A 72,089-nucleotide genomic window follows, 5' to 3' on the forward strand; every position below is an offset into this window, starting at 1 on the left:
ACCATACACAAAACTCCTGAAGGGCCCTCCATTCCACCCTAAACCCAACACCCCCCATACACACTCTTGGTATGTTCACATGCACTAAAAACAAAAAATTGCATGAATTTTGTGGAAACCAGCTTTTTAAAACATATGTAAAAACCTTAACACATTTTTTTTGTTTTGAAAGTAAATGACAGTAGACAGAAGTACCTCAACTTACTGATACTTTATTTGTTACATGGGACAATGCACATTAATGAACAGATAAAATGTAAATGTGCCAGATTATAGCCAAAGGCTAGTTTCCATCTGTAGTCTCCGACAGGTTGATAGTATACAACAAGGTCCATTAAAAACTGAAAAGTAAGACTGGCACCAACGTCAGCCATAAAGAATACAAAAAAATACATAAACTCAGATGCAGAGCATATTGGTGCAATACAATGAGGTCCATAAAAAAATAGATTTTAACTAAAAAAAAATGGGATTAACATATCTAAAACATATCTAGACAAGCCCCCTAAAATAATTAGGTTGTGTTTTTAAATAAATAAAAAAGTTTTTGGTTTTGTTATTTTACAAAAAATAACAACAAATTCAATATAAAGTGGCCAGAATATTTTTTTTTTTTTAAACTACAAATATTGGGGTGACTTGTCCAGGGTGTACCCAGCCTTCCGCCCGAATGCAACTGGGATAGGCTCCAGCACCCCCTGCAACCCCGAGAGGAAATGGATGGATGTATGGAATAATAGGTGACAAAATAAATGGAAATCTCATGTAAAAAATAAACAACATAAGGTGGCAAGAAATACATCAATAATGAATAAAGACAAAAATAATCACGCCATTGTCTTTACTGCTTGCGATTGTTACCATATCTGAGTTATTGTGTAGAAATAAGGGGAAATTACTACAAAAGTACACTTTATTCACTAAACTGTGTTACAAAAGACGTCAGATAGAATAATACAGAATTTTGGAAATCGAGAACACTCAAATCCTTTATTTATTGAATCAGGAATATTGAAATTCAACAATTTAGTGAATTGGCAAACAGCTAAAATTATGCACAAAGCAAACTATAACCTGCTCCCAAAAATGTACAACAATTCTTCTCAATAAAAGAGGAGAAATTTAGCCTCAGAGAAAGATGTAATTTAAAACATCTAGATGCTCATACAGCACTTAAAACCTTTAACATATCATCCATCCATCCATCATTATTTTTCCGCTTATTCGAGGTCGGGCCACGGGGGCAACAGCCTAAGCAGGGGAGCCCAGACTTCCCTCTCCCCAGCCACTTTGTCTAGCTCCTCACGGGGGATCCCGAGGCGTTCCCAGGCCAGCAGGGTAACATAGTGTTCCCAAAGTGTTCTGGGTCTTCCCCGTGGCCTCCTACCGGGCGGACATGCCCTAAGCACCTGCCCAGGGGGAAGTTCGAGGGGCATCCTGACCAGATGTCCAAACCACCTCATCTGGCTCCTCTCAATGTGACTCTGAGCTCCTCCCGAATGACAGAGGTTTTAATACCCTATCTCTAAGGGAGAGCCCCGCCACCCGTCGGAGGAAACTCATTTCGGCCGCTTGTACTCGTGATCTTGTCCTTTCGGTCACAACCCAAAGCTCATGACCATAGGTGAGGATAGAAACGTTGATTGACCGGTAAATTGAGAGCTTTGTCTTCCGGCTCAGCTTCTTCTTCTCCACGACAGATCGATACAGGGGTGTCAATCTCTTTAGCATACCAGTTTGTGGAATTGAAATATGAAATGGATTAATCAAATAAATCAAAGTTCTATTTTGATCCAGTTGAAGAAACAGTTCAAACTCACGGTGTTTAACAAAGTACAAAGATTAATAACTTTGATAAACCTTTTGAACCCTATTGGAAATTAAATAATCTAATTTATAGTTATTTATTTATTTTAAGAACTGTATTACTTATGGAGTAAATTGTGTTACAAGATGAGAACAGGAAGTGAATCGAATGTGTTAGTTATTGCTATGAAATGGAAGAGGGGTAGAATTAGATAAAGTCTGCTTCTTCCTACTCCTTTTTGAACATGTTTAAAAGAGAAACTGAAAATGGTGATGTATCATGTTGTAGCTCTATGCATGATGTTCGGAATAAACCATTATTCACTTAAATATGATTATATATTTCTAAGGTGTCCCTTTACTGAGTGTAAAGTAAAGATTAGCTGATTTGTGTGTATCAACTTAATTATACAATATTATAATTTTGATAATATAGTTATGCATGCTTGGGGATTAAGCCTCCCTTTGTCTTTAAAAACTAGTGAAGCCTCTGTTTGTAACTTTAATCAGGGTTCCTTGAATGCAACACGGTTATAGGCAATGAAATGTAAAAGTGAAACTTTCATAACTTTCTGCTATGCTTTACAAATGTGACAAAAGCCCAAGGGCCCCCTGTGCTTGGAGCCCTGGTGCAAAATCTCCATTTTCCCCACCATTTTGACGCCCCTGGTCACAGGTGAGCTGAAGACAACCCCAGCTGACATTGGGCCAGCTGGACTGGCCATCAATCAATCACACATATCGACCATTCTCACTCACAGTTAGATTGTCCAATTAGCATGACATGCATGTTTTTGGGATGTGGATGGAAGCCACGAGTACTTGGAGAAAATCCAAATATAAATATTGCAAATGATGTGTAAGTTTTATTATGTACATGTAGGCTACATGAACAATGTGATTGTGACTGGGCTTCACATTTCACACAGGCTGTATGCCAGGGCAGCTGCCTTAACAGAGGATAACCAGATTATGTTGCTTGAACAAAGCAAAAGGTGAGCAACTTCCTGCAGTCAAATATGAATATCTTGAGATAGATGATTATAGGTCAGAATGTATGAATATTGAATGTGGAATTCCATAAGGTTCGATTTTAGGACCCAAACTTTTTATTTTATATATAAATGATATTTGTGAGGTTTCGAACATTTTACAGTACGTATTATTCGCAGATGATACAAATCCATACTGTTCAGATGAATTGAAAATCTTAGCTGATAATATTGAAGAGGAAATAGTTAAACTAAAATTGTGGTTTGATGTAAATAAATGATCTGTAAATTTGGAAAAGACTTAATGTATGATATTCAGTAATAAAAGGAAGGTAAAAGTTAGTTTATCCATAAATAATGTGAAAATTGAGAAGGTGTCTGAAATCAGATTTCTTGGGGTCATCCTAGATGAAAAGTTGACATGGAAAGCTCATATATTGCATGTGAAAAATAAGGTATCTAAAAGCTTATTTATTTTGATCAAGGTTAAATACAGTTTCCCGTATAATGCAATGAGAATGTGATATTGCCCAATAATTCTACTTTATTTCAACTATTGTGCAGAAATATGGGAAAATACATATCACAGCAACATAATGCCTTTATTTAGACTTAGACTTAGACAAACTTTAATGATCCACAAGGGAAATTGTTCAACACAGTAGCTCAGTTACAATGATGGAAAGTGTAAGGATGGAAAGGACAATGCAGGTATAAATAGACTAATATAGCGATAAAAAATCTAACATATATACGAATATATACATAATATGTGTACAGAATAATATATATACAGATATATTATATTATGTCCATAACATATACACAATATATACAATATACAATATATACAACACATGTACAATATTACAGTATATACAGTATATGTGACAGCAGCAGCATAAAATAGAGAGTAGATCCAGCAGGAAATAGAAAATAGACATTATAAACAAAGAGAAGTAGCTAACATGGCAGGTGTCAGGTAATAGGCAGATGTCATCTATTGCTGTATGGCGAGTGATTATACAGCTGGATGGAGTGTGGAATGAAGGAGTTCTTGAATCGCACAGTGCGGGAAGGAAGTTGAAGGAGCTTGTTGGAGTATGAACTCCACTGTCCCTTAATTGTCAGGTGGAGTGGGTGGACAGGATTGTCCATGATGGCCAGCAGTATTTCTTTTACAGAAAAGAGCAATTCATATTATTTTTAAAGTATGATATAGAGACCACACAAATCCACAAATAGGTCAGGATTATTAAAACTAAAAGACATTGTAGAATTGCATACTCTATTAGTGAGGTTCAAAGCTAGAAATAAAGTTATTCCGAATGACTTACAAAAGTTATTCGTGTTCACGTCTGATCAAACTGATTTTTGATTTTGATTGGAAGTGTCATTGTGAAAAGGCTTAAATGAAAATTAAAATGTATGTTGGAGTTCAGGTGTTGGTGGAGGGAACAGTGATTAAGTCATCTAAAATAATTTGTGTTAAAAAAAAAGGGGCAGATAAATACAAGAATATTATTCTTCCATCTGCTCCTTTCTGATCATGGAAATGTATAAGAAACAAAAATACTATGAAAGAGTGAACTGTACGTGGCTTGTATATATGCATTTTCATGAAAGGAATAAAAAGAAATGATGAGGATGATGAATGAATAAGGAATGAGGATGTGGATGTCAACAACATCGATACATTTCTGGCAGAAAAAACACTACACCTATTATATTTAGAAAGTGTACTAACAAAAACAAAACAAGCTGACATTGCTGAAACAATGACAAAAACATCTACATAACTGAACGTCTGACAAAATGCAACACTGACATTGACAAGAAAGCATGCAACGTAAGGAAGCAGGAAAGAATTCAAGGCATTTCAAGGAGTGCAAACTGTAAAATGTACATGGAATTAAATGTGGGATCAGAGGAAGCCAAAGTACAAAGTACCTTGCCCTATTGCAGAATTGTTGGTGTTTTTTTAAGCATATTCTACAACCTTTTGCCCTAAATCAAGAATTTTAACAAAATGGCTAAATGAACCAAAAATATCAATACCTATTGGCTAGATGAGACCAAACCAATCAGACTGCGCTAAAAAATAGTACCGTGGCCACTGATTGGCTCAGCCTCAGACAGCATTATTATTGGCTGCAAACTCCCATCCCTCCACGACCTGTTCTCCTCCAGGACCAGGAGGCGTGTGGGTCGGATCACAGCTGACTCGTCTCACCCTGGACACAAACCAGACCCACACCTCCCGCCACCTGAACAGTTTTTTCCCCTTGGCCATTAGGCACATGAACAATAACAAGATCCCATAGCTCAGTTACAGCTCATGTTATTCTATTCTGTGTTATATGTGTTTTATGTTGCACGATTGGACCAATCGGGTTTGTGAACCTGTTCTCAAACAATTGCAATAAAAACTATTCTGATTCTGATTCTATATTGGATTAAAAGAGTGTAAATGTGACTAAAGGGTGTTTTTTCATGTCTAGCTCTCAAAATGTTGAAAAACATATAGCAAACAGTTTTTTATGCTCTCGCTATGAAAATATTAGATTTATTTATAATGATTCCTACTTTGCAGCAATTAATTTATCGTGGCCATGTCTGGAACCAATTAATAGAGGTATACAAGGGATTATGTACTTATTGTCAAAGATATCAAGGAATTGGACAAATAGAAGACATCATCTCGGAAATATGAGGGATTATGTCTTGCAGCTGGCCTGGAAACGCCTCCGTGTTTCTCCCGTACAAGTGGAAGAGGTGGCTGGAGACTGGGATGTCTGGGCTTCCCTTCTGAGACTGCTCCACCCGTGATCCCGACCCACATAAGTGGAAGAAAATGGATGGATGGATAAAATCTTGCTGTTTTTAGGATTTTTTTAATGAAACTATTGTGCAATATTAATCAAATTAACCATGGTTCTCAAACTTTATTCACCAAGTATCACTTCAGAAAAAACGTGGCACCCCAAATACCACCATAGTGACCAACATTAAAATACAATAGTGTAGTAGGCCTAAGTATTATCAATCAACGTTTATTTATATAGCCCTTAATCACAAATGCCTCAAAGGACTTCACAAACCACAACGACATCCTCGGATCTGATCCCATATCTGGGCAATTTAGGGTGACCGGTGCAATGAATGCCGAGTGGGTACGGTTAATAATCTGAGAGTCCAGTCCACAGGGACGTCAGCATTAATTATATTAATTAAAATCAAGACAGAGGTTTTATTTAACGAGTATATTTAATATTTTTGGCTATTGTAACATTACACACAGTTTGAACAGTAACACTGTGGAAATTAAAACATTGTACTTTAATCAAGTGATTCTTTGGCATACCACTAGATGGAGTCCGCGTACCACTAGTGATACACGTGCCACAGTTTGATAATCACTGGCTAAGGCTTAGAACACGAGACACAAACTGAAGGCCCGGGGGCCGGATCTGGCCCGCCACATTATTTTATGTGGCCTGCGAAAGCCTTGAAATAATGTGCATCAAATAAAGCACTTAATCTTTCTTACAAAACATATTTCCATTGTTCTTTAAATTTTGACCGAAAGATTGCATGTACTTCATACAATTGCATGTCTTTTACACTTGAGAATTGTCTGACCAGGCAAAGAACATTGTGTTAACACAGGGGTGTCCAAAGTGCGGTCCACAGCTATAATTTTGGTATGAAAAACAACAGTAAGAATGTAAGAAAAAGAGCAAACTTTTGTGATGTAATGAGAAAAAAGTTGAGAAAACGAAACAAAAAAAACTTTCCCACCAAGGGTCCATCCATCCATCCATCCATTTTCTACCGCTTGTCCCTTTCGGGGTCACGGGGGGTGCTGGAGCCTATCCCAGCTGCAATCGTACAGAAGGCGGGGTACACCCTGGACAAGTCGCCATCTCATCGCAGGGAAAATAAAACCAGACATTTATATTTAAAGACAAACATTGGGGTCAGCTTGGTGTTATAAGTGACAAAGTATATTATTATTAGTTATTAGTATCAAAAGTTCAGCTTTTCATTTTTTTAAATGTATTTTTACTGTATTTTTTTACCCCTCTAATAATAACAGTGCACTTTCTCAACCATCACACAAAGCTGATACTAAATTGTCTTTAAATATATATATATATATATATATATATAGTACAGGCCGAAAGTTTGGACATACCTTCTCATTTCAATGCGTTTTCTTTATTTTCATGGCTATTTACATTGTAGATTGTCACTGAAGGCATCAAAACTATGACACCTGTGAAGTGAAAAACATTTCAGGTGACGACCTTTTGTAGCTCATCGAGAGAATGCCAAGGGTGTGCAAAGCAGTAGTCAGAGCAAAGGGTGGCTATTTTGAAGAAACTAGAATATAAAACATGTTTTCAGTATATTTCACCTGTTTTTGTTAAGTACATAACTCCACATGTGTTGATTCATATATATATATATATATATATATATATATATATATATATATATATATATATATATATATATATATATATATTTAAAGACACAACTTAGTATCAGCTTTGTGTTATAGTTGAGAGAGTGCACTATTATTATTAAAGGTGTAAAACCAACATATTATATATATATATATATATATATATATATATATATATATATATATATATATACACACACACACACACACACACATCTGTATATATATATAAATTTTATATATATATATATAAATATATACACACACACGCACACACACACACATACATATATATATATATATATATATATATATATATATATATATATATATATATACATATATATACATATACATATATATATATATACATATATATATACATATACATACATACATATATATATATATATATATATATATATATATATATATATATATATATATATATATATATATATATATATATATATACACTGCTTAAACCTTTTTTTTTTTTTACAAAATAAAAATGTACCAATTTGGCTTTTTACCATGCTGCCCTTGGTGAAAAAGTTTGTATGCACCCCTCCATCCATCCATCCATTTCCTACCGCTTGTCCGCCCAGTATTACCATAAATTCCAGCCCCTTTTTTGTTAGAATAAAATGCTTGTTCCTCTGACTTATGATTTCCAAAACCAAGTACGTTATCTACATAAAAACTAATAATCAAATGCATTGGGAATATTGTGTGATAATATCACGAAGAGATTACACGTCAATATTCATATTCACTGTACCAAATGGCCCTCGGAGAGCAGCCGTCCCACAATGAAAAACGAGTTTGGACACCCGTGCCTTCGAGCTTGAAAGAGTTGGAACATTGTAGCGTCTATTAAGCACCACGTCACTGAGACATGAAGACCATAGCCTTTTATTATGCTCAAGACCACTTGGTCCTTGCAAGTATGCCTCAGTGGCGTCCCCTGCCGACGTCCTAGCACCGCGAGTCACGTGACACCCACAGGGACCCGAGCTGAAGTTGTAGAAAAACTTTTGACAAGTTCGGAGACAATCGAAACCAAAGAGGACTCACAACTTTAGTTTTGTTTGCTTTGTTTCCCCCCTTGTGGTGAAACAATGGAGTCTATTGCCCAGGTAACAACAGCACATATCGATCGAGCACTTTTATGTAAACACGCCTGTAACCAATGTAGAAATGCTTCATTTTCTTCTTTACTTTGCCTCCTCTGTTTACCACAGAAAGTGCTCACTTCTGGATTTACTTTCGATTTGGGTCCCCTTAAAGAGCCGTTGGCATTTATTCGTTTGCTCGAATGGGTAAGTTTGAACTTTAAAAAAACGCTGTGTCCATATGGAAGCTTTGCGGGGGCTGCTGTGTCTCATGATTATTGCATCCTTGCGGTCGACGCTGACATACCTCTTAATTTGGTCCACGCTGCGTGTCTTGTGACCAACGAAAACTATTTGCGTTAAAAACACTTTTGTATAGAATTAAGTTGTGCTGGTTATATATTTCTCCTTCCACGGAATTTGCCTGTCAACTTCTAGCGCTATTAGCTAGCTAAAGCGATGTATAGCATGCTAAGGTGTTAGCATACTAAAATAGTTTAGATCAGGGGTCCCCAACCACCGGGCCGCGGCCCAGTACCGGTCCGTGGATCGACTGGTACCGGCCGCACAAGAAATTGATTTTTTAAATATATATATATATTTTTTTAAATTAAATCAACATAAAAATCACAAGATACTAGTGATGGGTCCGGCAACACCGATGCATCGGCGCATGCGTCAAGCTCATAGAGCAAAACCCTGTGTCGGTGCGCGTACCGCTTTTAGAAAGTCACGTGAGCGATCATGAGCTGTTTTGGTCACGTGACCGATACGCGAACTGTGTCACACTGACGCCTCCTCTGTGCCCTGTGAGCGGGTCTTTTCTACGGCCGGAGAAATAATAACTAAGAAGAGAAAGCGTCTAAAATTGAATACTTTGGAAAAACTGTTTTTTTTAAAAATAAAAATGTGTAAAAAAAAAAAAAAAAAAATTTCCACAAGCATCCTCATTCACAACACGTTTTCTTAGATTTCCATGTTCCACCCGGACCACAGTCTTGGGGGCGTGCCTTATAGGCACTGCGTTTATTGTCCTCCACGAGCTGTCGTCACATCTGCTTTTCCTCCATTCCAACATCGTGCCGGCCCGATCACAGAATATGTGCGACTTCAGCACGCACACACACGTAAATGCAACGCAAACTTGGCCAACAGCGATACAGATTACACTGACGGTGCCCGTATAAATAACTTTAACACTGTTAGAAATATGCGCCACACTGTGAATCCACACCAAAGAAGAATGAAACACATTTTGGGAGAACATCCGCACAGTAACACAACATAAACACAACAAAACAAATACCCAGAATCCCATGCAGCCCTAACTCTTCCGGGCTGCAATATACACCCCCGCTACCACCAAACCCCCCCCTCCGTGTGTCGGTTGAGGTGGACAGGGTTGGGGGGGTGGGGTTTGGTGGTAGCGGCCAAAAAATATTTGTTTCTTCGCTGTGTGTTACGTCTTCGACGCATGGTTGTGGTTGTCGTGTTCCTTCCAAGGCAGGAGACAAGAAGGAGCGGAGTGCAGGTAGGATTTTAAGTATATTTAATAAATAAAAGGCAGGACAAAAATACAAAAACAGAGGACGCTAGCAAGCGTGGAGCTAAACAAAAAAACCAAAATGTCACCAAGGGTGATAAACAAGGAATGCTAGCGTGCACAAACTTACTATGAGGAGAAAACCAGGGGAAACGTAAATGTTGCGTAGAGCAAACATTGACCCAGCACTTACTGCTGGGTGACAGGAAACTATAAAGGGGAGTGATTAGCCAAAACACCTGGTGGAAACACTAATTGCCAAAACTAAGACAGGTGAGGAGAATCAGTGCCCATGGAAACCAGCAGTAAACAGGGAAAGAGGGTGCACCCAGGAAACAGACTAAAACCATAAACATAATCAACATAATTCATGCCATGATCCGGGTAACGGATCATGACATAACCCCCCCCTTAAGGGACGGATCCCAGACGTCCCAAACTAGAAACCCCTCCCCAACAAAAAAAACCCAGAAAGTCAAAAGTCACGGGAGGGTGGAGGGAGGACTTGGTGGTGGGCCGCCAGGCCACGTGTCCCCGAAGCCACCGGGGACAAGTCAGGTGGCGGCGGCGGGTGGATTGTCGCCGCAATCGTCGAGGCGGGCGACCTCGGAACGGCCATGTCTGTGGCCGTTGAGGAGGCGGACGAGACTGGCGCCAGAACTTCAGCAGTCTTTGAGTCCTGTACCAAAGTCTGGGGCGTCGCTGCTGTTGGCGCCAAAAGCGTCCATGAAAAGTCCAGAAACGACAAGGTGGGCGGCGCCGTGGTGCGGCCCGCCGGACAAAAGGAGGTGGGCGGCGCCGAGGTGCGGCCCGCCGGACACGAGGAGGTGGGCGGCGCCGTGTTGCGGCCCGCCGGACACGAGGAGGTGGGCGGCGCCGTGCTGCGGCCCGCCGGACACGAGGTGGGTACGTCGTAGGCGAGGCAGGCGCGGGAGGCGTCGTCGCCGTGGTAACAGGAAGCGTCGTCGCCGTGGAAACAGGAAGCGCCGTCGCCGTGGAAACAGGAGGCGTCGTCGCCGTGGAAACAGGAAGCCTCGTCGCCGTGGAGGCGTAGTCTCTGTCGGCGTGGGCGGAGCCGTCGCCATGGAAGCAGGAGGCGTCGTCTCTGTCGGCGTGGGCGGAGCCGTCGCCATGGAAGCAGGAGGCGTCGTCTGTCAGCGTGGGCGGAGCCAGAGGCGGAGCAGGCGGCTCGTCTGTCGGCGTGGGCGGAGCCAGAGGCGGAGCAGGCGGCTCGTCTGTCGGCGTGGGCGGAGCCAGAGGCGGAGCAGGCGGCTCGTCTGTCGGCGTGGGCGGAGCAGCCGGCTCGTCTGTCGGCGTGGGCGGAGCCAGAGGCGGAGCAGGCGGCTCGTCTGTCGGCGTGGGCGGAGCCAGAGGCGGAGCAGGCGGCTCGTCTGTCAGCGTGGGCGGAGCCAGAGGCGGAGCAGGCGGCTCGTCTGTCGGCGTGGGCGGAGCCAGAGGCGGAGCAGGCGGCTCGTCTGTCGGCGTGGGCGGAGCCAGAGGCGGAGCAGGCGGCTCGTCTGTCGGCGTGGGCGGAGCCAGAGGCGGAGCAGGCAACGGAGTATCTGCGGGTGGTGGATGTCTGAGCTGGACTGCTGTGTTGGCCGTAGGGGGAATCATCACCTGCAGTGCGGAGAGTATACTTCCCATCTGTCTCTCCAAAGCACCAAGGCGGGCGTCTTGGTGTTCCGCCATGGCGTTGACGCAAGCCCCAAGAACGCCAAACTGTTCCTCTTGTTGTTCAAGTTGTTTGGCCTGTTGGTGCAATGCCCTTTTTACTGGGTTGGTCTCTGCGGGGTCTTGTGTGCTTTGCAGTGCTGGAGCAGGAGGTGGAGAGGATGACGTTTGCAGGACCACCAGGGTTGATGGTGGCGTCAGAGTGGCAGGCGTCCGGGCTGTCGGCGTGGGAGGAGCCAGAGGAGTGGGCGGAGTGTTCTCTGCTGATTGGGATTGTTCCTCCAGTTGCAGTTCAATAAGTACCTTGCGGTACCACTCATCCACCCAAGCCGGACTGTACTTCTCTGGCGGGTCCAACTTGCTTTGTGGCACTGGGGCAGGAAGTAGGACCGAAGCAGACAGCGCCCCCGCTGGAGGAGAGGCAGGCAGCATCCTCAGTGGAATGAGGTCTGCTTGTCCCGCTGACACGCTACCAGCACTGGCCCCCCCCTCAGGAAGCAGATTCCAGATGCTAGATGGAGCTGGTGGGGGGAGCGCTTGTGAGAGTTCGGCGGGAGCAGAGGGCACGGGCGGGTGGGCTCTAGGAAGCCTGGAAGCTGGCTTTGTGCGTGTGCGCCGCTGGCGCCTTTCTGGACAGTTGCCAGCAGGTGGTGTCTGAAGGGAGGAGAAGCCGCACGGGAAGAGCCTGGCAGACAATGTTGAGGGCAAAGTGTCCGTGTTGTACCCCTTCTGCGCCTGCTCTGAGCTGCCCCGCTGCCCGAGCCTTCGCGTACCGGGTGGGGTGGACGACGTCCGGGTGGCTTGAGAGTGGGGGAGGAAACGGGTCTCTGCTTCCGTGAACTTAGCCATTAGCTGCTCCCATGCTACCATGGCGTCGGCCGGAATATCTTCTTCGGACAGCTCGGCTTCGTCCTCGTGTTGCCACGGCTGGGTGTCCGCTTGGAGCTCCAGGAGGATCTCTTGTTTGTCCGTGTTGGACAGGAACACTTCGTCTGGCTGGGTCAATCTGTTACGTCTTCGACGCATGGTTGTGGTTGTCGTGTTCCTTCCAAGGCAGGAGACAAGTAGGAGCGGAGTGCAGGTAGGATTTTAAGTATATTTAATAAATAAAAGGCAGGACAAAAATACAAAAACAGAGGACGCTAGCAAGCGTGGAGCTAAACAAAAAAACCAAAATGTCACCAAGGGTGATAAACAAGGAATGCTAGCGTGCACAAACTTACTATGAGGAGAAAACCAGGGGAAACGTAAATGTTGCGTAGAGCAAACATTGACCCAGCACTTACTGCTGGGTGACAGGAAACTATAAAGGGGAGTGATTAGCCAAAACACCTGGTGGAAACACTAATTGCCAAAACTAAGACAGGTGAGGAGAATCAGTGCCCATGGAAACCAGCAGTAAACAGGGAAAGAGGGTGCACCCAGGAAACAGACTAAAACCATAAACATAATCAACATAATTCATGCCATGATCCGGGTAACGGATCATGACACTGTGGTCCGTATGGGTCGCAGCAGTACTCAGTTGTAATACACTTTTCCACCACTTGTGGCAGTAATGACAATATCAACTAAACAGAAGAAATAAAGAGGAACTGCACTTTTTGGGGAATTTTGCCTATTGTTTACAATCATTATTAATGACAAGATATAAAAGGTTTTTAACATATAACAATTGGCTTGATCTTGGTGGATCGCAATGCAGCTCATGGGAGCAATCAATTCTACCTCTAAATCACTTTAAAATGTATTCAGAAACCGTCTACAATACTTCATTTACGCTCCGTAACCTGTATAATAACCAAGTTGTAGTGACATTGTGTTTGTAAAAGCGAACACTGAGGAACTGTATTTCTAGCGTAACACATCGGCGTGCTTTGGTATTAGCTGTAAAAGCTAACTACGGCAAGAGATAAGCTAGCTTCTACAACAACACAAAATACATTTGAGTTTGTAGTGCACAACACTGCAATACAACATCAATTTTGTGACCAACAAATATGTGCTCCAATCACTCTATCACAAAAAATTAGAGTTGTAGAAATTATTGGAAGCTCAAGACAGCCATGACATTATGTCCTTTACAAGCAGCGCTCGAAATTTACCTCGGCAAAAGACGAGGGTGGTCTCGGCTTTTGCCGTAATGCCCAAAAAATGTACTAACATTTGCGGCAAGAACATGTCGTGAATGCCTTTGACTTTTTACTTGTTAATGGACGAGGGATGTAACAATAAACGGTATAATGATAATTTGCGATAATTCCAGACGGTTAGTAATACCGTTAAATTTTTTTAGTTACCGAAAAACCGTCATTTATTAATGCATTTTAGGCAACACAAAGTCAGGCGCATATGCACTAGCGGTGTTTGGCTTGATCATGGCGGACTAAGGACACACACTTTGCTGCAGAGATTTCCCCTCAGAGTAAACGGAGCCAAGCGCTTGTTTTAATGTCATTTACATGCTGCATGGTAACTCTCATTCCCAGCAGCTGACGGAAGGACGCTAGTTGCATGTTCAAAATGAAACTGCAACATCAAATATTGTTCTCCTCCAGCAGCATTGCGCTCTTAACCGCACACGAGACTCCACAGAAGTAGAAGCGATTGAAATGAAGTGAAACGAAGCGATCGGCTCCATTAGCTCGGAGGAAAATTTTTTTCAAAGCAAAGTCCATGAAGTCGCCGCCATGTTTCCCAAACCGAGCGACTCTAGTGAGCATGCGCAGATGCCATATTCAGGAAGTAAGCAGTTGACTAAAATGCATTAATAATTCAGTAATTAAAAATGTAAACAGTATTACTAATCGTGTGGAATTTATCGTTACATCCCTAGTCCATTAACAAGTAAAAAGTCAAGGGCGGTCGCGGCATGTTGTTGCCGTGGATGCTGGTTACATTTTTTAGGGCATTACGGCAAGAGACAAGGGCGGTCGCAGCAATTGCCGCGGTTAAATTTGAGTCCTGCGGTATTACTAACCGTCAAGAGTTTTATCGCAAATGATCATTATACCGTTTACCGTTACATCCCTCGTCCATTAACAAGTAAAAAGTCAAGGGCGGTCACGGCATGTTCTTGCCGTCGATGTTGGTACATTTTTTAGGACATTACGGCAAGTGACGAGGGCGGTCGTGGCTTATGCCGTAGTTGCCGTGTTTAAATTCGAGACCCGTATTATCTTATCCTGCAACAAGGAAAGCAAATTGTCCATCAATCTGTTAGTAAGAATATAGGTGTGGTGAAATGTGGTGAAATCGTCAGGACGATTGAGGGTACCCCCCCTCATGAAACAGGCCTGTAGAGATGAAATAGTCTTGTGATTTTTTTTCCCCACACATACATATATTGCGCTCTACTACGGTATCAAGCACTATTTTTTTGGATAACCTTATTAAGACATATATATATATATATATATATATATATATATATATATATATATAATATTCACTGTTACATGCGGCTCTCTGAGCGCAGCCATAATTGCGACATGGCCCTCACTAATAACGAGTTTGACACACCTGGTTTAGACCTAATTAGAACTATTTGGAAGCTGGAAATGTAAAATAAAAGTACTCAATGAAGAAAAAATTGCTGTCCAATTGTAAAGCGAACATTTCTAATCTGTGCGTTAGGTAATGGATTGATTGATTGATTGATTGAAACTTTTATTAGTAGATTGCACAGTGAAGTACTTATTCCGTACAATTGACCACTAAATGGTAACACCCGAATAAGTTTTTCAACTTGTTTAAGTCGGGGTCCACTTAAATTGATTCATGATACAGATATATACTATCAAATATATACTAACATCATAATACAGTCATCACACAAGATAATCATCAGAGTATATACATTGAATTATTTACATTATTTACATTATTTACAATCCGGGGTGTGGGATATGGAGGGGGGGGGGGGGGTAGGTTTGGTTGGTATCAACACTTCAGTCATCAACAATCAGCATCAACAAACAGATATAGAGCCATGTGAAAAAATCAGGAAACTGGCTGATGTAACTGTTCTACTCCTGTACTACCGCACACATATGCGATACCATCTCAGTGCCCCTGTGGTTAGAGTGTCCTGAGACTGGGAGGTCGTGAGTTCAAACCCCGGCCGAGTCATACCAAAGACTACAAAAAATTGGACCCATTGCCTCCCTGCTTGGCACTCAGCATCAAGGGTTGGAATTGGGGGTTAAATCACCAAATGATTCCTGAGCGCAGCGCACGCTGCTGCTCACTGCTCCCCTCACCTCCCAGGGAGTGAACATGGGGATTGGTCAAATGCAGAGGACACATTTCACCACACCTAGTGTGTGTGTGACAATCGTTGGGACTTTAACTTTATTTGTCAAAACATGCTCCCCTACTGTGTTGCCTGTGCCATTATTTTAATTGGACAAATACACCACATGACAGCGCTGTTATTTAACCCTAAAGTTATTGACTTGAAATTTCCTCCATGTGTTCTACAAAACACCCCTGTAACTTTAAGGCAGGGTTGTTCAACTAAGTTCTTCTAGGGGTTAGTGTCACTGCTATGCAAAAAACACAAATTTCCACTGCAGAGGAGGCTGACTCTCAGGTGTTAAAACGTATCGAAAAACCGTGATTTATAGCCGCACTTTGATAAATTCACGGACATACTCTTAAGTGCTAACATGAACACAAGAGTCATAAACGTCCTTCCACCTTAAGAAACAACCCATCCCAATCTAAAAGTATTTAAACACATTACTGTCTGAACAAATAAGATATTCAACTGTGCACATTGAACCTACAAGCCGTGTGCTCTCTTGGAAAAGAGTGATTGATGTATACTTAGAGGCATGGAAATGTTTTTTTTTTTTTTTACAAATTTATTAATAAAGCTGTCTAAAACAAAAAGTAAACTTGCGTGATGTCACATAAACTAGATGTAAACCAAAGTGAACACTCAATTTGCCTTTATCAATACAACTGGATGGACAAATGAAATTAGAAAAAGTAGACTCAAAAATATGGCTCTTAAAATGGTAAATGGCGAATGGGTTGTACTTGTATAGCGCTTTTCTACCTTTTTTTAAGGAACTCAAAGCGCTTTGACACTATTTCCACATTCACCCATTCACACACTGATGGCGGGAGCTGCCATGCAAGGCGCTAACCACGACCCGTCAGGAGCAAGGGTGAAGTGTCTTGCTCAAGGACACAACGGACATGACTAGGATGGTAGAAGGTGGGGATGGAACCAGGAACCCTCAGATTGCTGGCACAACCACTCTCCCAACTTCGCCCCGCCGTCCCTCATAAGAATCTAGAACAATATTTAATGTTTCTTTTGCCAAGAAAGTATATTGTATGTCACTTTATTATAGTTATTTGTGGTGAATACATTTTGAGCACAATAACTGCTATAAATGTTACAAAGTGGAACAGGAAGTGGAACAGGAAGATGCAAACGTTAGCAATACCAGCTACTTGAGAGACAGTGCTACCACTGGATACACATTTTAATATCAACATCATGCTAGGTTAGCCTATTTGCTGTAGAAAACCAAAATGATTAAACATACAACTCCCACGTCTGTGGCTGACTGACAAATAGATGGTAGAGCCTCAGGCTTTATTTTAAGATGTGTAGCAAAACCTACTTAAAAAATGTGGTGGGCATGTACACTGGGTGGTTTTATGTAGCTTGGGGCCAATCAGAGGTGGTGGTAAGTAACTGAGGAAGGAGTTTTTAAACACCATGAACACCCGGGACTTGAAAAGTAACTGTTTGAGCGCCTCTTCTTTTAAAGAGTGGCACAAACAAGTAAGGTAGATGATAGTTTTTTTGTCATGTTTGGTGGGTATAAACAATATGAGACACATATTGTTACTGTTATTATTGTTTAAGTCCACATTGTACAGTTGGAGACATTTTATTATGAGTTGGTCAACTAGTAAGTATGACAGTATGGCCAAACATTCCTTAAAGTGACTATGACAAGAATGTCCTGCCATGAGTATGTTGATTAAATAAAAAGAGAAGTGTGAGTGCAGCTCTCATCTGTGCGCATTGTTGCAGGTGTTCACAATATTTGCTTTTGCCACAACCGGAGGCTACAGCGGCACAACCAGTGTTAATGTCCAGTGTCCTGGGGGCCAGAATCAAGAAATAACAGCGGATTTCAACTATCCATTTAGGTGAGCACACCGTGCCACACCTTTTAACACCTACACGATCCTACAATAAAGTGTGTTGGCGTGCAATATGTTGGTTTGCACAGGTTGATGGCGCATCCGTATAATGTCTCGACATGTGTGGTCAATCAAACTACCACTACCGTTTACTACCTGACCGGAGACCACTCGTCATCTGCACAGTTTTACGTCTGCATCGGCGTGTTGGCGTTTCTCTACAGTACTGCCTGCCTGGTTATCTACTTGGGCTTCCAGCAGATGTACAGAGAGACCAGCCGTGGCCCAGTTGTGGTATGTTTTTCCTTTTCGGTGAAAAAAAGCATGAATGTATGGCACGTGTTTGGAGTGTAAAATGACTTCTTGTAACCGGCTAACGGCGGGTCACAGAGTGCATCTAACAGGCTGGTGTAAAAAACAAAAAAAAACATTGTGGCAGGTAGCAGCAGTATGCAGGATGCTGCTCTTAAACTCAATGGGGTTGTAATTCTGTCTGTAAGACCTGGTATGACTCATATAAAGGGTGCCCAAACGTTGTCCACTGAGGGCTGTAAAGAAAAATATAAAATATCCTGGTACCATGTAAATTCTTAAAACATGCTAACACCAATACAATATAGGCCACCTCACTCCTGCCCACTTCTCCAAAGAGGGCTGGCTCAGGGTGGAGGACAGAGTAAAACAACTTGCACTGAGCATAGTCTATAAAATCCGCTACACCTCCCTGATACCGAAGTACATGTCAAACTACTTCTTTAACGTAAATGACCACCATAACTACAACACCAGGGGGAGCTCCACTAACCACGTTAAACCCAGATTCCGAACTAACAAAGGTCTTAACTCATTGTCATTTTATGCCACATCAATGTGGAATGCGCTCCCAACAGGTATAAAAGAAAGTGCATCTCTATCCTCCTTCAAAACCGCAATAAAAGTTCACCTCCAGGCAGCTACAACCCTAAACTAACACCCTCCCCGGATTGTTAATAATCAAATGTAAACAATCAAATGCAGATACTTTTTCTTATGCCTTCTGATCTCTCTCTCTCTCTCTCTCTCTCTCTCTCTCTCTCTCTCTCTCTCTCTCTCTCTCTCTCTCTCTCTCTCTCTGCCTCTCTCTCTGCCTCTCTCTCTGCCCACTACTTGCTGTCCATATCCTACCAAGTCAGACCTACACTGTTCCAATATCCATTTCTCTGTTCTCAATTGTTGATGACTGATGATAACAACCAAACCCGCCCCCCTCCACACCCCGGATTGTAAATAATGTCAATAATTCAATGTGATGATCTTGTGTGATGACTGTATTATGATGATAGTATATATCTGATAGTATATATCTGTATCATGAACCAATGGATTTAAGTGGATCCCGACTTAAACAAGTTGAAAAACTTAATCGGGTGTTACCATTTAGTGGTCAATTGTACGGAATATGTACTTCACTGTGCAACCTACTAATAAAAGTCTCAATCAAAGTCAAGAACAGCTTTGTGTTAAAGGTGACAAGGAAAAAAACTACAATATTAGTAGGCCTGGGCCGGTCAATAAATCACTGTCTGTATGACCTGGTATGACTCATATAAAGGGTGCCCAAACGTTGTCCACTGAGGACTGTAAAGAAAAATATAAAATATCCTGGTACCATTTAAATTCTTAAAACATTCTAACACCAATACAATATAGGTCAAGAACAGCTTTGTGTTATAGGTGACAAGGAAAAAAACTACACTATTAGTAGGCCTGGGCCGATAGTCAATAAATCAACTAACCAAACAATAAATTGAAATTAACTCAATAATTTTACCGTCATCGATAAATTACCATGTCGGACATCGCTCTCAGCACCTGAGCGTGTTTATTCAATAATATAATTAAATGAATGGAGTGAATCTTCTTGTCAGTCATGCATAATTTTTGTCTCAGTTGGTCCAGGTGGGGAAGCTAGTTTACACCCACAGGATGCACAGACAGAGCCTTGCTAGTCACTACTCATTAGTAGGGAGCACAGCAAGGTAACAAAATTAAGAGAAAAAACGATGATTGCAAAGCCAAATGTCCGGTGTGGGAATATGCACAGCCCTTTGTTTTTCAACTGTGCTTGTTTTTAAAAGGCTTTATAAATAAAGTTGGTACGGTTGGTAATATTTCAGCTTCAAGCGAATGAGCAAGAGGAGTCCATTGACACATAGCCAGTAAGTAGGCCCAATTTGTTGGAAAGTGATGGCAACAAAAAACAAACACCCAACCCATCTGATTCTTATTGGGGAAAAAACACTAACTCTTAAGTGTGAGTTGGAAAATAATTTAATAATCGACGTGACCTTGGTATGTACGACGGTTGGCGAGACATGGGGATGGTTACACATTATGCATGTGCAGTGACAGTGTGAATTTAAAACAAGTTGTATTAAAAGAAACACAATTGATGTGAAACTAACACTAGTCGTCTTCTTGTTTTCAATCTTTTCAAACATCAAAGTGAACGTGGCTGATGATGACCGCATTTGATATGCTTTATAAAGCTAAATGACACAATTGTCGTCAGCCATGTTTTTTGTTTATTTTCAAACTAAAACGCTCTGATGTCAGACTTTGTATGTTCCTACTGGGACGATCCTTTTGCAAATACAAGGAAATTCTCTTCTTGCTTGTATCTGCTGTTCATGTGCAGCACTCTCACTCTAACATATATAGTGTGTGTTAGTGTGTGTGGCAACTGCAATACCAGAAAGATAAACTTAACTTCCTGTGTTAGTGTGTGTGTGGCAACTGCAATACCAGAAAGATAAACTTAACTTCCTGTTGGAATTTTTTTTTTTTTTTTTAATGTTCTTTCTCAGGACCTGCTGGTTACTGCAGCCTTTGCGTTCATGTGGCTGGCATCTGCCTGTGCCTGGGCCAAAGGTTTGTCCGACGTGAAGTGGGCAACCAGTCCTGCAACCATTTTGACTTTTCTCACTGTCTGCAAGAACACCACCATCAACATCAAGTGCGCCCCTGGTGCAATGCCTCACATGGGTCGACTAAACGCCTCTGTGGTAGGTTCTCTGCACGACATAACCCCAAGTGTACTTTGCACGACCATGACATTATTTTATTTATTCCGACAGATCTTTGGTTTTCTTAACTTCATCTTGTGGGGCGGTAACTGCTGGTTCATTTACAAGGAAACTCCCTTTCACAAATCACCCAACCAGCCTGCAGATGCAGAGGCTGGAGGCAGACCGTCGTAACTACCCAGCTTCCTCATGCTATAACAGTCTAACCAGTGTGGTTGTTGTTATGTAGATTGAGAAACTGCTGCAGATAACATGGTGTGTGGGTTTAAAACTGACTGTTACATGTGAGTCATTTGCATTGACTATAGATAGGTCTTACATTTACACCAAAACTAGAAATGATAGCAGTCAGATATTTACTCCTTTTCAATAAAAGGTTAGTTTGTGTCCTAAAAACTAATATTTAAACCCCAACAGCAATCTTAATTGTGGCCTTTATTCATATGGTTTTGTACCTGGACTGTTTAGTTTTGTCTGTGTAAAATACCAACCATACTGCACTTATAGCGCTACAAAACTAATTATTTATCTGTGTTACAAAAGTCAAGAAGCGTTTATAGGTTTTCTAAATACTTGTCTTGAATGTGATAAGAAGAAGAAGAAGAAGAAGTTGACATTTCAGTAACTAGAACAATTACTTAGAAGGAAAAACATTTGGAAAAAGTGGTTGCCAATGTAAGATTATTTATAAAGTGCAAATGCAATTTTATTTTCTACTGTTTTTCTTTTTCTTTACGTCACTTGACTAATCAAATAAGTGCTGTTTCTTTAATATCTAGCATTTTGACAAAAACAGCACATTTATATTTACAGAAGGTTATATGTTTTCCAAACTGCAAATTGAACTATTGCAGTTGTTTGACTCATCTTGCAGGTGTTTTTTCTATTTCCATATTAATATGAGTTATTTCATACAGGCCCAGCAAAGTCTCAGCTACAAAATATTTGTACATCATTTCTAGTCAATTGCTGTTTATTATTTTTGGACTAATGTGTTTTGTTACTAATTGACTGCATATTTTGACATCTTGCTTTGTACTGGCTTCTACCTATATTCTGTTACAAGACAATGCATGTTCATTGTAAACATTTCCTAAATTAACAAATAAAGCCTTGCTCATTTTACATTGAGCATCATCATGATCCACTGTTGTCATACTCAAGTACAGTACAATGTGCCTCTAACATCCTCCATTTATTTATTACTGTGGCTGGAAAAGTAATTTGTTGTTAAAAGAATAATTACATTGAGTTGTTTCATTGGTAGCGTGTATCAAAAATATATATTTTTGGTAAATATTGTACAGTGAATGGAGGCAGCCTGCCACAAGTTTATGGTAAATGAGAATATGTAATGCCACTAAAAACACACTAGGTGGCAGAGTTGTTGCAGTAGCGAGTGCTTCCTATATGAGAACTGAAGTTTTAAAACTTTTTAATTTTCCTTATTCATTTTTATTTAAATATTTCCGAAATTCTATATCCTGGGGTGCATAAGTACATCTCATTGTTTGGCATGTCACAATGAGCTTTTAAACAAATACTTCTTCAACATCATACTGAATTAAAACCACACATATTTGAATATCGTGTCCAACAACATTTAATAAACCTAGCAGTTTATCAGCAACAAACAATGCAATTTCTACTTCACCTGTCAATCATGTTGTGTGACGCCCATGATTGCGCCAGCACGCGCATAATGACGTAATTATGATGCGCGTGTCCCTTCGCGAACGCGCGACAACAGCAATGGCCGCCGTGGAAGGCCGAAATCCTAATCTCGACGATTTTGTCGGATTAAATTGGAGTTGTTGGGTAGATAGGGTGAATATATTCACATCTGACGGTGAGTCGCACATCCTATCCCAAACCCGACTGTCATTCGATCACAATGTCGACTTCCTGATTGTATTTGTGTGTTCTTTAAACACTAACGGGGGCATTTTGAAGCAACCCAAACAAAAGACCCGCTGGGTCCTAGTGCAGGAGCATAGTTTCAACTACAAAACTATCGCTTTAAATGTATTTTCGGTTGAGAACAAACATTCTAAAACGTAAGTATTTGCATGTATAAATAGATAAGAACTACTTAGCAGTGGACATAAATGTGTTTACATCGTGTGTAGTCTCTCTGCTGATGCCCACTACAAACTCGCCCACTGTGTTAACTAATGTGCCGTGGGAGATTATGTAGTTTCACCTATTTGGGTTCAAAATATATTTTGCAAACCAGTAATTACAATCCGCAAATAATGTGCCGTTGTTGAGTGTCGGTGCTGTCTAGAGTTTGACATAGTAACCGTGTTATACCATACCAAATCAGTAGGTGGCAGCCGGTAGCTATTTGCTTTGTAGATGTCGGAACAGGTCGTGTGAGACGACGATGATTTTTGTCGTGATCTCAATATGCAGGCGCGACAGCGGGGGGCAGTCTGAAGGTAAAAAGGTGTCTAATGCTTCAACCAAAAATAAACAAAAGGTGAGTGCCCCTAAGAAAAGGCATTGAAGCTTGAATTGATTAACGTGGACCCCGACTTAAAACAAGTTGAAAAATTTATTCGGGTGTTACCATTTAGTGGTCAATTGTACGGAATATGTACTGTACTGTGCAATCTACTAATAAAAGTTTCAATCAATCAAAAAAAGCTTAGGGATGGCTATGCAGAACAAAACTAAAACTGAACTGTCTACAAAGTAAACAACAACAGAATGCTGGACGACAGCAAAGACTTACTGCGTCCACAAAGTACATCCGTAGATGTCATGACAATCAACAATGTCCACACGAAAAAAAGATAGCAACAACATAAATATTCTTGATTGTCTAGAGCGCGGCAGAGTAATTGTGTAATACTCTTCCATATCAGTAGGTGGCAGCAGGTAATTGCTTTGTAGACGTCAGGAACATGGTTTGTCATGATCACAATATGAAGACGACAGCGGGAAGCAGTGTGCAGGTAAAAAGGTATCTAATGCTTAAACCAAAAATAAACAAAAGGTGAGTGCCCTTAAAAAAAAAGGCATTGAAGCTTAGGGATGGCTATGCAGAACAAAACTAAAACTGAACTGGCTACAAAGTAAACAAAAACAGAATGCTGGACGACAGCAAAGATTTACGGCGTGTGGAGCATAGACGGCATCCACAAAGTACATTTGTACATGACATGACAATGTCCACACGAAAAAGATGGCAACAACATAAATATTCTTGATTTCTAAAACAAAGCAGGTGCGGGGAATAGCGCTCAAAGGAAGACATGAAACTGCAACAGGAAAATACCAACAAAACAGGAAAAGCCACCAAAATAGGAGCGCAAGACAAGAAGTAAAACACTACGAGCGGGAACACAGCATAAAACTCCAAATAGGTCACGGCGTGATGTGACAGGTCGTGACAGTACACCTACTTTGAGACAAGAGCTATAGTGATGCATGGTTGGTTATAGTTTAAATTCATATCCAACAATTGCGACAAGGACTTTTTATTGTCTGCTGAGTTTCATTTTTTACTGATTTCTGCTGGTGGTGTGCCTCTGGATTTTTTCAATGAAAAAAAATGCGCCTTGGCTCAAAAAATTTTGAAAAACACTGCTGTAGATGTGTCCACTCTGCTAGCACAACAATACAGATCATGCTAACACATGAGATTTTAAGTATTTTCTAATTAATGACCATGTTTAACTAAATTAGATTGTAATCCTTCTGCTGAAATTTGCATGTATTTCCATAAGTATCGTAGTTGCCTGGATCAGGGCAGGTAAGCAGTTAAAAAGTGAAGCAAAAATAATAAAATACTGCACTAGAAACAGTTAGCAATTACAAATAGATGGAGTAGATATTGAAAGGGTAAACGAGAACACATTTTAGGGTGTGATAATATATGATAAAATGAACTGGAAATCTCATGTAAAAAATATACAACATAAAGTAGCAAGAAACACGTTAATGATTAAAGCAAAACATGTTCTAGACCAAAAATCACTTAATATTCTTTACTGCTCGCTAGTGTTACCATATCTGAGTTACTGTGTAGAAAATTGGGGAAACAACTACAAATGTGCGCTTCATTCACTACAAAAAAGATACATTAGAATAATACATAATGTTGGACATAGAGAACATACGTACAAATCCTTTATTTATTGAATCACAAATATTGCAATTCAATGATTTGGTGCATTTGCAAACAGCTAAAAATATTTATAAAGCAAACTATAACCTTGCTACCCAAGAATGTATAACAATTCTTCTCAACAAAAGAGGAGAAATATAACCTTAGAGGAAAATCTGATTTAAAACATTTGTATGCTCGTACAACACTTAAAACCTTTAGCATATCTGTATGTGGAATTACATTATGGAATGGATTAACCAAAGAAATCAAACAAAGCACCAATATGATTCAGTTTAAGAGACTGTTCAAACTACAAGTGTTCACTAAGTACACAGAACAAGAATTATGATGAACATCTTGAACCCTTTTTTTTTCTCCTTTTTTTTTTTTTATTGAGACAAAGATTATTTTTGTATTTAATATTAGTTTGCTTACTATGGTATATTATTTATTTAATATGTATTTGTTCACTGTTCTGTTACAGAGAACAAGGAAATGAGATAAAATTGCTATGGTATGAAAAGGGGTAGGATTAAAATAAGCTCTGCTTCTTCCTACTCCTTTTTGGACGTGGGGTAATGAAACAACTGGAAATGTGTGATGAATTACATTGTATTGTATGCATGTTCGAAATAAACTAAAACTGAACTGAACTGAACAGTTAGTCCTACAAGCACTCTAATAAACCTGTTTTTAAATTAATACGTCCTTGACAGTGTCAACCAACATGCTTCCAAAGATTTCATACTGCCTATTTTCACTTCCAAATGCAGCTGGCCTGTGTGCCGAATATGGGAGTGTCATCAGTGAGACCATGACCCTCAGCAAAGAAGGTAACTGGAAACCCAGCATTATCACATACAGCAGGGGTGTCCAAAGTGCGGCCTGGGGCGCATTTTAAAAATACTATTGAAAAAATTAAAAACATTAAAAAGTGGAATAAAAGACCAAATGGGTTAAATTTTACGAGACCAAGATGCAATGTTCACTTACATAACACAAATCTGCCATGCAAGCTGTTTTTTCTTTAAAGCCGTCATTCTCAAAAAGTATCCAAATCAATGTTGTTATGGATTACTTCACATTGAATTTTCCACTTTAGAATTATTTTTTTCCTTGAATAAAACAAATAAAGAAAAAAAAAAAGAATACATCTGAAGTTGATCTAGAGCAGGGGTTGCCAACCCGTCGATCGCGATCGACCAGTCGATCTTTGGGAACCTACTGGCCGAATATTAGAAACATTTTTTTTTAATTAATATGACGTCAGTGACACCCCCACCCGGAGAGTGAATAACAGACCCGCAAAACAGGCACGCATTTCAACCCCTGAACATGCCCGCACGCATCTCACGCCTCTCTCTCCAGCCTTAAATCCCCCTTTCTTCTGCCACACCTGCCGAGCATGGCGGCACACTTCACCCGCTCGTCTCTCAAACGCGCATTTTATGACGTGCTCATAAATCATCGTGCTGCAACAATGCATTAAGGCTGATTTTCTAGCATCTTCCTGCATGCGAAGACTTGCATTTTGGGGACGCATCATTAGAAAGGTGCCCACACTTTCTGGGCAGCAACCAACCAGCAATGCGGTGCTCTGCTGGAAGTTCCGCCACGTCTTCCACAAACTGTAAGGTTACATAAAGGCCAACGGCCTGTTGGGAGCCCACCGCTGTTGGGCCGAGACCCGTCCGTCTGTCACAGAGCCCACTGTCGTCATCATCATCGCTTGCCTGCAACAGGAAACTAACAAGCCAAACACTAGCGTCCGTGAATATTGCTCCAAAGTATGGATTTTGTGTTGATTTATATACAAAAGTAAACATTGACAAATGTCAATGTTTACTTTTCTATGTATGTATGAAAAAAGTGCGGCATCTAAAAGACTTCCCAGTTTATCCTCTCTTTATCACACAGGAAAAACACGCCAGATAAACAGCTGATTTTACTACTTTGGTGCTAACGTAACCCGACTCTCGTCCCATATGAGACCATAGGATGGACAAATGTAGTACAGCGCTAAGACTATAGTAGTCATAAACAGCATCTACAGCAGGTGTGCTTTGTCATTGGCCTTATAGGCACAAAAAAATAAACACCTGCAAAAATTGGGAAAACAGCAAGAAGCACAATGAGAAAAAACCTAAATGTTGACATCAGCCAATAATAAAACCACTAAGCTTAAAAAAAAACAAAGAATGTTTTATGTATTTAAATAAATTACATATATAAATAGGTGACACATTGGTAGATATTGCTTTGTGTTTTGGCTGAGACCAGGGATCTTGGGCTCGAAAAGGTTGGTAACCACTGATCTAGAGACTTAAAGGGGCTGTTCGCAACTTCCTCACAGTAACATTTTTCAAAGCAAAAGATATCACAGCAACACCACCTTATGTTATGTTACCATTAGTGATGCAACAGAACACATTTGTTTTGAGAATTGTCTGTATTTTTCACAACTGCAAACTTTATGTAATAAAAATGTTCACCGTCCGGAATAAAATGATTGGTGTTTACTGCTGTCATTCACCCTGTATCGTCAACACATACGCGAAGGGAGCACATGCAGACATACAAAATTAGTCCAAGACAAGCAATGAACAATTTGCAGTCATGTTGTTGTTCTGGTAGAATATACATTTAATGACAGCTAACGCTGTGAGCTATCGTTGTGTCCTTGGGCAAGACACTTCACCCCTTGCTCCTGATGGATGCTGGTTAGCGCCTTGCATGGCAGCTCCCGCCATCAGTGTGTGAATGTGTGTGTGAATGTGGAAATACTGTCAAAGCGCTTTGAGTACCTTGAAGGTAGAAAAGCGCTATACAAGTATAACCCATTTATCATTTATCATTTATCCAAATTGGTATTATTAGCTAACGTCACATAAAGCCAGCGGCGGGCCGTGCGTTTTCCACCTAGGCCTTCAGTGATGTCCGACTTCAATTATTACCTCTCAAAATAACATAATTGATGTCACCACATGAGCATTGCTGGAAAAATACTATACAGAAACACATTTACGCACTACTGGGCATTGTACAAAACGGGTTATTTAATGATCAATAAACCCGCATCAGCAATTAAAACATACCTTATGTGGTACTGTCAAAATTAAAATAGCAAAAAACATATTAAACGTGAAAAAAATAAAGAATGAAAATTTTTGAACTCGCATTTCATCGCTGAGACATCTGAGCTCGCTTCCGGGGTTGGCCGACATGGTCTCACAAGATGTAGTTTGTCTTTAAATATAATTCTTGAAAATGGCCTTGTAAATATATGTGTTGTCTTGTCTAATCATAAAAAATGTAGACGAGGCGTGTTGGTTGAGTTCTTAAAGTTTACTCCACAGCGTGCTCATCGATAACATCATGTCTACCTAAACGGGGCTATCAATCAATCAATGTTTACTTATATAGCCCTAAATCACCAGTGTCTCAAAGGGCTGCACAAGCCACAACTACATCCTCGGCTCAGATCCCACATCAGGGCAAGAAAACACTCAACCCAATGGGATAACAATGAGAATCCTTGGAGGGGACCGCAGATGTGGGGACTTTTATTTATTGTTGAACATTCTCCCCTACAGATAAGCACATGTTTGGTGAGTGTCCTTCCCACGATGACTTCTACCTGGTGGTGTGCAGCCACTGTGGCCTGGTGGTAAAGCCGCAAGCCTTTGAGAAACACTGCGAGAGGCGACACGATCTCGTTCTAAAGATGTGCGGACAGTCATCTACGTTAGCGCCGCAGCAAAGACCTCGCCCCGGCCCCCCTGTCAACCTTTCCCTCTCCAGAGAGAGGCAGAAAGACAGCAGATGTCTCGAAACGAGCATAACGACAGCAGAATCACCTGGCCACCATAACAGGCCCACGAAGGCTCGAAAGGAAGCTGTGAGGTAAAGTAAATGGTGCTATTTAAGAGATACCGACAAATGATTTTGCTTTAACTTACAATAAAATTGTATTGCATAAATCTCATAACTTGATTTTTAACTTGTTTACTCCATTTTTGCAGTTTATCTTCAGTGGAGAACCCTCATCTTCCTCACAATGCTGCTTCCACACGCAGAACTTATGTTTCTCAGTTTCAACCAAGTGTGCTGCCTTTGGGCCTCTGCTCTTCCTCATCGTCTACCTCTCCCGCAAAGAGACCCCCGATGACAACATCTAAACGTATCAGTGAGTCTCCCACTCATCTACGGGGAAAAGAAACTTCCAGGATTTGCACAAAAGCTCACAGTAAGTTTGTAGTTATCCTAGTCTTATTAAAACAAAATAAATTCTTGTGGGCTAAAATGTGAACATTTCTACTGACACAGATGACAGTGTATTACATAGCTGTTCTTTTCCTAATTTGTAAGGTAAACATTAAAGAGTTGTGCTGCTTTGTCTGGCATCATGTCATTGTGTAGTATGAGTTAAGTCATGTGACTGCCAGGCTCCATTTGATGAAATGGAGTCAAACGTTACTACAGGAGTGGTGAAACAGAGTCATGCGACAGTGCCCGCTGGAAGAAGTCTCTCTAACGGGCTTGCATGTCTTTGCAAAAAATAATCAACAGATTATAAATAAATATAGTGTTAATGTAAATAAATGTGGCGAACGGAATGAAACTCAATATAACAGAGTAAAAGTTGTGTTTCTTCTTCACGAAAATACTGAAGTAAAAGTAAAAAGAATATTGTATAAAAACTACTCTGTAGTGACATGGTGTAATACTGACTTTCCTACTTTATGTAGCCTATAAATAGACTAGAGTTTGTGTAATGTGTATGTGACAATATTGCAGGTAAATTGTGAGTTGCTTGTTAGCAGGTCTTGTTCAAAATGTCCAGGAACCAGTGGTAGTCCTTCTGTAATGCAAAGTGTTTTTCATAGAGCAAAAATGTGACCTGAAGAAACAAAGCAGTGAGATGGATCAAGCAAAACAGAAGCCACCTTGCAAGCTAATATGCGATGTGAGTACAAAATTATAGCCCTACACTTTCGTCATTGCAATTCTTTTTTATCATTGGTTGAAGTTTATTTCCAACATGTACACCATTTCAACATGATACATCACATATTTCACATATTTTTAATTTCTCTTAACAACATGTCTGTAAAGAAGTTGGAAGAAGCAAAGCTTATTTAATCCTAGCCCCTTTCCACTTCAGAGAAACTAACACATTAGTTCACTTCATGTTCTGAATTTGTAATACAATTTACATAAATGAATTCAAAATACAACAATCGTCTTATAGTAATAAATAGTTAGAATTTACATAATTACATGAATATCTTTTTTTTTTAATACGTTCAAGTGGGGAAACTGATGTGAAGATCTCTATTGTCGCACAGGCTGAAGGCATCCTCCAGCAGCAGAGGTCGCAGGTGTTGGCGAAGCAGAGCGAAGAATGTCGTAATATGGAGCCGCTTCCTGACAAATCTAAAGAGCAGCATTTAGAAGCTTTAAATAAGAAAATAACAAACCTGAAAAACAGCCTGAGCAGCAATTGTCACATTCTGAGGTATGAATTGTTTCACATTTTTGACTGCGATTTGTGAAGGCTAAGCAATAAAGCAGTCGTTCTTTGTAGTGCTGATAATTTGTCTCCTAAATGTGTTTCACACATTCCAGCAGCATTATAGTAACATATTATTTGTCATCAGAAACATACACTAAAGCTCACCCAAATGTACCGTATTTTTCGGACTACAAGTCGCAGTTTTATTCATAGTTTATTCATAGTTTATTCATAGTGCGACTTATACTCAGGAGCGACTTATGTGTGAAATTATTAACACATTACCGTAAAATATCAAATAATATTATTTAGCTCATTCACGTAAGAGACTAGACGTATAAGATTTCATGGGATTTAGCGATTAGGAGTGACAGATTGTTTGGTAAACGTATAGCATGTTCTATATGTTATAGTTATTTGAATGACTCTTACCATAATATGTTACGTTAACATACCAGGCACGTTCTCAGTTGGTTATTTATGCCTCATATAACGTACACTTATTCAGCCTGTTGTTCACTATTCTTTATTTATTTTAAATAGCCTTTCAAATGTATATTCTTGGTGTTGGCTTTTATCAAATACATTTCCCCAAAAAATGCGACTTATACGCCAGTGCAACTTATGTATGTTTTTTTCTTTCTTTATTATGCATTTTCGCCTGGTGCGACTTATACTCCGGAGCGACTTATAGTCCGAAAAATACGGTAATTATTTTGGGTTCATCTCATACTGTTCTCATTTGTGTGTGGCAAGTCGGTCTAGAGCTGCATCGCAGAGCTTTCCAGAAGAGGAGGCTGACGGCACCGTGAAAGTGGAGGTCCAAACTCCGTACCCCTTCAATCAGCACCTGCTCTCCGGCGAGGAGAGTGACGATGATGAGCAAGAGGAAGCTACTGATCTGCCTGCCACATCTTGGCACCCCAAACCTCTTGGTGTGAGTGCCACAAAAACACAAACACTTTCCATTTAGTGAAAGGCCGAATGCGGCTTGTTTTCTAACAAGGAGAAAGCATCAAGGTTTGCTTTGAGTCCTATTTTAGTTGAAAGTTATTTCCATCCGGAATAAGAACCTCCACTTTTTTCATTGTTTCCATAGCTTTGCACTTTTGGATGTCGCTCTCTGGCATGCAACATCTTCACCTTTGACAGGCGCCTGCACCACCTGCGGTTTGCCCTCACTGCCATGTTGGAGCACCATGTTAGCACCCACCGCTGGAAGTGAGTAGTACTGCAACAACATTATCTAACGTTTGTCCTTGAATAGTGGCTTCCACTCTGATGAGCCTCAATCAGTCACTAAGTTTGTTTCCAATTAAACAAATAAAAGTAATATTAAACGCTTGATTAGGTTGGTTTCCACTGCAGTACATCAGACAGATCCATAATGCAGTTTGGGCATTATCAACTAAATGTGTGTGTGTATTAAAACATGCAAACTTGATAGCACATGCAAAGATGATCTACTAAACTCGTGCACAGAGATTTGCTTCTTTTAAATGAGCAAAATAGAGAGCGTAATCCATTTAGTGTGTCTTGTCTTCATAAAGATGCAGAATGTATGCTGATTATCAGAACACCCACAATACAGGGAAGGAGAGATGCAAATATAGGCATTTAGTTAGCACTCGCAATCTGATATATCAAGATTGACACTGTTCTGTGGTCGCTGTTAATCTTCTTGGTGTACAGTGGAAGGTGGGGAGGCAGTGTCGACAACCCTGGTTACTTCTTGAATGTTTCAAGCCGCACATTGCTTGTCCATTGCTTTCTTTAGACTTATATTGAACTAGCAAAACTAGGAATAAGTTGTGAAAAGGTTAAAAACACTTTAAAAGCACACAAGGAAGGACAATATCTAACAGCAGCACTTTGCTGACTGGATAAGCCGTGAGCACCGGAGATCGATCAGGCTGCCCACAATGGATGTGCTGCCGGGCACAAAATTGCTGCGCTGCAGGCACACAAATGGGTGGATAAAACACTTTTTTCACAAGACTTAAAGCATATTTTTATTTGGTCTGTTGTTCGTAAATCGAAATGTTCGTACAATGAGGGGTGTCACCGTGTATTTTTCTGTATGAAAGAACTTCTTGCAATATGCCTTTTTTTAACGTCTGGATGATTCCAAATGCACCATCGCAACACCACAACACCTGTCAGAGCGCACCTCCAACCTCCATAAAGTAGAATTTATTGTCTGGATCGTGCTTCAATATAGCCTAGAAAATGTTTATATATCCAACATTTGTGTGCTGCGCGTCAACAACATAATGAAACGCCAAAGGTTGGGCCATATGATGCCATAAATGTGGAGGGAAATGAGTGTCTCCACTGTGACACGTTAAAATCAAATTTTTGCCCTTGTTATCAATATTTAGTAATGGTCAGATGAAGCCTTATGAGGCATTGAAGCAGTTAGTTTGAGAATGTTTTAAGCTTCATGCATGCTTTAGAAAATGGATGGATGGATGAATGGCATTCTTCGGCACAAGAAACCAACTGCTGGCCAAATGTATAATTACAAACAGCAATTCTTGCATCTGGTATGGCTCTTTGACCAGATGGTTTTGCTAGTTAAATTTACACATGTATAATATGTTTTATTGTATTGTGTGTTTGTATTTTGCCAACATGCTAGTATTTATGATATGGCAGGTTGTATATTTTTCTGTCACCTTAGGGAAATGGCACTTCAGCTTAAAGAGGATGATGACAAGACAATGTAACAGATCAGAGTTTTAGTTCATTTTTTTTATTTGTACTTTTAAGTAATTCTCTTTTTTTTGACTAAATCTCTATCACCCAGCTATTATTTTCTGGTGGCCGTTTAAAAGAGGATAACTACAGCATGTGTTACCTTATTAAACTTAATGCTTACAGTGATAAACTCATTCGGAAACTGACGTTGCTGAGAATCGAACCACCAGCAAATTCATGCTGGAGTTCTTCAGCTTTAACTTCAATTCTAGACACTTTAGATTGCACGTGTCAGTGAAACCAGTTCTTCAGTTAAATTCAGTTGTTGGATTGGAGGTTAAGTTTTGCTTTCATTTACATGAGTTACAAATGGCAGCCTAATCATATTGATCCTTTAATTTGCAGGAAAATACCTCAAGCATCATCAGGTCTCAGGTCTCATCGCGTCACAGAGTCTGCCAAGAATGTGTCTGGACGTTCCCATACCGCTGGCACCCTCAGCCTTGCCTGTGCCTCACTGGGACAACTTGAAAAAAAGTCACGGAGCACTAAACTACCATCCAATACCTCTGCAAAACGACCCGCCAGACTACGAAACCCTATCGGGTTACCCGGCTCCAATTTGTTGCAAAATGAGCTGTCGTGCGGTAGTGAGGAAACATCCTCAAGATGTAGCACAGACAAGCGCCAACCTCAGGTGACATCCTCCCAAGGACCAGTTAATGGTCACCTCTCCCATGGAAAAAAGACATGCCATCCTCTTCCTTTACAGCCCTCAAAGAGACCTGTGTCAGCTTTAGTGCGGCAGTCTGTTTTATTGTCCCCTGATAAAGCGGCGACACCGCATGTTAAACACAAAATATCAGGCTCTAACCAAAGGCCTCTAGGTAAAAAGAGGAAAAGTTGCAGTGAATCTCAGCCTCTCAAGTGTCAGCGTTTGTCCTCCCTAAACTGCCCTATCTCTTGGAAAGGAGACAGCATCGGGGAAGTGCAGTCAAGAAGCCCTGAAAAAAGGCCAGCATCCCAAATAGTAAGTATACCTATGTGCTTGCATGTGACTGATTTTTTAAATGCCACAAAATATTGTGTACCCATAAGACACTTCATTAGTATATACACAAGCACATACTTAATTCGGATCAGGACTGCATTGTCCATCCTAATGAATACTTTCTTCCTGCATATGCATGCTGTGTGTCATGCTCAGGCGTGAATAACAGTAGAGTATGCCTCCCTTACAATCAAAATATAAATATGCAGTGACAATGTGTTCTTTATTCAGGAGAAAAAGACATCTTGAAGAAGACGCCTGCAGCTGCTGCCAACATTGTCTGTGATGGCATGAATGTGTAGTTACTATGTCTGAAGTATGGAGTGAGTGAGTTTTCCCAGCACATTACTATGCCAGCCTATTGTTATGAAATGTTTGATTTTCTTCATGTCTTCATGTGTATTACCGTGAAAGAATACCTCAATATTTAAAAGCTGCTGAAAGTAAACAACATTTTATGGCAAAACAATTCACAACTCTGGTTACTGATATCATTCTACCACTAGGTGGCGTCCAGTCTTAGAATTTACTTATCATACAATTGCTGGTGCAGGACGTTTTACCATTTGTTAAATGAAAACAACTACTGTACTAAACTACATTTACTATGTCAGGTGAATGTTGAGTCAGCTTAATCTAAATGGTAAAGGTTCCCATATTCCCACAAGACAAGCAGTAAAATATAGAGGCAGCACAGTGTGTCAAGGTCAGTCGTTTATTTCATCAAGTAATACCTCTAATGCCTGCAGCCAAAGAAGTGTTAAAACAGGGTCTCCAACTTTCATCCCTCTTAGAGCTACTTTGGCAAAAAAGGAGGATATGTCTATGCCAAGCAACGTTTAAATTGTATTGTTTTTATTTAAGTGGTAACTTAAAAAAATAGAATTTCGTGCAAATGTTCAGTTATTCTAACAATTACATTTCCAAGGTGAAAATAACGACTTGGGCTCACAACATGCAACTAAAGATATTTCAAGACTTCTTTTGATATTATTTTGGTGACTGTGGCTTACAGCTTATGAAAACCTCAAATTGAACATTTTGGGTTTTCAAAAACTGTAAACCATGATCATCAAAATTGTAGCAAATGAAAGTTTGACATATTTAACGTTCCTACTTGTTGGAGACCCTTGCTGTAAAGCATACCATGCAAAGCGCTTCTACATTTGGCCAGTCAACTTATCTTTGCGATGGTGGTCAATTAACTCTGCTGCTTTTAAAATATTTATATGGAGGACTGGCGAATGTGGGGGAAAGGCTTTCAGCCACATCACTTCAGGAATGTTTGCATACATGCTACTTTAAAGTTTGAAGAATAGAGATATTGAATGTCAGAGACCACACTAATGCCACTTATCAGTGATTATTGCCAAATATTTTCATGAATGGAAGCAGTCATTTTTGTATCGCCTTTTTTATTTTAGATCCATCCATAATCATTGTAGTAAATAATGTGTGCTGCTTTTTTGACAAAAATAGTGTTATCTACAAAAGATGTGATTATAAAGGGCCAAATTATATTATTCACGGCTCATCAGACATGGCCTGAGACTGCCAGAGCACAGTACGTTCTTTTTGACCTTGTCTGCTAAAAATAACTTGCGGCTACATACTCACTGCCTGTCAGGTTGTCAGGCCTTTTTCATAAATGTCCAAATGTTTTTACTGATTCAACAAATGTAAAATACACCATCTTTCCATAGAAAACTGAACCCCAGCCCATTTGAAAAATAAGCGTGTAAATCAAGACAAGTAGCACAGCAGCAGACCAAATGAGCAACAAGGTAAGATTATACAACAATACAGTCAGTACACTGGTACAACATAGCTGTACAACTAATCAATACTGAACACAGATAGTGGTAATACATATACTATATGGCAATATGTAAGAAGGCATGATGCACGCACCACCTCTCTGACAAGTGTGACTTCCTCTTCACACGCACATTGGAGATGATGAGAACATTTCATCCATTTCCCCCAAAGCACCTTTTAAAAGGGCTGTACTGATTTCAGTTCAACATGTGTGTCATTCATTTTGACATTACCATATTCTTCCCCGCAATTATTTTTCATTTAAAGAGCAAACATTCAATAAACGCTGTGGGCATATCACATACTCCCAAAAGGGCATCACATTAATTTCCTGGATGGACTGATTGCTGTTTGAGGGCTGCACACACACAAACACACACATACTAAGAACTGAATTGAGCCTGAGACAATAGCTTTTGTGTTGTGTGACTCATGATAAAAGACACAAAGGCATACACAGCAGAGGGGGAATGAAACCCATCTGAGAACCGTTCATCTTAGCCTTGTATAATCACTCACATATGACACGGGTTGATTACATTGTGCCCCTATTCATGCCGAGAACGTGTTTTTCAGCATTATTTATTTACCTACAGTATACTCCTCTTTCATGACTGCTCAGTCTATATTGGCCATTTATTTAGATATGTTTTTGTCAATATTTTTACTCCAGTAAACGCTTGATATATTTGCTTATTCTAACTTGTGAAATGTTATATTCATTAACTTTGTTATTTTTAGGGCTGTCAAATGATGAGTTAACTCATGTGATTAATACCATCCATCCATCCATTTTCTACCGCTTGTCCCTTTTGGGATCGCGGAGGGTGCTGGAGCCTATTTCAGCTGCATTCCGGCGGAAGGCGGGGTACACCCTGGACAAGTCGCCACCTTATACCAAAAAATAAATTAATACAAATAATAAATAAAATAAATACATTACTGTACTCATGTATATACAATTTATTTTCACTGTACATGCTCCTTTAACTTAATGGATGGTTACTTAAAAGGCAGCACTGGTTTTTACACAGTCAGTGATCAGGTCAATGCATACGCCAGTGCAAAAATGAGCGAGAAGACTGACTGGTGTGCTCAAAATTAATACTGACGTGACTTTAAAATGAAACTGTTGCCATGTCATGAGCAAATAAATGTCAAGCATCCAAGTAAAACTTTTAAAATGTTCCTGTATGACATTCTGACAGTAAAAATTGCATTTCTGTTTAAATATCGGGCGGGGTCTAAGATACTTTAGTTGCTTTAAGATATGCAAGCAAGTAATAACCTGTGATTAATCCAAATAAAAAAGTGTGATTAATCTGATTAAAATAAGTAATCATTTGACAGCAGTAATTTCCATTTTTTAAATCTTTTTGTTAACGTCTTAAATTCTTCTTTCTTTTTGACATCGCACAAGATGTATGCAGTCAGTTTTTTAATTCGTATACTCATATTTTCTTATTAGTACCGTGTTGTCTTTTCCTTATTCTTTCCTTTATAAGATGTCTATCCAACCCATTCTCTCTTCGTGTCACTTTAATTAGAAAATGGTGCCACATAAACACAGGAAATGAACAAATTATAAATGACAAAATGTAAACGAATGCTATATTGTAAGTGTCAACCTGTAAAATATAAACAGTTGTTTATAAAGTTTTGAAAAATGGGTATGATTAAATAAACTCTGCTTCTTCCTACTCCTTTTTAGACACAGCTTGTCTAATTGTAGTCATTTGATGATCGTTCCTGAATCATTTATTAAGCGTATCCGAAATTAAACATCCTATCCCATTAAATGACTAAATTCAGTTGCAGCTTTTAAAAGTTAACACCATCAAATGATTTTTGTGTGCGCGTCACTAGTGCACATTTCCAGATAATGCAGGTTTACGACCATACCAGCTGTATGTTTACTTAACAATGGTTAATTTCCTGCCAATCAGGCTGAAAAGTAGTCAATCCCTGCATTTATAGAGTTTGGATCAAATGTTATTTAGTGGTGGATTAGTGTTTAATTTCCAGGAAAGAGGATCCAAACTCACTTACGTAGATGTTGATGCTGTACGTATACAAGATGTAGATGCTGTACGTATACAAGTGTGTGACACCGATTCGAAGTCATCCACCTTATATTGAGGTGAAAGCAAGTTGAACTGTTTGTGTGGATTACTTGTAACAATATGGTTAATATCAAGACTGTGTCCTGCCACTGAATATTTGTTTGCTGGAGGTTACCAGTGGTTTTTTTTTTTTTTTTTTATCACGTAAGGCTTCATAAGTTCAAGTAGATGTGAGGCAATTAGTCTGATACACATGTGGAATTACTTGCGTCTACCTGGTTATTTTCTATTAAATGCAGTAGTATATTGACATGTTCCACGATACAGCAATGGAAAATATACTTATACCTCTACGCATACAAATAGTTAAATTAAGTACTTCTGAGCACATGTTTATGCTACATTTTCTTGGAAAATGTCTGATGAAGCTATCTTTATCTAATATAATGCAGCATCATAGCATCCTGCTTCCCCTATGGATGACTCAAGGTTGATGGCAGATGCATTCATGTTCTGCTGATGCCCATCTGTCTCCTATGCTACTATATGTTCTTGATAAGAAGCAATCTATTCTAGTATTTGTAACACTTATCATGATATGAGAATCCCTCCCCCCATTTCTCCCCCCCTCATTAGCACAATATCATCTATCACAGGGTGAATGCTCAAGACGTCAGTAGTTTCCGTTCCCCACATCCCCCTTCCTTCACAGTAAATGCATTAAATTAAGTGCTACACATTAGAATGCTGGAAAAGTCCGGCTAATTGTTGAGAACAAGACAGTTCACTTTCGCAAAGGCTCTTATTTCAACTTGTTTTCTCCCAATTCCCTTTGAAAAAATCTGCTAGTATCCTGTCAGCTTTCTTCTCACACCATCATAGGAGTGTCTGAGAAGACCGAGCTAATGGAGTCTGCTACTGACTTCTTCCTCTTTCCCTTCATAAGTGAACTGGCCTCAACGTCTATGTCATCATTGTCCTCATCCCCGTTAGGGTTCAGCTTGCCATTTTGTCCCTGTGCCTCCTTAGAGTCTATGAAAGCCACATGTCTGTTGAGCTCCGCCTTGAGCACTGGGTCCCCGTGGGTCGGCGTCACGCTCAACATGGATGAGTGGATGCTGTCGTCCCCCCGATTTTTACCCCTATTGGGGCAGCAGAAGCAGCGGCACGGTGTCAGGTAAAGGTATATGATTACCAGAACCACGCTGGCCAGGCAGCCGACTAATGTGGTGTACGCCGTGTTCAGGGTGTCTCCATTGCCATGCATGGTAAAGTTGTGGACCTTCAGTACCACATAGATGGTTTCATTGAAGGTCGCGCTGGTGGCAAAACAGGTATAGGTTCCAGAGTCGTCCAATCTCACTGGACTAACTTGAAGACTGCCACCTGGCAAGACTTTAGCAGTCTGGTTGCTTGTTGGTATCACTGCCACATTACCAGGAAGTGTCCAAGTCTTTAACACATTCCTGTGTTTGGTGTCGCAACCGAGGAGCAACGACTGCTCAAGAAAAGCTTCTTGTTCTGCCTCCTTGAAAGTACTGCAGTTCATGCTGTCGCCGCTCAGATCGAAAGCATCCACCTGGGTCTTCTGTGGGCCCGGCAGAACACATGTGAAGTCATTTTTGAAGTCCAGGGCTGAGTTGAGCTTTCGGATGTACCAGTGTGCAAGAAGTGTGTAGAGGTCACAGTGACAGAGCAGAGGGTTGTTGTGGAAATAGAGGCCGTTTTTAATCCAGGATGGCAGGACTTGAAGCTCATCAATAGGCAACATTTTAATCTTGTTTGATGACACATCCAGCAAGCTAAGTTTTTCTAGACGGGATTTTTCCTTGACAAGCTCCACGGGGAATCGGGAGATTTGGTTTTGGCTCAGGTAGAGCTTCTGGAGATTGCTCATGGTGATAAAAGCTGAGCGGTCAATCTGGTAAATTTTGTTATTGTACAACAAGAGAACCTCTATGTTGACCAAAGGCTCAAAGACAAACTCATCTAGCTGCTGCAAGCTGTTGGAGGACAGGTCCAGGTAGCGCAGGTATTTCACATTAATGAATGCCTCTGATGACAGGAAGAGGAGGCCATTGTGACTGAGCAGCAGGTTGCGAAGCTTTGGGAGCTTTACTGGAGTCCACTCTGACCTCAACTTTGTGATCTCATTGTAGCTGAGATCCAGAACGGTGGCGTAGAGCGGCAGCCCCGTCGGAATGTTGGTCAGGTTCATCTTAGAGCAGCTCATGATGTTGGAGGCGCAGATACAAGTCTTGTGACAGTCTAGCGCTGACCCTGCTGTCCCTGGAGGCCAGTGGAGACCTATGCACAGGGCGAGGAAGAGGGCCCATTCCAAACCCTTACTCCAGGGAGGTGATGTTTTTAACAGGCTGCCACCTGCTCTTCTGGAGGGCTGCAACATGCTGGCAGTCTATCTATATCCCAGAGAACTGTACCGTGAGCTCAATTCCCAGGAGGTGAAGAAGTCCAGGGCATTGCTTTGTGGTGGCTGAAAATGTAGAGAGCACAGTTAACAAATCTTATGGACACATGGAAAACATTCATACACTGTTGAAGATTTGAGCTTTAAATAGATCTTTAGAGTGAAAATGTACCAGCTACTGACACAAATATGGACAAAAGTATTGGGACATGTGGAAAGTTTTTCTGTAAAGACTTTCTACATGTTGACGTGTGTCTGTTGGAATTTTGTCGATTTCTCCAAAAGAGCATTTATTCAATTAAATAATTCAACTAGCAGCTTGTAAATAACACCATATAGCGTCCCCCGAGTTCAGTTCAAAACTTGTGAGACAAACCTTATACAGCAATTTCCTAAAACACTATAGTGCTCCTGTTGTATAGATGAACTTGAACGAGTGGAACCACATTGGAAGATCTTTGCATTGACATTTTAAACTCCTAAAGGCCAGCGTCCACTACAGCAAACACTTGTTTTTTGCATAAAGGGGCAATTTTCTTCTGGAATATGTCACTGATAGAAGAAAACAATTTGAGATGTCCGATAATGGCTTTTTTGCCGATATTCCGATATTGTCCAACTCTTAATTACCGATTCCGATATCAACCGATACCGATATATACAGTCGTGGAATTAACACATTATTATGCCTAATTTTGTTGTGATGCCCCGCTGGATGCATTAAACAATGTAACAAGGTTTACCAAAATAAGAGTACAACTTCAACTCAAGTTATGGAAAAAGTCCCAACATGCCACTGCCATATTTATTATTGCCATATTTTTATTATTGAAGTCACAAAGTGCATTATTTTTTTTAACATACCTCAAAACAGCTGCTTGGAATTTGGGACATGCTCTCCCTGAGATAATCCTGATACCCACTACAACTATGGGAAATACTATACTTTGACTTTCACAAAGACCATTATTATTATTTTTTTTAAACATGCCTCCAAACAACAGCTACAAAAACAAGTAAGGCATACAGCTTCAGTCCAGAGTATACTAGAGTAATAAAGTACACAATAACATACCGGTAGTCCTCCTTTAGTGCAAGACTGCCTGGTATACTGTAAAACAGAAAATTATAAACTGGGCTCAATCTGCCCTGCTCTAACGCATTCGTATGAGTAACAAAAATGTGCTGCAAGCGAGTGGTGAGTGCTTGAAGTGGCCTACCAGTCAGTCAGAGCTTCTGAAATGCTGCGTTGAGACAGGGCAGCTCCGCTCACTGCAAGCTGCAAAGTGTGCGCCATGCAGGGCAGACTAGCCACACCAAACTCCACCGTAGCTTTTGCTATATTGCGTGGGCTTTCGCATTGGGGTGGTTTTTGTTGTATTTTTGTTTTTTCTCCGCGGAGTTTTTAAGCGACAAGTGTGTGGTACTACTTTTTTTTGCTGTTAACTTTTCATCCATCTTCCGCTTGTATTCATCGTGTATCTCCTTATGATTCTTGAAGAGGTGGGAGATCAAATTGCTCGTATTAAAGGAAGACGTCTTGGTTCCTCCTCGCATAACCAACTTTTTGCAGTCATTGCAAAATGCCAGTTTTTTATCCGTCAGACACACTTTAAAATAATCCCAAACCATAGACATGGTGTTGTTAGTCAGTCATCGAGCTTGCTGGCTTGTTAGCCACGGCTACAGCACCGGCAACAACACACTCTTGTTGTTGTTATGCTCCGCTCGCGGCGGTTTGATGAGGTCATCAAGCGTCGCCAGTAAACCTCTCATGCTGCAGTCGTCAACTCCTGTGTTGTGTGTGGGAGAGGGGCTAATGACTGGGAGACGCAACTGCTCTGTACTTCTCCCTACGTCCGTGTTTTACCGGATATGTACCGCTCCGTACAGCGGCGTTTTAAAAAGTCATTAATTTTACTTTTTGAAACCGATACCGATAATTTTCCATATTACATTTTAAAGCAGGCCGATATTATCGGACATCTCAAAAAAATATATAATGATAAAAGGAAATAACCCAAAAACAAAACAAAACTCCATGCACTGTAGAAGATACATGGTCTCAAAACAAGAATAATATTGAAGGCGGAAGTCCAGCTCTGCGGTCCTTAGCGTTCTGTAAATGTTAGTTGAAATTAGTTGAATAGCCCTGATTTATGACATCATAGGTTGGACCTGTTCTTGTACATCTCAAATATTTATAATGGGGTTGAGGTCAGTGCTTTCAAGTTTTTATGAAGCTTGGAATAGAAAAGGCTCTTCCTCAAATTGCTCCCATAAAGTTGGAATGATACAGTTGGTAAAATGAAGAATTAAGATTCAGGGGAAAGTAAGGGGTCTGACCAAAACATTAATTATCTAGTTAATTGACTTAGATGGGACTGCCAAGTCATGTACTGTTAGGTCCGAAATAAGAAGTATTTGGACATGATTTTTGTACATGCCATGTCACTTCCTTTATCATAAATTACATATGTGGTACGCTTTGGGTCATGGGCTGCTCCTTTCCTTCTGTGTACTTTTGTTTTGCTATTATCAATCAATCAATCAATGTTTATTTATATAGCCCTAAATCACAAGTGTCTCAAAGGGCTGCACAAGCCACAACGACATCCTCGATACAGAGCACACAAAAGGGCAAGGAAAAACTCACCCCAGTGGGACGTCGATGTAAATGACTATGAGAAACCTTGGAGAGGCAACCCCAAATGCCTGAATAATTTAATTTTGGCAAAACAGTGAAGATGTGGTCACGTCTGCCTCACAGCCAGGTAGGCTTTGGTTCAAATCCGGCTTGAAACTTTTTGTGTAGCGTTAGCATGTTCTCCCTAGCTTGTGAGTTTTGTGCATGGTATACTTCAACTCCGGAAACATGTATGTTAGATTCAATTGTCCATAGGGTCTTGTGATTCTCTGGATGATTAACCCTGCCTCTGACCCAAAAGTGAACTGGGATAGGCTCCAGCTCTCCCAGGACCCTGACCAGGATAAGCAGTAAAAAAGAACTGACTGAAAATGAGGTGCGTCACAACACGTTTGTCCCTAATGTAAATATGTGTTTTCTTACAGCTAAAGTAACCAAACACACATCGCCTTGGAGGGTTTTGGACTACACACTTGTGCATCAATGCTAGAAGATGAAAGGTTAAATCATCTGAGGTAAGAGAGGATAACATGTTAACTTGTTCTAAATATAAACAAGTGAGCATTCTCTCAGTAATAGATATCATCTGGTATTGTCTTGTTTGTTTTGTAAGTAAAAGTTCGACTGTGCATTGATAAAACATACAGTTCTCATTTGACATTGACACACAATGCACGCACTTGCTCCCATTCGTTCCCTTTAAAAGCCATTGACAACATGCACCTGTCTGTCCTTGCAGCATTACATTGTGAACATTCTTACAGGCATGCATTCATTAGGTTGCTCTACCTCTGAGAAGCACAATGCATTTATACTAATATATATATATATATATATATATATATATATATATATATATATATATATATATATATATATATATATATACATATATCCTTATGCAAAGAAAACAAGAGCGCATTCATGGGAAAAACATGAGGCGAAAGATTGAGGTCCGAGTGAAACACTTACCTTCACCCGAGATGTAGCATAGAAGCAAATGTTCTCACTCCTGCAGCATGCAGATGTTCCCCCTTTCTTTCTAATGATGATGATGATGATGGGATGACGAGGAGGACACAAGATGCAAAACGGGGATATCGGCGCACGAATAAACCCGATGCCAAATTACGCAAGGAAAGCCTCTTTGAGGCGATGACGTGTTGTCATCCGCCGTTTTAAACACACAACTTTGCACGCACGGTGCATTTTCCTGCCTCCTGTGAGTATCTTGAGCAGCGGTGGAGGAAAACGTGACAAGCCTCCTCCTCTCCAGCCTGCTGTTATTCTGCGGCTTGCGCCAAAGGAAGTACGCTCAGCGCCACAAGGCGCTGTTGGTACCGCCAGTGGCCGCACGGAGGATGCGCAGTCTAGACGACGTTGTGTAAACGAGCCAGGAGAGGTTTTCATTGCAAACTGACGTTGGCATAAATTACAATTTCGATATAGAGACATGTTAAAAATTATTTTTTTTTACAGTTAGACAATTTTTAAAAACCGACGTCACATGTTTACTCGGTCACTTGTTGCTAGGCAGAGTTCACAACAAGGACTGAATCATCACTAACTGCCAATGTCCAATGAAAAAACGTCCCGTGTTAGCCACGCCCACTCCACAGGCTGAATTGCCAGCATTGGCTCGGGCAGCACAGTGGTGAAGGGGTTTGGGCACGTGCCTCACAATCATACTTGCCAACCTTGAGACCTTCGATTTCGGGAGGTGGTTGGGGGCGTGGTTAAGAGGGTAGGAGTATATTTACAGCTAGAATTCACCAAGTCAAGTATTTCATATATATATATATGTATATATATATATAAGAGAAATACTTGAATTTCAGTGTTCATTTATTTACACATATACACACACATAACACTCATCTACTCATTGTTGAGTTAAGGGTTGAATTGTCCATCCTTGTTCTATTCTCTGTCACAAATTTCTAACCATGCTGAACACCCTCTCTGATGATGCATTCTGCTTCATCTCCTTATTTGTGTGCGCAGTTGTGCACTGCACTCTCTAAAAGCCCTAGATGTTAATGTCACATATGCATGTACAGTAGATGGCAGTATTGTCCTGTTTAAGAGTGTCACAACATTGCTGTTTACGGTAGACAAACTGCTTTACGGTAGACGAAAACGTGACTGCTGTTGTGTGTTGTTGCCGCGCTAGGAGGACGTTAATGAAACTGCCTAACAATAAACCCACATAAGAAACTAAGAACTCGCCCTCGACCATTCTCCAGTTATATAGCGCGCTGTTTATATTGTGGGAAAGCGGACGTGAAAACAGGCTGTCGACACGTCACTCAGGTCCGCCTGAATTTCGGGAGATTTTCGGGAGAAAATTTGTCCCGGGAGGTTTTCGGGAGAAGCGCTGAATTTCGGGAGTCTCCCGGAAAATCCGGGGGAGTTGGCAAGTATGCTCACAATACGAAGGCGACTTGTCCAGGGTGTGCCCCGCCTTCCGCCCGATTGTAGCTGAGATAGGCTCCAGCGCTCCCCGCAACCCCGAAGGGAATAAGCGGTAGAAAATGGATGGGATGGATGGATGGGCTCGGGCAGCACGGTGAAGAAGGCATGTGCCTCACAATACGAAGGTCCTGGGTTCTTTCTGTGTGGAGTTTGCATGTTCTCCCCGTGACTGCGTGGGTTCCCTTCGGGTACTCCGGCTTCCTCCCACCTCCAAAGACATGCACCTGGGGATAGGTTGATTGGCAACACTAAATTGTGTGTGAATGTGAGTGTGAATGTTGTCTGTCTATCTGTGTTGGCCCTGTGATGAGGTGCCGACTTGTCCAGGGTGTACTCCGCCTACCGCCCGAATGCAGCTGAGATAGGCTCCAGCACCCCCCGCGACCCCAAAAGGGACAAGCGGTAGGAAATGGATTGGTGAATGGGCTCAGACACAATTTAAGGAATTTTGTCTAAAAATCCTTAAAGTAAATGATGACTATGTATTGACTATGAAATAGTGGCATAACCAGGGCTGCCTTAACTTAAGGAGAGCCCCGGGGCCGAGGGGTTTTTGGCCGCCCCACTTCACCAAACCTCAATGACCCCCCCCCCTCCGTGCTGAAAACACAGTTTGAAATTTTACTCAACAGAACAGCAACAATGCAAAAATATCATCCAATTTAAAAAAAAAAAAGAATTTTGCAACAGGCACATTTACGTCTGCGAGTGTATCAGAGGCCTGTCAACTTCAAGGATAGTGCTGGTAGTCTGGGAGATTGCCTGTGCTTTTAGCTCAGTAGTCAGGACGCTGGCCTCTCACACCGGCGACCTGGGTTTGCGCCTCGCTCGACTTTTGCCCAGGTAAGCCCGTGCATTAAGGCGGCCATGGGCGTAGCACCAAATATTGAGGGCCCCATAAACAAGATTCCTAATGGGCCCCCAACCCCACCCTAAACTCAATGTTGCCGCGCCATACACACAGACACACACACACTTGGTATGTTTACATACACTAAAAAACTAATTGTTGCATGGGATTGGTTGAAACCAGCTTTTTAAAACACGCCTAAAAACCTTAATGAGGGTTTTGACTTTATAAAATTGGATTACCATATCTATAATATATTTCAATAAACCCCCCAAGACAATTTGGTTTTGTTTTGAAAATAAGTTATTTTTTATTTATTTATTTATTTTTACAAAAAAAAGCCAACAAATTGAATACAAATGGCCAAAATATGAATTTAAACGCTAATATAACCTGTCGTTATTTGCTTGAAAATAATTATACATCTGTCAAATGTTCCTGTACTTTAGAGTGTTAAATAGAGAGTAACTGGTACACACACAGGATTATCATCAGTGGACAATATGTATCATACATGATACATTAAGGTATTAAAAATATGAAAATTTGACATCAGTTATCATTATTGTTGAATGTACTCAAAAAGTACTTATAAACACATTGAAATCTGTTGACTAAGTTCGTTTTTAAATAAATGAAATAGACACACTGTTAGAAAACCCACTATTGCATTTCTTATGCTTCACTGATTTTGTTTTAGTCTAAGTATTATGTCTGTTTTAATGCCTAAGCTTTTATTATTTAGATATTGGTTTGTACTGTAGCCCTTTAATATTTATTCTAATGAAAAATTAACTACAAATAAATATATTATTTTTATTTATTATTCCTGGCAGGCGTTGTGGCATCCTATTCTGCTTAGTGGTCCTTGAACACACCGTAAAAACACCTCCGTCTAGTATTCTTCTGAGTAATAAATAATCATTCTGGGCTTAGAGCACAACTGGTAGGTTCAGTGTGCACAATTGAATAGCTTAGTTGCTCAGACATGGAGTTTAAATTGGGGTGTATCGCTTCTTATTGGGGAAAGACGTCTTGTTTTCATGATAAGATACCGAGGTGGCGGTAGCCAATCTGCAATTTTATCAAAGTACAGTTATCAAACACGATTTTTTTGCTAATTTTAATTTAAAACAGTAATACTAACCTTTGGGAGTTTTACCGCAGTTAGCATTATTACATCCCTACAATACATCATTATTATTATATTATTATTAGTGCATCACCTCAGAGTTAAGTTTCCCCTCTTTTTAAAAATGAGTAATGCCTGTTTTTAAAGTCAGATAAAAAAACCAACAAGTGGGGGTAAGCACACAGTCATTTTACTTCATTGTTCATTTTGTTAGTTTTACACAATAAAAAATCCATCCATCCATCCATCCATTTTCTACCGCTTATTCCCTTCGGGGTCGCGGGGGGCGCTGGAGCCTATCTCAGCTACAATCGGGCGGAAGGCGGGGTACACCCTGGACAAGTCGCCAATAAAAACAATATTTGAACAATTTGTTCATCATGTGTCTGTATAAGTAATCCAAACAAATCAGCTTTAAATCGAATAGTATTCAAAATATTTCACAAAAATAAAAGAAAACACATCAGTCGTGTGAGGACCATTGAATAGCCAGCTCTGCCAACAAGATGTCAGGCTTATTTATTTTTCAGGGAGTTGGCAACCATATTTGCACGCAGGATGCTGAGATTGACTATAGCTTGATGCACATATAAGTATCCCAATTGGCTCATCATTTGATCAGTGGCTGCTATTATTGTGTGCTTTTGTTGATAGCTGTGTCCAAGTTCAAGGTTAATTTCAGTTATGTCAAAGGCAAAATTAATGTTTTTTTTAGTTCCTATGATAGGATATTATACCTAATGCTCCAGAAAATCAGTTTTTCATGGAGTAGAAGATGCCCCAACTGTATTATGTTCTCTGGTGGTATATAATCTCACTGTGTCACACTTTGAAAACCCCTTATCTTTCATATTGGAGCAATTTAACATTTAACCATCTCGATCTATCTGCAGGTTAATCTCAATTAATTTAAATATTAATGGAAATCGATCTATGATTTATCTAGCATCAATTTGTCAAGCTTCCCAACAATTTTATCACGTGTTTATAACTGTAGATTTAGTGATGTGATTAAGTGCCAGCTAAAGGGAGGGATATCCCCATTATTACTCAAGGGAATCCACCCACCTTCTTCTTTTGGAGATATTCTTTAATTCACAGATATGCTACATTTGGCAGAGCAGGGACTGTTTGCCATTAGGCTGATGCATCCATGCAGCCACCTACTTAAGGAATGCATAGTAAATCATGTAGTAATTTAACTCTGAACTAGCGGGTGTAATACAGTCTTGTAACAAGGAGACAGTTGTCTCTTTCATACCTTGTCTACTTTAGTGGACTCTAGTTTGTAAATTGGTTGAATAGAGCAGTGGTTCTTAAACGTTTTTCACCAAGTACCACCTCAGAAAAAAACTTTCTCCAAGTACCACCCCCGACCAACATTAAAAACACAGTAGCGTAATAGGCCGAAGTATTCATTAAAAACAAGGCAGGGGTTTTATTTAACAAGTATATTTAATATTTTTTCGTCAGACATTAGTTGTGTTCATTTTGAGACATACTGTTAACACACTGTACTTAAATATTAATTTGCAAATAAATTCTAAGGTGTGTCAGAAAAAACTCCTGCAGGACTGTTAATCACAGTGTTCGATGTGATATGAGGTGCAACGCCCACTGTGAGTTCTTGCCACTAGCGATGGTTATTATGCAAAATGTGGGTTATTATGCAAAATGTGACCTCAATACAGTCATCACCCCTTTTTTTTTTTTTTTTTTTTTTTTTATTTATATATTTTTTTAAAGCATATTCTACAACATTTTTGCCCTAAATTAAGTATTTCAAGCATAACATGGCTAAATGAATACTACAATACTACAGTAGTACTGGCCACAAGATGAGACCAGACCAGTCAGATCACGGTGTTTGGTATTGTTGCCACTGATTGGCTCAGCCTCAGGCAGAATTAGTACATTGGATTGAAAGGGTGTAAATGTGAACAAATGGTGTTATTTAATCTTTAGAGGGATCTCATCATGTTACAAAATTTACTGTATTTTCCAGACTATAAGCCGAACCGGTATATAAATTGCACCCACTAAATTTGAGAAGACCGGTATGTTGTGAAATGAGATATTTACATAGAAAGATGTATAAAATGTTTATTTACATACCTTAATTGTTTCCAAACGGTGCCTGTAACACGGCAGTATAGTAAAACGGCTGATCAAACAAAACAGAAAAGTCATTGTCTTTGTTCATCTTTTATTAGATGAATAAGATTGTTTCCTTTTTTTTTAATAAGGCTCAAGATGTTTAGCAGATGTTTCTTCTTCCTTGTACTTTGTAAACACTTTAAGTTTGAACGGTTTCTTAAAGTTAAAAATGTTAGTACAGTGTTCCATTTCTTTGCTTAATCCAGTCATAATTTAGGTTAGTGAAGAAAAATCCAAAGATTAACCGCAACTTTGTAAAAACAGCAGGGTTCAAAGCTCGGGGGAAAAGTAGTGGCTTTTAGTCCAGAAAATACAGTGTCTAGAACAGGGGTGTCAAATGTACGGCCCGCGGGCCCGAACAGGCTTGATCCGGCCCGCGGAATGAGTTTGCTAAGTATAAAAATAGGCCAAAATTTTTGAATGAAAGAAACCGTTCTAAATGTGCCCACTGGATGTCGCAATAGCAATTCTTTGTATCTTTGTAGATTATGCTACATATGTAAAAAAAACAACATCAAAAACACATCATGTTAGTGCACCAGTCGAGGAAAATGACCAAACTACATAAATAACATCCTATAATTTGATTTTGATATTATTTTTTTTCATGATAGATTGAAAATGAACACCAATGAGTTGACTGATCACATAATTTATTCATAAAGTATAAATAATGACAAATAAAGATGGAATACTATTAACCACAACATGTAAGTGTAACAAAAACCCAACAACATTATGATTTTTACATTTTCAGCATGTGTTTGTTCTATTTTTAAACAAAGAAAACAATCTGAAGTTGTCTTTATTTTTAAATTATCGTGCTGTGATTTTACCAGTAGATTTTTCTCTACGTGGCCCCCGATCTAAAATGAGTTTGACACCCCTGGTCTAGAACAGTGGTTCTTAACTTTGTTGGAGGTACCGAACCCCACCAGTTTCATATGCGCATTCACCGAACCCTTCTTTAGTGAAAAATAAAATGTTCTTTTTTCAAATTCAAGACAAAGTTATATGTTTTTGGTAACACTTTAGTATGGGGAACATATTCTAAGTAACAAAGACTTAATTTAGAGTTTTTTGGACACTAGGGGAACATATTCTAAGTAATTCAGAGTTATTTGGTTCGGGTTAGGGTTAGAGGGTTTGGGCCAGGGTCAGAGGGTTAGGATTGTAATAAGGCCATGCCGTTTAAAGCATTAATAAGTACTTAATGATGACTAGTTAAGAGCCAATATGTTACTAATTTGCATGTTAATAAGCAACTAATTAATGGTGAATATGTTCCCCATACTAAAGTGTTACCATGTTTTATTACTGGTGCACAAAATGAACCGTGCATGCACATCACCTTGTTCAAAGAACAAAACCAACACAGTGCATAAACCCACAACAAATTACACACCCGTAAATCAGTGTGACTTCTGCTATTGCCGTATCCGTAATACGCCGATAGGGATAAGTTTGTATTTACACGATGAGTTGGGTGTGTCTTGACCTCCGCCGAACCCCTCAGCCCGAATCACCGAACCCCTAGGGTTCGATCGAACCCAGGTTAAGAACCACTGGTCTAGAACAGGTCTGGGCAATTATTTTGACTCGGGGGGCCACATTTAGAGAAAAAGAGGTGTCTGGGGGCCGGTATATCTATTTTTAGGAACATTAATACAAAACCTCACAATAATGTCGGATTGAATGCTAAAAACGTTATGACAGACCTCCTTAAAAAATGTAATGGAATTTTTACATTTTTCTATGAATGATAAAACACTGAATATTGACAAAATATGAACGTCACACCCTTTTTTGATCGACATATTTTACAATCAAGTGAAACTTAACAAAAATGCAACAAACAGTGAAATATGAACACCAAGGGTACAAAATAAACCCACTTACAATCTGATATATCTGATATATCACTAAACTTTAGAACTTTGTTATGAAAATCTCCTTCCGGGTCTGTCCCTGACACCCACATTTCAGGCTGGCCGCTCAGGAAACACTCTGTGGAAACGCTTCCCACCCACACTGCTTAGTGCCTCGTCTGAGCTGCTGTGACATAGATTACCATAGTAACTAAGTAGATGACCATAGTAACTAAGTAGATGACCATAGTAACTAATTAGATGACCATAGTAACCAGTATATCATGCATAAGCAGATTCCAACCATTGAAATACTTTGTATAGTTCAAGACTTATGGTCATTTGAACACATCACTGCACATCATAATGGCAGCGACACTTTCCATCTTAAAGATCTAAAAAAATTATTCGGGAATGTCCGGCGGGCCAGATTGAAAAGCTTAACGCTTGTGGCCCCCGGGCCTTAATTTGCCTAGGTCTGGTCTAGAAGGTAGTAAACACCTACGAAAATATTAGACTTACTTATGTCCAGAACCATTTAAAAGCGATAAACAAGGGATTACTGTACTGGAATAGGAGTCCATTCATGTTTAATAGTTGAAATTCATGTGAGTAGGTGTTCTACAGAACGTACCTTAATAAGATGGGAGTTGCCCAGCAGACTGACGCTCAACCAAAGTGGAAGATGATTTGATATGTGCTTCACTGTGCAACCTACTAATACAAGTCTCAATCAATCAATCAATCAATTTGCTTATTTAGATTCAAAACATTCACCAAACTTCTTTGCTTTGGCAGTCATCTAATGTGTAAGTGTGCATGGTAATAAGGCTGAAAATAGAACCAAGGTCAATTAAAGATGTATTTTCTCCTGATGACAGAAGAACATTTAGGTGTCTCAGTGCTGTATTGAGACTTGGTGCCGCAAATGATTGTAGCTGCGTGCTTCGTGTGAGATGGAGCTGAGAGTGATTAATGCCGTGTTTGACTCTACTTCCTGCTGGGATGGCAATAGTGTTGCCAGGCAACTGCCTGTGGCCTTTCATGGGCTGTTTTGGCTCTGTGGCAAATCTGAGGTGGCCTTGCTGTCGCTCCTTGCTGCCAGGCGCCAGCACAACTGCTCAGACGGGATTCTAGCACAGAGGCAGTGCTCTAATATTTGTCACCGGAAAATGGGGCAAAACGTCGGTCTTTCTCCACAATGGTGTCAGTCCAATCCCTGAGCGCTAAATAATCATCAAGTGGAAGTAGCCTTGAGTGACTATAGCTCATAAACACTTAAAGAGCTGTTTACCCAATATAATCGTATTTTACCAATGATGTCACCTGGAATTGAGACGGAATGTGCTATAAAGTCCGCTATTGACATGATGACTGCATTCGGTCAGAATCAGGCTGAATTCGTTCCGCATTTCATTCTGTGCTCCAGCTGGCTGCTCCGGTGACAAAGTAAACATTTGTCCCCAGCTGGCTACTTTAAACAACATGCATGGCTGCGTAAACTCCATCTCGATACACACTGTACACATCTGCTGCTGTTTCACAACCTAGCATGATCGTATTTACTATCGAAAGTCTATAATCTTAAAGGGGAACTGCACTTTTTGGGGGGAAATTTGCTTATCGTTTACAATCCCTATGAGAGACACTTGTATCTCAAATGAACGTCTCCCATTGAAATAATTGAATTGGTGTTTGCCCCCCCAAAACAGCACAATTTGACATGGCTTTAAAAAAAAACAAAAAAAAAACTTTTAGATATATATATTTTTTTAAAACAATACAATAACATTTAGTACTAACAACTACATTAGTTTTATGAAGTAATGAAATAATAATGTACATCACAGTATTTACCTTGGAGATTGGACTTGTACGGTATCTCCTGCCAGCTGCTTCTCCGTCAAGCACAACATTTCCATATTTTCATGGATAAATGTCCGTCGTATTATTTTAAAATTCTTGGCTCACGTTAGTCTCATTCTGTTTCAGTATGGCGCAAACTAGCAGTCATACGCACCAATTGCTTTGCCAAGTTTGTGACACGCTTGTCTTTGTTTTGATGATTCCTTACTTTATTTCAATGAATATCATCCGCTTCTTCTCAGCACTGTCTCTCACACTAACTTTCTTCCTTCCCATGGTTGGAAAACAAAGTTATGTCCATCTGAAACTATAAGCCAGGGGTGTGAAACTCAAATACAGAGTGGGCCAAAATTTAAAACTGAACAAAGCCGTGGGCCAAGGTTGAACAAATTAACCTTTTAATAGGGACCCAAACAAGTTTTACATTGAATATTGAACAAGCAAGGCTTATATAACTTTATAGTGACATGCAAAATCGAGTTTCAAATAATAATAATAATAATTAAAAAATATCAATTGCATATCAAATAAAATTTAAATAAAAATTGAATGCCTCTTTTCTATTTGCAGCCTTCTGAGGTAAATATCAAAATAAACTTTTTCCACAGGCTAATAATAAATTTGAAAATAAAATAATAATGAATGAATCAAACAATCAAGCCTTGAAGTAGCAAGAGAAAGTGCATGAATAAAACGTTAATTATTGCTCAGTTTGCTACACTGATTTGCTTTAACACTGAATATGGAACAAGCAACGCTTATATAACTTAATAGTTCAAAATCAACTTTCAAAAAACAAACGAAAAAACATCAATGGTATATTAAATAAAATTTAAATAAAAAATTGAATGCCTATTTTCTATTTGCAGCGTTCTGAGGTAAATATCACAATTAACTTGGTGGGCGGGGTCGGGGTGGGGGGGGGGGCGGTGTTTGGTGGTAGCGGGGGTGTATATTGTAGCGTCCCGGAAGAGTTAGTGCTGCAAGGGGTTCTGGGTATTTGTTCTGTTGTGTTTATGTTGTGTTACGGTGCGGATGTTCTCCCGAAATTTGTTTGTCATTCTTGTTTGGTGTGGGTTCACAGTTTGGCGCATATTTGTAACAGTGTTAAAGTTGTTTATACGGCCACCCTCAGTGTGACCTGTATGGCTGTTGATCAAGTATGCCTTGCATTCACTTATGTGTGTGTAAAAGCCGCATATATTATGTGACTGGGCCGGCACGCTGTTTGTAGAGGTTGTAGAGGACGTTGAAGGCAGTTCCTTTAAGGCACGCCCCCAATAATGTTGTCCGGATGGAAATCGGGAGAAATTCGGGAGAATGGTTGCCCTGGGAGATTTTTCGGAAGGGGCACTGAAATTCGGGAGTCTCTCGGGAGGGTTGGCAAGTATGAGTGTTAGCAGTGAGTGCGGTGTTATACAGCAGCGGGCCAGCTCTAATGCTAATTTGATATCGCCTCAAGGGCCAAATGAAATTGCACGGCGGGCCAAATTTGGCCCGCGGGCCAGAGTTTGACACCCATGCTATAAGCCAACACTAGCGTGTAAGACCAGATGTTTGGGGGTTCACTGTGACATTTGCTATGCTAACTAATGGCGAGAATGCTTGTAACTCTAGTTTCTGCTTGTAACTTAAAGCATATTAATTTGCTTAGAGACAGCTCTTCAAAACACTATTAAGCTGGGGCACTCTTAAAGGGGTCATATTATGATTTTTTTTAAATCTACATTTATAACACTTCCTTGTGGTCTACAACACATGTAATGGTGGTTCTTTGGTCAAAATTTTAAATCAATTACGTTTTACAGACCACCTTCAAGCCGCTTTCTGATGCGCCGCCAGGATGCGCCGTTTTGTGGGCGGTCTTAATAACGTGCCTCCACTTTGACTGCATCTTCTCCCCGTTGTAGTTTTTAGCTCTTCCATACCAAGTCTACTGATAGACTTAAGTTTGAACTATACGCTACACATGCATCCTACTGCGGAGGATGCATGTGTAACCCAGCTCCCCCTGCCTTTATCTAATTTTTGCACGGGGATGCACATATCTACCTTATTAAGATATCCCTAGACGTCACAGGTCCGACAACGTCACAGGACAGAGCAAATTCCAAACAGCTTGTTTTTAAGGAAGTATAAAGGAAGGCAATATTATTTTATAAATATCTCTGCATTACTGATTTCAAATTTCTGGGATTTATGCAGATCTCAAATACACAAAAGTAGGTACCAATAAGTAAGAAAAGTTGGTTTTGCGTAATAATAATAATAATAACTGGGATTTATATAGCGCTTTTCTAAGTACCCAAAGTCGCTTTACATGTAGAACCCATCATTCATTCACACCTGGTGGTGGTAAGCTACTTTCATAGCCACAGCTGCCCTGGGGTAGACTGACGGAAGCGTGACTGCAATTTGCGCCAACGGCCCCTGCGACCACAACCTATCATTCATCATTCAATTCACCGGTGTGAGTGGCACCGGTGGCAAAGGGTGAAGTGTCCCGCCCAAGGACACAACGGCAGCGATTTTTGGATGGTAAGAGGCGGGGAGCGAACCTGCAACCCTCAGGTTTCTGGCACGGTTGCTCTACCCACTACGCCATGCCGCCCCAATAACGTAATAGGTCAACTTTGGTGACCACCTACTCAGTGGCTTTGTGGTTAGAGTGTCCGCCCTGAGATCGGTAGGTCGGTAGGTCGTGAGTTCAAACCCTGGCCGAGTCATACCAAAGACTATAAAAATTGGACCCATTACCTCCCTGCTTGGCACTCAGCATCAAGGGTTGGAATTGGGGGTTAAATCATCAAAATGTTTCCCGAGCGCTCACCTCCCAGGGGGTGAACGAGGGGATGGGTCAAATGCAGAGGACACCCAGAGTGTGACAATCATTGGTACTTTAACTTTTAACTTTAACTTTGTTAAAGTCTCTTTTCTGTACATATGTGTGTCCATTATAATAGTTGTATTGAAAATCTGCTCAATTTGGATTAATAATGTATCAGTAGTCTAGTCATAGTTCAAGTGGTAGAGTTTGTTTCTCAAGATTAGTTGTTCGATCTTATAATAAAAATACATTTTAATTATAAATGCCTTGCAATAACACAGGACACTGTGCAGTAAAAAAAACTAAAATGGTAAATGGGTTGTACTTGTATAGCGCTTTTCTACCCCTCTAAGGAACTCAAAGCGCTTTGACACAATTTCCACATTCACCCATTCACACACACAAATTCACACATTCACACACTGATGGCGGGAGCTGCCATGCACGGCGCTAACCAGGACCCATCCGGAGCAAGGGTGAAGTGTCTTGCTCAAGGACACAACGGACGTGACTAGGATGGTAGAAGGTGGGGATTGAACCAGTAACCCTCAGATTGCTGGCACGGCCACTCTCCCAACTTCGCCACGCCGTCCCCACTACATGAAATAAAATCTTCATGACCATGTCAAAGTATCCTTCAGCAAGATACTGAATCCTGAGTGGCTCCTGATGCTGCGTCAAAAGTAGATGAAGGAGCTGACATTATCAAAGAGCTTTGAGTAGCCTACCTTGATGGTAGAAACGTGAAAGCCCATTTACCATTCATGTAAAATGTGTGCATGTGTGCTTCTTCCCACTTCTTTTCGAACATGTTGAAAAAATAAACTAGAAATTGGGATGTATGATGTTGTCATTGTATGCATGTTCAAAATAAACTCAAACCATAAACCATTATAATATTTAAGAAAACATTTAGCAATGCAAAATCATGGGGACAAGGCTGGAGTAAAATGCGAGGTTTATTAATGGTATTGAGGAGGCTGGGCAGCATATTTCTATCGCTCTCTAATTAACACTGTCAGAAATGCAGTGCCAAGCTTTGCTGCGCCATAATTAACTCTGTCAAGAGACACTGTCCCACTAAGGACCTGATCACATGAAGCTGACATTGGGGTGACAGGTGTGGTATACACATCAAACTTTTTCCTACCTGTCAGTCAGGACACGCACACCTGCAATTCAAAGTCTGAAGAGGTTCTAATATACATGTGTGATAGACAGGCCATGGCTCATGATAATCCATTCCTGAAGGCAAATATAAAGTAATTTATGCATACTGGCATCTCCCAGAGGAAACGGATGATTCGCTTTTAATGAGCGACGTAGGAAAATAGGGATAATCCCGGTTTTAGCAATACGAACCGCAGCAACCACCAATTTGATGTGGTTTTATGAAGACAGGAAAGTCATCTGGTTTCAATCAAGAAACTATTAAATCAAGCTTTTTTGTTTTTTGGCAATGTATTGGCTTGCAGAAAGCAACACATAGCATGTAATATCTTTATGGCCGAAACTGAACAAAAGGCCATTTGATGTCTTTGCGAAAAGCACATAATTTCAGAGAGAATGAGTTGAAATCCTGACCCGCAGCCACCGTCCTTCTTTAGCAAGTAATTGGCCTTTCCAGCTCACTTTTCAGTCCTCTGCCGTTGCTTTCGTGACCATTATAGCACATCAAGCCATGGATGAAGAGGTCCTCACTATAGCAGCTCTCTATTCAAACGGCAATGATTGTGCTCCAGGGCAGACATAAAATTGTGTTTGGATTTTTGTAGTGGAGTGCTTGTAATGAGGCAGAGAGAAAAGCATGCACACAATTGTAGTGAAAGGATGAACTTCATTGCCCTTCTAATACATATGTATGTTTAAAGCCAGAAGCAGGATATTTATTATATTTTGCACTGAGCTATATAATAGTAGAATGGAATGGATTATTAAGTATTAAGTATTTGGCCACCCATCCAAATGATCAGAATCAGGTGTCCTAATCACTTGGCCCAGCCACAGGTGTATAAATCAAGCACTTAGGCATGGAGACTGTTTCTACAAACATTTGTGAAAGAATAGGCCACACTCAGGAGCTCAGTGATTTCCAGTGTGGAACTGTCATAGGATGCCACCTGTGCAGCAAATCCAGTTGTGAAATTTCCTCTCTCCTAATTATTCCAAAGTCAACTGTTGGCTTTATTATAAGAAAATGGAAAAGCTTGGGAACAACAGCAACTCAGCCACAAAGTGGTAGGCCACGTAAACTGACAGAGCGGTCAGCGGGGCTGAAGCGCATAGTGCAAAGAGGTCGCCGACTTTCTGTCAGTTGCTACACAGCTCCAAACTTCATGTGACCTTCCAATTAGCCCACGTACAGTACGCAGAGAGCTTCATAGAATGGGTTTCCATGGCCGAGCAGCTGCATCCAAGCCATACTTCACCAAGTCCAATGCAAAGTGTCCGATGCAGTGGTGTAAAGCACGTCGCCACTGGACTCTAGAGCAGCGGAGAGGCGTTCGCTGGAGTGACAAATCACACTTTTCCATCTGGCAATCTGATGGACGAGTCTGGGTTTGGAGGTTGCCAGGGAACGGTACATTTCGGACAGCATTGTGCCAAATGTGAAATTTGGTGGAGGAGGAATTATAGTGTGGGGTTATTTTTCAGGAGTTGGGCTTGGCCCCTTAGTTCCAGTGAAAGGAACTTTGAATGCTCGAGGATACCAAAATATTTTGGACAAATCCATGCTCCCAACCTTGTGGGAACAGTTTGAAGGGAGCCCCTTCCTCTTCCAACATGACTGTGCACCAGTGCACAAAGCAAGGTCCATAAAGACATGGATGACAGAGTCTGGTGTGGATGAACTTGACTGGCCTGCACAGAGTCCTGACCTGAACCCGATAGAACACACTTGGGATGAATTAGAGCGGAGACTGAGAGCCAGGCCTTCTCGACCAACATCAGTGTGTGACCTCACCAGTGCGCTTTTGGAAGAATGGTCGAACATTCCTATAAACACACTCCGCAACCTTGTGGACAGCCTTCCCGGAAGAGTTGAAGCTGTAATAGCTGCAAAAAGTGGACTGACATCATATTGAACCCTATGGGTTAGGAATGGGATGGCACTTCAAGTTCATATGTGAGTCAAGGCAAATGGCCAAATACTTTTGACAATATAGTGTATATAATTGGATGCTGGAATACAAACTACAAATCAAGTCAATTTTATTTATACAGCGCCAATTCACAACAGAAGTTATCTCAAGGCACTTTGCACACGTATGGAACAGGTATACACCAGGCTCTTCAAATTTTAAACAGAACCCACTTAACCCCACATGAGCAAGCACTTGGCGATGGAAGCAGCATGAAATCAATATCAATATTTGTCAATTGAAATGTGTTACTATGAATGTGGTTTTGGATGACTTCAATCATTAGTTTTTTTATTTAAAGTAAAAAAAATAAGTCTTCTCATTTACACTTTAAAAATAGCTGATTTAGCTCATCTCTTGGTTTATTAAGTAAATGATTAAGAGGTTTGTCCTTTGTCTCAATAGTGTACAGTTATGTAGGTCCACATGAATTTAGAAAATACATTTTTTTAGAAAAAAATCAATAAATTAATAAACATGAATTTAGATAAGGTCAGAGTTCATACATGGCCACTATGGAGCTATCAAAAGTATTTGATGCAATCAGTCACAATATCCCTATTTGGGAAAACAATTTGGCAATGTAAAAGAGTGATTTTGAACTGGGTGAGAAGCTGAAAGCAAATGTGAGACCAGGAAATCACACATCCGAGTGCTTATAGATTTGTCTTGTGGTGTACCCCAGGGGTCAGCTCGAGGGCCAAAAATCATTCAATGTATTTATCAATGACATTTGTAAAGCTGCCAAAGCACCTGAAACACCACGGGATTCTGCTCAGAGAAAATCTAAAAGGAAGTAATGAAAACCATGAATAAACTAAAAAAGATGGTTTGATAAAAACAGATTATCCTAGAATTTAAGAAAAAAACTAAACAATTTCATTTGGAAATACAAAAGTAGATAAACAAAAATACTAATAAATGGTGTAGATTTTGACACGGTACAAGGAAATGTAGGTGTGAAAGTAACTACTTGTCTTTGAGTTGGCCCTCTATCATAAGCCATAAGTTATTTAGGACTTTTGTCAGTTTGCACTTGAAGAGACTGAGAAGATCGTAGAAGACGCTTTATCAAGTGCAGTCATTATTATTTTCCTCATATTGGTTTCATTGTCATGATAGATGTATCCATAGCGTCTTTCATTGTAAGAATCATTGTGATGTTTACATTTTCCAAATATGTTGAATTTGACTGAACAATAATAGATAATAGATTGAGCTGGAAACCACATATTTAGCACATACAACATAGAATGGCAAGAAACATATCAATATCAAATAAGGCAAAATAAATTTAGACTCAAAAATCACTCCATACTCTGTATTGTTTGCTGGTGTTAACATTATCTGAATTATTGTATAGAGATATGGGGAAACAATTATGAAAGTGCACCTTATTCACTAGTCATGCAGAAGAAGGGATAATACATAAGGCTGAATACAGGCAAAATACAACTAATGTCCAAAAATGTAGCATTTATTGTACATTTTCAAACTAGTCGCAAAATGTACCATAATTATTTTTGTCCATAAAATAAAATGTGTGTAGCCTTCTCCATACTTTTTTCTCTTACTGTCATTCAAAGCAAATATTGGTTTCATCTGTCAAAAGAATTGGAATAGAGAACATGGGTAGGTTTTTAGGCGTTTCCTGGAAAATGTCTTCAAATCTGGAATTCATGTTCTTAGATAACTTACAGAACTTTCAATGCATGTACATTGATGAATGATAATAGTCCACCTATATTCTGCAGTGTGTATTTTTCAGAAATGTTCAAGACTAATATGGAATCAGGTTGTGGATTCCTATGATACAGGAAAGTCATTTACAGGATGACTGTCCATAGCCATAAACCAGATGAGATTGAGGACCTTGAAAACATAAATCTGCTGCTCCTTTAATGTAAAATGCTGAACGATGATGATTTCTCAGCATCATAAAGTAAAAGACTGGCGATGAAGGCCGCAACAGGGAAAGGCAATGAAGAGGAGAAGCACAGCTGAAAGGCAAGCTCACTGATGAAAGGAGAAGGGAGGGTGGACTGAATGTCCTTGGGTTCTTTTCATCACTGGACTCGCTGTGTGCCTTTTTTTTTTTTTTTTTTAAATTATTATTCAACCTTGGAGCAAGCAACCTTAGATAATAGCGACCAGACTGGGGAGGTTTCTTGTATTTAGAAAATGGTACTTTTACAAAAGTCGATCATTCTCACTCTGACACTTTAAGAGCAGTATCAGTTCAAAAACATTGTGTTTCTACATTTGAATACCGAGATGAGGCAGTGAGGGTAAATGTTTTTTTCTTAGGTGATGTGTGTGGCAACCTTTCAATGTTTTTGTGATCCCCCATGTAGAGGTTTTTGATTATGGCCCAGTCAAAGAGTTCTGCAGCGCGGTCATTGCTCTAAAAGCCCTCAGACACTATCTGTAATCAGATACGAGGATGAGTTCATCCCCATGGGTAGCTCTTCATCCCTTTAAACTTTGACCTTTACAGTCAGCCAAAACATGACCCGACAGGCTGGATTGCACCAGACTGCAGTCATGAGCTCACTGCAATACGAATGAGTGGATTTTCCAGGCAGATTTGGGACATTATCCTATTCAATCAATCCCGTTCTTGGCTTTTTCCCCAGAAGAATGTGCTTTATTCCGTTCCATGATAAACTCGAGGGATGTATATATATTAATTTTTTGTTTTTTTCAAAAGTTAGCACACTGACGAAGCCGTATGTTTAGCTAGAACTGTCCTTTGCTTTGCAGCTGTTATATAACGGCTGCTGTTGCCCATGGCGATATGTTGAGGGAAATGAATGAGTCAGTTACTTTGGTTGCTGGAAGATGTATCAATTATTCAAGTGTAACTTTGTACTGGGTGCCCTCCCATGAGGGCGTCAACAGCAGGTACACAGATTCAAGGATCCGAGGTGAAAGAGCTCTTCGGGCGTTGAACGGTACCATGCAAACGTCTCTAGGTCCTGCACACAGTATGACATTTAGCTACACAAGCCGTTTTATTTTGGACTTGCCATTGTGGGAAAAGTACTGGCACAATTCTAGCAACAGTGGCTCTGTTATGTTGCAGTACAAAGTATTCTCTTGGGTGTTTTTTCTCCTCTTCAGTGTTTTTTTTATGTTTCATTGTGGATACATAATTAGTTCCTGTGTATATTTAGATCAGAATGTCCCGTGTTCCTTGGATATTTTTGTTATTTCACATGTGAATGTCTCACTTTTTCTTCTTTATGCTCACATCTTCACATTTACACATACAATATAAACAGATCACATGCTGTGCCTAGGGCCCCAGCGATTCGTTTGGGGGCTCGGTTGCATGACAAAGCGCATGCAAAATGTCCATTAATGAATAACAGGGCGTTTCATATGAAATTTAAAAGCAAACCTAGTCCTAGCCCCTTCCTGCCCCGTGTTAAGAAAATAATAGCAAAATCCATCCATCCATCTATTTTCTGTACAGTATAGTGAAGTGAATTATATTTATATAGCGCTTTTCTCTAGTGACTCAAAGCGCTTTACATACTGAAAACCATTATCTAAGTTACATTTAAACCAGTGTGGGTGGCACTGGGAGCAGGTGGTTAAAGTGTCTTGCCCAAGGACACAACGGCAGTGACTAGGATGGTGGAAGCGGGGATCAAACCTGGAACCCTCAAGTTGCTGGCACGGCCATTGTACCAACTGAGCAGGAATAATTGCTTTTTATGTTTTGATTATGTTTAATTTGTTGTTTTGGACTAAAAAGACACTGTTGATCAATTTATTTTGCCCAAAATGTGCATTAAATGAAATCCATGTGGAGTCTAATAGTATAAAAATAATTTCCGACAAATTAAAACATGATTAAAGGGGAACATTATCACCAGACCTGTGTAAGCATCAATATATACCTTGATGTTGCAGAAAAAAGACCATATATTTTTTTTAACCGATTTCCGAACTCTAAATGGGTGAATTTTGGCGAATTAAACGCCTTTCTATTATTCGCTCTCGGAGCGATGACGTCACATCGGGAAGCAAGCCGCCATTTTCTCACTTTCGTCGGTGTGTTGTCGGAGGGTGTAACAACACGAACAGGGACGGATTCAAGTTGCACCAGTGGCCCAAAGATGCGAAAGTGGCAAGAAATTGGACGAAATTTGTTCAAAATACGAGGGTGTGGGGAAAGCCGACGAAATGGTCAGTCGTTTGTTGCGCACACTTTACCGACGAAAGCTATGCTACGACAGAGATGGCAAGAATGTGTGGATATCCTGCGACACTCAAAGCAGATGCTGACATCAACTCCAAAACTGGACAGATCAGCTTTCAGAAAAAGAGAGTGGATGAGGGTATGTCTACAAAATATATTAATTGATGAAAACTTTATTTATTACTGTTTTACGTAAATTATTATACATAAACTGTGTTTACCAATAATTTAGCTTAAAAACATTTATTTTTTTCAATCATTCGAGTACATTCGGGTAGTCTTATGTAATGCAGTATTTTGTGTCTATTTAGGTATGGTTAACCTGAGTACTGAAATCGTGGAAAAATATATGTTCTCAGCGTGCCTGAAATGGGCTGTCTGCACTCTCAAAGTGCATGTTGTTGCCAAATGTATTTCATATGCTGTAAACCTAGTTCATAGTTGTTAGTTTCCTTTAATGCCAAACAAACACATACCAATCGTTGGTTAGAAGGCGATCGCCGAATTCGTCCTCGCTTTCTCCCGTGTCGCTGGCTGTCGTGTCGTTTTCGTCGGTTTCGCTTGCATACGGTTCAAACCGATATGGTTCAATAGCTTCAGTTTTTTCTTCAATTTCGTATTCGCTACCTGCCTCCACACTACAACCATCCGTTTCAATACATGCGTAATCTGTTGAATCGCTTAAGCCGCTGAAATCCGAGTCTGAATCCGAGCTAATGTTGCTATAGCTTGCAGTTCTATGAGCCATGTTTGTTTGAGTTGGCATCACTATGTGATGTCACAGGAAAATGGACGGGTGTATATAACGATGGTTAAAATCAGGCACTTTGAAGCTTTTTTTAGGGATATTGCGTGATGGGTAAAATTTTGAAAAAATATTTGAAAAATAAAATAAGCCACTGGGAACTGATTTTTAATGGTTTTAACCCTTCTGAAATTGTGATAATGTTCCCCTTAAAGATGGAAACTGTCGCTGCCATTATGATGTGCTGTGATGTTTTCAAATTACCGTAAGTCTTGAACTATACAAAGTATTTCAATGATTGGACTCTGCGCTTTTGCATGATATACAAGTTACTATGGTAATCTAAGTCACAGCAGCACAGACGAGGCACCAAGCAGTGTGGGCGGGGAGCGTTTCCACAGAGTGTTTCCAGAGCGGCCATGCAGCCTGAAATACGGGTGTCAGAGACAGATGCGGAAGGAGATTTTTACAACAAAGTTCTAAAGCTTAGTGATATATCAGATTGTAGGTGGGTTTTTTTTACCCTTCGCGTTCATATTTCGCTGTTTGTTGCGTTTTTGTTGCGTTTCGCTTGTTTGTAAAATATGTAGATCGAGAGGGGCTGTGACGTTCATGTTATCAATATTCAGTGTTTTATCCATCCATCCATCCATTTTCTACCGCTTATTCCCTTCGGGGTCGCGGGGGGCGCTGGAGCCTATCTCAGCTACAATCGGGCGGAAGGCAGGGTACACCCTGGACGAGTCGCCACCTCATCGCAGGGCCAACACAGATAGACAGACAACATTCACACTCACATTCACACACTAGGGCCAATTTTAGTGTTGCCAATCAACCTATCCCAAGGTGCATGTTTTTGGAGGTGGGAGGAAGCCGGAGTACCCGGAGGGAACCCACGCAGTCACGGGGAGAACATGCAAACTCCACACAGAAAAATCCCGAGCCTGGGATTGAACCCCAGACTACTCAGCACCTTCGTATTGTGAGGCAGACGCACTAACCCCTCTTCCACCGTGCTGTTTTATCGTTCATAGTTAATAATGTAAATCCCACATTCTTTATTTTCATGTACATTCTGGGTAACTCATTCAGTAAAAAAATTCAGTTTTTGTCATATCGTTTTTAGCAATCGATCAGACATTATTGTGAGGTTTTGTATTAGTGTTCCTAAAAATAGATATACCGGCCCCCAGACACATTTTTTTCTTTAAATTTGGCCCCCCCGAGTCAAAAAAATTGCCCAGGCCTGCGATACAGCGATCAAACAATCTACAATATATATCGAACTGAAGAAGAGAAACCCTACAAAAGTACCAGCAATTGTAGCATTGTAGCATTTGTCCACGCATGAGTCCCCCCCCATCTGTACGACAGCATCTTGTAGACTTACCTATACCTCCCTAGGCACTATTTAACCTCCACCCTCTGTGGAAGCATGCAATATTAGTTCACTCTCTGTTGCTGTGTTTTGTTTTAAGTCTAGCATGAAGGCTGTCAGTCTCACCTTGATGTTCTCACTTTGCATAGCGCTGACAGCTGGCGTGCATCATTGAGCATGCAGCATCTGTTTGGACTTGACAACATCAGCCCCTCCTCTGTGCTGCCTGCCTGCAGCTCGGCATGATGGCTGTGCTCAGCAGAGAAGGTGCGTGCGAGGTTGGAGTGCATGTGTGTTCAGTTACAGTGGATTCCTGCATATAAATCGCGATTCAGCTTTCGTGTCCCCGCAAATTTTTTGGCATATTTTTAAAACTTTGTCTCCCAAAATAAAATATTTTTGGGGAATTACCTTACGCCAGTACTTATTTTGGTAACATTTTAGTATGGGGAACATATTCACCATTAATTAGTTGCTTATTGACATGCAAATTAGTAACATATTGGCTCTTGACTAGTCATTATTAAGTACTTATTAATGCCTTATTCTGCATGTTCCCTTTAATACCACTTAATGAATATGGTCTGTTCTTACATAACAAAACTACAATAACCCTAACTCTAACCCTTAAGTCTTTGTTACTTAGAATATGTTCCCCTAGTGTCCAAATAACTCTAAATTAAGTGTTTGTTACTTAGAATATGTTCCCCATACCATTAATTTCTAAATATGTGACAATAAAGCCAAAAATGCCAAGCGTAATAGACTGGACTCCCCCGGTAGGCATCCCGGCCTACAGTCAACTTGATCACAATCCGCCCTAAAAACTTCCCTGCAAGGTAAACCCATCCATCAATCCATTTTCTACCGCTTGTCCCTTACGGGGTCACGGGGGATGCTGGAGCCTATCTCAGCTGCACACGGGCGGAAGGCGGTGTACACCCTGGACAAGTCGCCATCTCATCGCTTGGCCAACACACATAAACAGACAACATTTACAGGCAAGAGGTACCACTTGAGCCAATTGCATACTTGCCAACCTTGAGACCTCCGATTTCGGGAGGTGGGGGGGTGGGGGGGCGGGGCGGGGGCGTGTTTGGGGTCAAGTATTTCATATATATATATATATATATATATATATATATATATATATATATATATATATATATATATATAAGAAATACTAAGTCAAGTATTTCATATATATATATATATATATATATAAAAGAAATACTTGATTTCAGTGTTCATTTATTTACACATATACACACACATAACACTCATCTACTCATTGTTGAGTTAAGGGTTGAATTGTCCATCCTTGTTCTATTTGTCACTATTTTTCTAACCATGCTGAACACCCTCACTGATGATGCATTGCTGTGTGGCACGCAAAAAGTGCTTTCATCAAATGCACTAGATGGCAGTATTGTACTGTTTAAGAGTGTCACAACATTGCTGTTTACGGCAGACAAACTGCTTTACGGTAGACAAAACGTGACTGCTGTTGTGTGTTGTTGCCGCGCTGGGAGGGCGTTAATGAAACTGCCTAACAATAAACCCACATAATAAACCAAGAACTCGCCCTCGATCATTCTACAGTTATAACATGATTGGGCAGGTACGCTGATTATATAGTGTGCCTGAATTTCGGGAGATTTTCGGGAGAAAATTTGTCCCGGGAGGTTTTCGGGAGAGACGCTGAATTTCGGGAGTCTCCCGGAAAATCCGGGAGGGTTGGCAAGTATGGCCAATTTGTTCGAGAATTTCTCGAAGCTTCAATGCATACTTCGACACAAGACACCACCTGCTGGCCAAATGTATAATTACAAACACGGATGCACTGAATTGCTGCGTCTGTAGTGGCTCTTGGAAATGACAATGAATCACAACAACTGTGTGACAAAATACTTTTATGTGTTATGTACAGCACGGTGATACAGGGGTTAACATGTGTGCCTCACAATACGAAGGTCATGGGCTCGTGCCTGCGTGGGTTCCTTCCGGGTACTCCGGCTTCCTCCCACCTCCAAAACCATGCACCTGGGGATAGGTTGATTGGCAACACTAAATTGGCCCTAGTGTGTGAATGTGAGTGTGAATGTTGTCTGTCTATCTGTGTTGGCCCTGCGATGAGGTGGCGTCTTGTCCAGGGTGTACCCCGCCTTCTGCCCATGTGCAGCTGGGATAGGCTCCAGCACCCCCCGCATTCCCATAAGGGACAAGCGGTAGAAAATGGATGGATGGATATTTATATGTATTGTGTGTTTGTATTTTGCCAACATTGTAGAATCATATGATAGGGCAGGTTATATTATGTTTTTCTGTCACCTTGAGGAAATAGCATTAAGAGGACAATATAATGTAACTTGGACGATGATGTACAGCAGTGGTCCCCAACCACCGGTCCGCGGCCCGGTACCGGTCTGTGGATCGATTAGTACCGGGCCGCACAAGAAATGTAATTTTCATTTTTATTTTTTATTGAATCAACATAAAAAACACAAGATACACTTACAATTAGTGCACCAACCCAAAAAACCTCCCTCCCCCATTTACACTCATTCACACTCATTCGTACAAAAGGGTTGTTTCTTTCTGTTATTAATATTTCTGGTTCCTACATTATATATCAATATAGATCAATACAGTCTGCAGGGATACAGTCTGTAAGCACGCATTATTGTATTTTTTTATGACAAAAAAAAAATACAAAAAATTAAAATTAAATAAATACCATACAACCCCCCCCCCCCCCTTACCACTCAAAGAGCCATTTTTCCCCTTTTCACAAATTAAAGAAAACAATGGGAGCCACAAAACTATTTTGAAATTTAAAATGAAATAACACTGCATATAAAGTTTTTTTTGCTTTGTGCTATGTATAAACAAACTATTATGGGTTACATTTATGAAATCAATGGACGACTGCAGAGAAAATGAAATACAATTTCTGCATGCAACAAAACGTTTTTTAACTCCGAAAAAGACGTCGTGTTGAAGCTTAAGTAAAATACTTAATGTCTATTTAAGTCCTCCTTGTAGTAATGAAAAAACAAAACGCCAAACTTAAATGATCCACTGGCAGAGAACCGAAAATGCCGTCCTCTCTCTGTGCTGTCATCCTTTTACTGGCGCCGTGCAGTCAGCTGCCAACCTGAATAATAAAATGTCTATTTCACTGAACAATTAAAAAATGTGACAAAAAGCTAAATTATAGGAAATTAAAATATGTATCATACTTGGTCAATGTGATTTCTGCTCCTGAACTGCAGCGCACAGCGTCTCCACATCAGGGCTGTATGACGTCACCTTTATCTTCGCACAGGATTGTAAACTCTCATCTGTGAGGCGTGTGCAATGTTTGTTTTTAATAAAGTTAATGTTGGAGAACACCTGCTCACAAACATATGTGGATCCAAAGATCGACAGGACAGTGCATACTTTTTCATGTTCACATAAAAGTCGGGGATAGCGTTCCAAGTTTCGAACACAAGTTTGTCTGGTTTGGGGAGGTTTTCAATATCACACCATTTGTGATACTGAGCAAGAATGGATGGCGTGAAACATCTTCAAGGTCCGCTGTCAGGCGCTTTAACTTGGACACCCACATGTCTTTGTCGGCTATGTCAGCCAGTTCCGTCTCAAGGTCAGGTGGACTCACACCTGGAAATGCTTTCATATTCAACAGGGATGGATCGAGGCTGAGGGGAGTGACAGGGAAGGATAATGTGTTTTTTCCTCTCTGAACTCACTGAATCGTTTCTCAAACGATGTTTGCATTGCAATTAGAGATGTCCGATAATATCGGTCTGCCGATATCATCGGCCGATAAATGCGTTAAAATGTAATATCGGAAATTATCGGTATCGTTTTTTTTATTATCGGTATCGTTTTTTTTATTTTTTATTTTTTATTTTTATTAAATCAACATAAAAAACACAAGATACACTTACAATTAGTGCACCAACCCAAAAAACCTCCCTCCCCCATTTACACTTATTCACACAAAAGGTGTCAAGACGTGGACTATGGTGTGTTTGTTTTCCCGAGATGCAAGTAAAGCTGGACTGGTCATGGCGTGAAGGTAAATACATATTTATTTATAACACTCAAAGGAACAAAAAGCGCGCTCAAGGCGGATGTACAAACTTGACTAACGAAACAAAAAGACTTGCACGTGGGCAAAAAACTGTGAACAATTAAACAAAAACACTAACTGTGGCATTAATAGAAAAAACTTACTTGGACATGGCATGAAGTGCGCAGAGGTAGACAGAGTGTGACAGGGGTATGAATGCGGGATGTCACCAGAACGACAAACTGAAAACAATGAACTTAAATACTATAGACATGATTAACGAAAACAGGTGCGTGACTCAAAACGTGAAACAGGTGCGTGACGTGACAGGTGAAAACTAATGGGTTGCTATGGTGACAAACAAGAGTGCACAATGAGTCCAAACGTGGAACAGGTGAAACTAATGGGTAATCATGGAAACAAGACAAGGGATTGAAAAGCCAGAAACTAAAGAGTCCAATAACTAAACAAAACAAAACATGACTATGGGTTGTTGTACTTGTATAGCGCTTTTCTACCTTCAAGGTACTCAAAGCGCTTTGACACTACTTCCACATTTACCCATTCACACACACATTCACACACTGATGGAGGGAGCTGCCATGCAAGGCGCTAACCAGCACCCATCAGGAGCAAGGGTGAAGTGTCTTGCTCAGGACACAACGGACATGACGAGGTTGGTACTAGGTGGGGATTGAACCAGGGACCCTCGGGTCGCGCACGGCCATAAAACAAAACATGATTACACAGACATGACAAAAGGGTTGTTTCTGTCTGTTATTAATATTATGGTTCCTACATTATATATCAATATATATCAATACAGTCTGCAAGGGATACAGTCCGTAAGCACACATGATTGTGCGTGCTGCTGTTCCACTAATAGTACAAACCTTTAACAGTTAATTTGACTAATTTTCATTAATTACTAGTTTCTATGTAACTGTTTTTATATTGTTTTACTTTTTTTTTTATTCAATAATTTTTTTCAAATGTATTTATCTTATTTTATTTTATTAATTTTTAAAAAAGGTACCTTATCTTCACCATAACTGGTTGTCCAAATTAGGCATAATAATGTGTTAATTCCACGACTGTATATATCGGTTGATATCGGTGTCGGTTGATATCGGTATCGGTAATTAAAGAGTTGGACAATATCGGAATATCGGATATCGGCAAAAAGCCATTATCGGACATCCCTAATTGCAATGACTGCAGAATGTAAATACTCTAAATTCACAATGTGAGCTTTTTTTGAACTCACTCAAACTGGGGAAGTGTGACAGTGTACCTTTCTGTAAATCTCTGGCAAGCACTGTCAACTTGCGCTCGAATGCCAAAACCTCCTCCAACATGTGCAGGGCTGTGTGTCCCTTCCCCTGAAGAGCTGTCATGTCTACCATGAAGTGTAGCTTTTCCAGCCACTCTAGCTGTTCCAACACAGGATATGTGAGCCCTTTGCTGCCCAGAAAGGTTTTCACCTCTTCCAGACACGCGGCAAAGCGTTTCAGCACCTCGCCTCTGGACAGTTACCAGACTTTGTTGTGCAACGGGAGATCAGAATATGTGCTTTCCAGCTCATCCAGTAACGAACGAAACTGACGCCATTTTTTTATTGACAATCTGAATGACAACATTCATTACGTCTGTGCATTCCGGAGGAAATGTTTGAGCACACAGTGCCTCTTGGTGCAGGATGCAGTGAAAAGTCAGCAACTTTCTGTCCAGCGACCTCTGCAGTAAAGCCACAAAGCCCTTGTGCGCTCTTGTCATACCCGGTGCCCCGTCTGTAGCCACTGACACCAGGTGGGCTGTGTTTATTCCTTTGGCTCTTAAACAGTTAAAGTTGTTTATAGGGCCACCCTCAGTGTGACCTGTATGGCTGTTGATCAAGTATGTCTTGCAGTCACTTACGTGTGTCTGCAAAAGCCGCATACAACATGTGACTAGGCCGGCACGCTGTTTGTATAGTGAAAAAGCGGACGCGACGACAGGTTGTAGAGGACGCTAAAGGCAGTGCCATCACGGCACGCCCTTAACATTGTTGTCTGGGAGAATGGTTGCGTATGGTCTGACGTATTTCCTGATAGCCTGATTGTGCCCACCTGTGTCACCCTCCCTCCTGTGTATAAATGTCTCGTCCTCCTTCTGTCCTGTGCCAGAGTGTTTCGTAAC

General features: G+C 40.4%; 4 protein-coding genes across 6 annotated transcripts in view; 3 read left to right on the top strand and 1 right to left on the bottom strand.

Annotated features, from left to right (window-relative positions):
• The first annotated feature begins 8,231 nt into the window (after positions 1-8,231).
• On the top strand, positions 8,232-21,983 carry sypl2b (synaptophysin-like 2b). Its single transcript, XM_061987689.1, has 6 exons — positions 8,232-8,408; positions 8,514-8,591; positions 17,663-17,781; positions 17,865-18,069; positions 20,622-20,819; positions 20,892-21,983. The coding sequence occupies exons 1-6, from the start codon at positions 8,391-8,393 to the stop codon at positions 21,012-21,014; spliced, it is 741 nt and encodes a 246-aa protein (XP_061843673.1). The 5' UTR covers positions 8,232-8,390; the 3' UTR covers positions 21,015-21,983.
• Positions 21,984-22,552: 569 nt separating this feature from the next.
• Positions 22,553-34,692, top strand: atxn7l2b (ataxin 7-like 2b). Of its 3 annotated transcripts, XM_061987712.1 has the most exons (11): positions 22,553-22,689; positions 25,731-25,790; positions 28,551-28,860; positions 28,980-29,203; positions 29,844-29,923; positions 30,306-30,475; positions 31,229-31,409; positions 31,572-31,693; positions 33,578-34,059; positions 34,144-34,202; positions 34,455-34,692. In XM_061987712.1, exons 1-11 carry the CDS (start codon positions 22,554-22,556, stop codon positions 34,470-34,472), a joined length of 1,842 nt encoding a protein of 613 aa, XP_061843696.1. In that variant the 5' UTR covers position 22,553; the 3' UTR covers positions 34,473-34,692. The 3 variants fall into 3 exon arrangements, with proteins under 3 accessions (XP_061843696.1, XP_061843685.1, XP_061843702.1); XM_061987701.1 differs by having other exon boundaries at positions 33,578-34,202; XM_061987718.1 differs by lacking the exon at positions 25,731-25,790 and having other exon boundaries at positions 22,584-22,689; positions 33,578-34,202.
• Positions 34,693-38,719: 4,027 nt separating this feature from the next.
• amigo1 (adhesion molecule with Ig-like domain 1) lies at positions 38,720-44,525 on the bottom strand. The gene is made up of 2 exons (XM_061987719.1): positions 44,152-44,525; positions 38,720-40,598 (listed from the first exon to the last, which is right to left on the bottom strand). Exon 2 carries the CDS (start codon positions 40,509-40,511, stop codon positions 38,973-38,975), a length of 1,539 nt encoding a protein of 512 aa, XP_061843703.1. The 5' UTR covers positions 40,512-40,598; positions 44,152-44,525; the 3' UTR covers positions 38,720-38,972.
• The window catches only part of gpr61 (G protein-coupled receptor 61), a 70,190-nt gene continuing 41,703 nt past the window's right edge, over positions 43,603-72,089 (top strand). Inside the window, exons 1-2 of the mRNA XM_061987720.2 lie at positions 43,603-43,694; positions 65,980-66,097. The gene's annotated coding sequence lies outside the window, so the exon portion shown is untranslated. The remainder of the gene's footprint in view (positions 43,695-65,979; positions 66,098-72,089) is intronic.

The sequence above is a fragment of the Nerophis lumbriciformis genome, linkage group LG01, assembly GCF_033978685.3.
Source record: "Nerophis lumbriciformis linkage group LG01, RoL_Nlum_v2.1, whole genome shotgun sequence".
Classification (NCBI taxonomy): Eukaryota; Metazoa; Chordata; class Actinopteri; order Syngnathiformes; family Syngnathidae; genus Nerophis; species Nerophis lumbriciformis.

Excerpts from the sequence above, each read along its gene's own strand:
- atxn7l2b (XM_061987701.1), top strand. The coding sequence starts at position 22,554 with ATGATGCGCGTGTCCCTTCGCGAACGCGCGACAACAGCAATGGCCGCC. Across the intron at positions 25,791-28,550 it reads CATGACCCTCAGCAAAGAAG|ATAAGCACATGTTTGGTGAG; the intron begins GTAACTGGAAAC and ends TCTCCCCTACAG. Across the intron at positions 30,476-31,228 it reads AGCAATTGTCACATTCTGAG|TCGGTCTAGAGCTGCATCGC; the intron begins GTATGAATTGTT and ends GTGTGTGGCAAG.
- amigo1 (XM_061987719.1), bottom strand. The coding sequence starts at position 40,511 with ATGTTGCAGCCCTCCAGAAGAGCAGGTGGCAGCCTGTTAAAAACATCA.
- sypl2b (XM_061987689.1), top strand. Across the intron at positions 17,782-17,864 it reads GATTTCAACTATCCATTTAG|GTTGATGGCGCATCCGTATA; the intron begins GTGAGCACACCG and ends TGGTTTGCACAG. Across the intron at positions 18,070-20,621 it reads CCAGCCGTGGCCCAGTTGTG|GACCTGCTGGTTACTGCAGC; the intron begins GTATGTTTTTCC and ends GTTCTTTCTCAG.